This window comes from Mustela lutreola, chromosome 10 (assembly GCF_030435805.1).
Source record: "Mustela lutreola isolate mMusLut2 chromosome 10, mMusLut2.pri, whole genome shotgun sequence".
NCBI lineage: Eukaryota > Metazoa > Chordata > Mammalia > Carnivora > Mustelidae > Mustela > Mustela lutreola.
This window is the reverse complement of record NC_081299.1, coordinates 70,868,561-70,940,332: the sequence shown is the minus strand read 5'-3', so window position 1 is coordinate 70,940,332 and position 71,772 is coordinate 70,868,561. Positions and strand designations below refer to the sequence as shown.

General features: G+C 41.1%; 2 protein-coding genes across 5 annotated transcripts; one reads left to right on the top strand and one right to left on the bottom strand.

Annotated features, from left to right (window-relative positions):
* Positions 1 to 21,391: 21,391 nt before the first annotated feature.
* DNASE2B (deoxyribonuclease 2 beta) lies at positions 21,392 to 35,882 on the bottom strand. Of its 4 annotated transcripts, XM_059137122.1 has the most exons (6): positions 35,538 to 35,875; positions 32,304 to 32,481; positions 28,924 to 29,005; positions 26,882 to 27,043; positions 25,330 to 25,527; positions 21,392 to 22,377 (listed from the first exon to the last, which is right to left on the bottom strand). In XM_059137122.1, the coding sequence occupies exons 1-6, from the start codon at positions 35,648 to 35,650 to the stop codon at positions 22,028 to 22,030; spliced, it is 1,083 nt and encodes a 360-aa protein (XP_058993105.1). In that variant the 5' UTR covers positions 35,651 to 35,875; the 3' UTR covers positions 21,392 to 22,027. The 4 variants fall into 4 exon arrangements, with proteins under 4 accessions (XP_058993105.1, XP_058993107.1, XP_058993109.1 ...); XM_059137124.1 differs by lacking the exon at positions 25,330 to 25,527 and having other exon boundaries at positions 35,538 to 35,882; XM_059137126.1 differs by lacking the exons at positions 32,304 to 32,481; positions 35,538 to 35,875 and having other exon boundaries at positions 26,871 to 27,043; positions 28,924 to 29,291.
* A 492-nt stretch (positions 35,883 to 36,374) lies between these two features.
* Positions 36,375 to 66,801, top strand: LOC131810186 (uricase). The gene is made up of 8 exons (XM_059137824.1): positions 36,375 to 36,485; positions 45,779 to 45,997; positions 48,702 to 48,818; positions 48,917 to 48,995; positions 59,047 to 59,233; positions 60,718 to 60,841; positions 63,018 to 63,101; positions 65,127 to 66,801. Exons 1-8 carry the CDS (start codon positions 36,456 to 36,458, stop codon positions 65,199 to 65,201), a joined length of 915 nt encoding a protein of 304 aa, XP_058993807.1. The 5' UTR covers positions 36,375 to 36,455; the 3' UTR covers positions 65,202 to 66,801.
* The last annotated feature ends 4,971 nt before the right edge of the window (positions 66,802 to 71,772 follow it).

Here is a 71,772-nt window from a genome sequence, read left to right as displayed (position 1 = left end):
CAGCTAACACCAACATGAGAATGCTCAAGGATTCACCTCCTGCCCCCTAGAAAACTTCATTAAGTTTTGGTGGTCTCAGGTAAGGAAAGCATTTAACGATCCCATGGCATATTACCCATAAGAACTTTTCACTATTGGGCCACCTGGGTGGCTCCATCAGTTAAGCATCTGCCTTCGGCTCAGGTCATGATCCCAGGCTCCTGGGATCGAGTACCGCGTGAGCCTCCCTCATAGGGCTCCCTGCTCATTGGGAGACTGCTACTTCCTCTCCCACTCCCCCTGCTTGTGATCAATCTCTCGCTCTCTCTGTGTCAAATAAATAAAATCTTTAAAAAAGTATTTTTCATTATTTGTTTATTCAACACCTATTTATTCAACACCTATTAAGGGCAAACGGCTGTTGAGAAAATACAGATATTCAAGAATCAAAAAAAATATATAGCCTAATAAATGTGTGAGTTATCTTCAAGCTATCCTTTTCTACTAATAATAGCTTTACCTCTGTCCTGAGGCCTTATTATTCACAAGCTGAAAATGAATCCTGGTCACATAAAATATTACAAAGATAGAATGTTCCCTTCTCTGTCTTGACCGTCGATTTGAGAATCATGGTCTTCTCCCTTCCTCAGGCTTAGAATAGACAAGGATCAAATAATGCTCCTTTTCCTTCCCCTTCCCATCCATGACCAAAGTTCTCGAACATTTATCTCATCTTATCTAATCGGAGTTGCTGATTTCCTCTGATTAGCCAAGCCTGTTTGTTTGACAAAACCTAGTATTCAAAGCGTTGAGGAATTTTTGTCAATTCTAGGAGGGATTAGCACCTGTGTCCCTTTAATTATGTTTCCTTGGATACCAGAAAAAAATTCAAGCTTTTTGCCTAAACTCTGTTTAGGGCCAGTCTTACCTAAAGCAAGGAATTTTCCCAGGTGCTCATAGCCTTGTTTAAGGTCCTTATCCTCTGCAGACTCTCTGAGCCCCTGTGATGTCCCTAGGCAGCTATGTTCTCCCTCAGGATCACTTGAGAGGTCCCCTTCCTCCTAGAGCAATCAAAACCTCTCCCAGCTGCCGTTCCTCTTTCAATCCTCCATCTAGAATCTTACAGGAGAGATTTTTGAACAAACCAACCCTTGTGGATCTCCTTAAACCACAGCAAAATCTCAATATTCCACTTTGGGGGATGGCTACTCTATAGATTTATAATCATAGCGTATTTTTTAAAACTAGAAGGAACCTTACAGCTTTTCTATTTTTGTTTGCTTTTTTTAATTAGCATGATCTTTGCTTAAAAGAAACCTTATTTAGAAATCTAGCATATGAAACAAGTAAAAGTAGAGCTGTGCTAGACAGAAGGGCAATGGGTCCCCAGCCTCCTCCAACTTCTCCTTCTCACCCTCCTGTACACCCCCAGAGCCGCCGAGAGACACCACACAAACACTCTCCCACAAACACCTCTGAAGACGGCCTGATTTGCTATACGTGACTTGTCCAAGAGCTTTATTTTGTACTTCTTCCTGCCTTTGGAGGTCTGATCTGTGTCCTGATGAAATTGAGGCTGTTGCTTACCTGCCCCCACCTTACCTGAAGGGCAAGACACCAGTCCCCTGACAGCCAGAGGTTTGACAACCCTTCACCAGAGTGTCATGAGGGTAGGTTTGACGGATAAGGGTCCTTGAAACTATTCCAAGAGCCTGTACTCAAGTGCTAAGTTTTCTCTCATTACAACATTGCACTCTTAAAAATATTTAGCAAAAAATAGAAACTTGTGAAAATGTCCTCCTTTCCAGTGACTTTAGTGGGGAAGCACTTTCCTGTGAGTTTACAAAGACACAAAACCTTTCTCATTCTCACTTCAGTTTAGACCAGCAAAATCCCGCTGCATTTCCTTTCGTATTAATTACCTCTGTCCTCAGAGGAATCTGAGCTCATTTTCATCACTTTAATGGAAGTGGAGGGAGGATTGGCACGAAGCTACAGCGGTGATCGTGTTTGGAGACGTCTGTGTTAGAGAAGAACAAATTGTTTTATTTACATGGCCCACATGACAATTTAGGACATAGAAGATAATCAGGAAAGCTTGATGTTGGCAACTTCATTTAGTTTAGGTTCTGATTTTTTTTTCAAGGTTTTTATTTATTATTTCACAGAGACAGCGAGAGAGGGAACATAAGCAGGGGGAGTGGGAGAGGGAGAAACAGGCTCCCCACCATCAGGGAGACCGATGTGGGGCTCGATCCCAGGACCCCGGAATCATGACCTGAGCTAAAGGCAGGCGCTCAATGACTGAGCCACCCAGGCGCCCCTAGGTTCTGATTTTAAAATAAAACCCAATGTTTAATGGTGAGGGAAGAGGAAGGGAGCAACGAAGGTTTCTTTTTTTTTCCTTGCTGGTAATTTCCTTGCTGTCCTGTTAGACCACACCTTTCTGGGGAGGCTGCGGGGCAGAGAGAAACACATGAGCTTTCAAGTCCTTTATTCATTGCTTTTTTGGTCATTAATACATGTCCACTCTTCCTGCCTTTTCTCCTTCTTTTCTTAACAACACGTGTTGATGCTCATTTCCTTCAGTTTATATTTGCAGTCTCACTGTCTGTCCCTTCAGTACTGCGCAGGGAGTCTTTTAGACATCTTTACTAGAAGATTTAGCAGGTTTTATTTTCCCTTTTCTCTTAAAGCAACTGTTCTAGCAGTAAAAACCTTTACCTGTCTCCTTAAACCCTCATCTCAATGTGGTCCTCCAGAAATCACCACGCCGGACCACCATTCACAAGTCATCTACACATCCTCTCCTGCTGTCCCAGAAATAGATATGTTCTACTCTGTTAAGACTCAGCCTGTGGGACACCAGGGCGGCGTAGTTGGTTAAGTGTCTGCCTTCGGCTCAGGTCATGATCCCAGGATCTTGGGATCGAGTCCTGCTTCAGGTTCCTTGCTCAGGGAGGAGTCTGCTTCTCCCTCTGCCTCTCCCCCTGCTTGTGCTCTCTCTCTGACAAACCAATAAATATAATCTTAAAAAAAAAAAATAAAAGAAGACTCAGCCTGTGCTCTTGATCTTTTCCCTTCCCAACTTCTCTTGAATCTGTCTGAACCACTCGTTCTTCTGTATTTCCCTCTTCCCCAGCTCTTCCTCATTTTCCTCCAAATGTATTCAAGTCAGCTGGTCTTAGGGAAGTTTCTCCTGCCCCACTCTCTTCTGTGGGAACCACCCTTTCTCTCTTCTGCTTCCCTATCAACTACTCATTGGGGGTCACCAGGGATCTGCTAAATAACAAAGCCAGTGGTTTCTTTATGTTCTTAGACTTGGTGGTTTCCCTTTGGCTTTGGACACTGTTAACTTCTCCCTTGACATTTTCCGCTCCTTTTGGTCAATCTGATAATAATTTCTCTTAGTTTTCCCCCCAAAACTTTACGGATTCTGTCTCAGTTTCCACTAATGCTTCTCCTTCTGCCCATTCTCTAACAATTGGTGATGTTCCCCAAGTTTCCATGCTCAGCCCTGTTATTTTCATTCTCTATATTTTCTCTTTGGATGACCTCACCCACATCCATGACTTCCGACAGATAGGCTGATGATTTTTAAGTCTATAACTTCATTCCCAGTTCCTCTCTGGACGATTCCCCCACTGGTCATAGCTGACTGGATAGGCCGCTGGTCTTTCAAATTCAACAGGGTGTACCCTCCTCTCCATAATCTGCCCACCCTATCCCTGACACTTTTCAGCTTCAATGTCAGAGCTTTCAACAATTTCCATGGTGAAAGAATCTAAAGCTTTGTGGATTTCACTTTCTTTCTCCCTCTCCTCTATTACAAGTAACTAGTGACAAGCAAAATCACTAGTTAATATCATAAGCAATTTCTTGTCTTGGGCCTTTTCAGTAATTCAGATGGCCCCCAAACTGCTTAAATTATCAAGGTGAGAAAAGTATTACTTCCCAGGCGCTCTATTACTACCCTGAATTAAAGAGATAAAACAAAGAAATAGCCCCAAGCAGAGAGAAATCTGACACCTGGTCAGAATTTGCCTTTCTTTTCCTCAGATATAGTAGGAAAGAAACTATCCCGTGTTGTTCCAGCAAGTTTGTAATATTCTTGAAATAACAATTTTGCAGATAAATTCCTAAGCTATTTACTAAAGATGTCTACTTGCCTTTGTTTTGTTCTGCTTTTGTGGTTTTGTTTTAAACTGAGAACACCACCACAAAAACAAAACAAAACAAAAAACAAAACCCCCCAAAACAACCTGGCTTCTTGGCCAGCAGGGGGGGCACTACTACTTTGCTCTGGGAAGATTTTCACTAAGGCAACAACTATCTTTAATATAGACCACATCCTAGCAACAAGGAGAGAAAAAAAAAAAAAACAACAATGATACGATCAATACATTTGCTCCCTCGTGGTTGCAATTGTTAAAAATAGTTTTTTTTTTTTTTTCGCCTTTGTAATTCAATAGTGTTTGCTTAAGGAAAAGTCATCTGCTGTCTTTTCATTCTCTCTGTCTTGCCTTTTGGTCTCATTCCAGTTAGAGAGAGAGAGGGGTTTGTTTAATCCAGGAGCCAGGGTTTAAAATGGGTCACGGAGGCTAGTAGCACAGCACCTGGTCAGTATTTAGGCAGTGTCTCTGTGACACAGAAACAAAGACACTGATTTGCTCATTTTATTTAAACTGGTCAATGCAGTGAAAGAAATCTGTCAAACCAGGTTTCTATTTAAAACGACCTTTTGTTTGAGTGAATTGATTCAAGGAGATGGCAGTGAGGACATGGTGTCCTTCTCACACTCGGCTGGAGGGAAGCCTATCAAGCCAGTGCGGCAGAACCATGAGGAGGAAGAGTCAGGAGACCAAGCTCTCATCTGGATTCTGCACGTGACCACGGAGAAAATAGTTCACCTACCTCTCTGTACCGTGATTTCTGCTTTTAATAACATCACACACTTTTGTGATGAGGGAATGTTATAAAAGATTTGAAAACACCTCGAAAGATCAGGACATAGCTATATAATAATTGACATAGAAGATCTAGTTTGACACGTCTGTGTGTATATAGGCTTAAATGCATATATATATATAGTACCTGTGTACTCCCTGTGTGTGTAAGTACATATGCATATATGTACCCACGTGTGTGTATGTATAGCTAAATAGATCTCATTATATCTCTGTGAGATATACATAAAATCTGTATCTATCTCTTTATACATAGGCAATCTATACACAGAGGAGGTAAACAGGTAAGGACAATTCTTTCTGAAAGTATTATGCTCTTTATAATAATTATTCCACCCACCCACTGAGAATAATAATAGCTTACAGGAAGAAATAATAAAGAATGCAGGATTCTTGATAATCAGTTACTTCTTAAAATTCTTATCTGGTGAGGAAAAGTTTGTATCTCCTATTTCCCATGTACATTTTATAAGGAAAGAATTAGAGATGATGCTTTTAACTAAAGCTTATAATATATGCCCATTCTTATCTAATAATATACCTGATTAAACACATTGCCAGTTCGCTTTTTCCTTCATCTTATTTGTACCCTGAATAGAAGCATGGCATCAAAATTTTTTGTAAGCATTTTGAGAGAACTAGATGACAAAAATACACATGATGCCGAATAAGGAGAAATCTAGTTAATTATGATAAAAAGTTTGCATTTTACTCACTTAGCTTCAAAAATGGCTGGGTTTATTTCAGTAGTAAATTTTTCTCTTTTTCCAAATGATAACAAATAATTTAACGTATGACATTAAGACTGTTTTTTAAAAGATTTTATTTTTATTTATTTGACAGAGAGAGAGGTCACAAGTAGTCAGAGAAGCAGGCAGAGAGAGAGGAAGGGAAGCAGGCTCCCCACTGAGCAGAAAGCCGATGCAGGGCTTGATCCCAGGACCCTGAGATCATGACCTGAGCCGAAGGCAGAGGCTTTAACCCACTGAGCAACCCAGATGCCCCAAGACTATTATTTTTCTAAGTACTGAATTTTAAAGAAACAAATGGGATAGCTTTTACTTTTTTTTTAAATTTATTTTTATTTATTTTCAGCATAACAGTATTCATTATTTTTGCACCACACCCAGTGCTCCATGCAATCCGTGCCCTCTATAATACCCACCACCTGGTACCCGACCTCCCAACCCCCGCCCCTTCAAAACCCTCAGATTGTTTTTCAGAGTCTATAGTCTCTCATGGTTCACCTCCCCTTCCAATTTCCCCCAACTCCCTTCTCCTCTCTAAATCCCCATGTCCCCATGTCCTCCATGCTACTTGTTATGCTCCACAAATAAGTGAAACTATATGATAATTGACTCTCTCTGTTTGACTTATTTCACTCAGCATAATCTCTTCCAGTCCCGTCCATGTTGCTACAAAAGTTGGGTATTCGTCCTTTCTGATGGAGGCATAATACTCCATAGTGTATACGGACCACATCTTCCTTATCCATTCATTCGTTGAAGGGCATCTTGGTTCTTTCCACAGTTTGGCGACAGTGGCCATTGCTGCTATAAACATTGGGGTACAGATGGCCCTTCTTTTCACTACATCTGTATCTTCGGGGTAATTGTATTCTGTGATGGAAAACTATATTGGTAAAAATGAAAACTATCATAATGATGTACTATATGAGTACATCACAAAATGCAATTTTATCTCTTTGATCTATGGCTGGTTAACTCAGAGGTTAACCTAGCCTGTGAGGTTTAGGTTTACTTCAACTACTGTGGCCACAGACCCATCTCTAGGACTAAGTATTCATTCATCTTACCAATTATTATCACTGTCAGATCTGAGACCAATGAAATGTCATCTGAAGAGGCAAAACCATCTGCATCAGTAAAAGGAAATCAACTCCCGTTCCTTACACTACCTCTAAGTGTTTTCAGTATCATCTTGGGACTGCTCATTCATAATTATATTTTTTATTTATGTAGTAGTTAGGAAATATGGTAAGTTGAAGAATTTTAGGTATGTAGTTGAACCCTGTAGGAAACCAGATATCATAGCAAACAGAAAGCTGAAGTGCAGTGAAAAATACCCAGGGAGGAGAACTCAATATTCAGTTCCGTTTTTGAATCCAATTCTTTCCATTTATCACCTTTCAGTACTTAGACATGTCACTTAACATTTTCCAGCCTCTATTTCTTTATGGAACTGGGGAGAGAAGTACCTATCTCACAGTTTATTATAGGGATTAAATAAGATAATATATGTAGACTACTTAGCATAGGGCCTGGCCCAAAGTAGTACTCAGTAGCTATCAGCTACCTTTATCCTTGTTGTCATTATTATGAATCCTACTGAAGAGGTGTTGTAAGAATTAAATGAATATGGGATATGGAATAAAATATATATGGAATATATTTTGTATAGCATTAAACATTACATTAAGGGAAGATACTACTATCTTACTGGGAGGAAGTGATGTTAAGAAAAGTTAAATGATTTCTTTTTTCATTAATTTAAAATTTTCTTTGGCACGTTATTGTGTGTTATGCACAAAATATTGAGATAGGCATTAAAAAGTCTTACATGGGAATTTATCTTCAGGGTCAGATGTAGTAGACCACGGCCCACCAACACTCCCCCTTGTACAATAATTAGGTTAACTTGTTAAAATTACAAAAATTATACTGTAAAGGCATCAGGTTGCTATGGAATCACTGAAGATTATATACACTAAAATTCCAGAGAGAGTAAGAATCATTTCTGTAGTGAGATGACACCACCTGATATTTTTTTCCAGAGGGCATTTGCTGTGTAGCGTGTTGGGTGAGGGGCCTGCTTACGCAGAGAACCTCTGCAGGGGCAAAGAAAAACCAGTCAGGTTTTTAACAGCTATAAAAGGATGATGTGACAAATAGGGATATGTGACAAATAAGAAGAAGGAGACTCAAATGCATGACTGATTTCCCCCCTAACATATTTGCTGAATTTCGGTACTACACGGGAGGCTACAGATCTAGGATGAAATTCTAAAAGGCAGACTTCGCTCACAGTGCTTAGGAAATAAAGACCCTCTGGAGAAAACCTTGCTTCAAAATGCTTCTCATCTCTCCTTAAGACATTTGCCAGATATTGAAGTTGTGACAGGTAGGTGGGCTGAAGAGTGGACTGGAATTTCTGAAGGGCAGGGCTGGACCTCCTGCAATCTGTCAGGGCCAAGAAGCTGAAGACCCTTAGGCTCAGAAATTCAAGCCCAAGAGAGCCAGGCCCTAGGAACAAGGGGCAGGTCAGAGGTAGAGCAAGTCTCAGGTAAATTGCAGTTCAGGCCCAGCACACCCCAGTTTCTCATGTAATGGAAGGAACCAAGCCCTTACTCTCTCTAACAAAGAAAAAGGGGGAGACTTCCCTGGTAGAGGGTAACATTCAGACTCCCTGTGATATTTTTATGTCTAATGTTTGGCATATGATATAGAATTAATAGACATATGATGAGCCAATGAAACATGGCTAATGACCAAAGATCAAGGCAGATAATAGAATTAGGCCCACTGATGATCTGAATGTTAAAAGAACAGTAAAATAACTCAGAGCACAAAGTGGAAGACAACGAAGGAACCAACCATTCCAGTATAGAATAATAAATTACTTATGATTGGGCTATGATTTGTGAGGGAGTGTCCTCATTCAAGAGAAATTGTCCTGTTTCTCTCTCATCCTTATGGAAGGTCTTGGTAAGAGTAGGAGAATTGTCTTTGGCTTACACAACAGAACCAGGACCTCATGTCCTGGACAGTGAGTGAGAATAAATCCAGATTACCAAATGCAAAATTCCAAAGAGAAGCCAAGCACGACAACACAGAAGTTCAGGAATCAAGACCTGAGGTGTGAAGATGAGGACTGAGGCCCTATCCCAACCCAATGTGTAAGTAAAAGAGCACACAAGAGGCAGACTGGAGGGGATAGATAGGAGAGCTATTGAGGAAGCAGAATCAAGAGGAAGTGATGATTATTTGGGTCAATGGAGGAAGGAAGCGGAAAAATCTATGATGTCTCCTAAGCTGGGCGACTGGATGAGTGGTTCCCAATCAGGAAAAAATGGAGGAGGAGCAGGTCTGATGAGCAGAAGGGACATTTTAAATGCCATTCCAATAGAGATATTTATTGCACTATTTTACACACGCAGATGCATGTAAACACACACATATGTGAGAACTTTGTCAAAGACATAGATGTAGGTGTCATCAAAGCAATAGTGGATAGGACTGCCCAGGGAGAATGTTTCAAGTGAAAAGAGATCCAGAGATAGGACCCTGAGCAATATGGACATTGAGGGGAAAAGGAAACTTGAAAGGAGACCCTGGCTGGACAGAGGTAGGAAGAAAATAAAGCAGAGCCATATCACGGGGACTTGGAGGAAAGCATGACTTAAGAAGGGGGCACAGCGAAATGTACAAATGAAAAGACATATAAGATAAGATTAAAAATTTATTTTAATTTAATTTAATTTTATTTATATGAGACCGATTGAAAGAGAGAGAAAGAGAAAAAGCACAAACGGGGAGGAGGGTCAGAGGGAGAGGAAGAACCAGACTCCTCACTAAGCAGGGAGCCCGATGCAGGACTCGTTCCCATCCTGATCACGACCTCCGCTGAAGGCAGATGCTTAACCGACTGAGCCAGCCACGTGCCCCAAGATTAAAACTCTAAATAGAGAGCACTGGATATTAGCAAGAGAAGATTCCTTGGGCAAGTGGCCATGAGATTTAGACCATTTTAAAAAGTTGATTATGAAAGAAAGGAAAGGCATGGGTCAATTCTGGGAGGGGGTGGGGTGCTGTAGGCAGGTTCTTTTGTTTGTTTTGTTTTCAAGGCAGGAGAGACTTGAACATGCTTGTATGCTAAAGAGAAAGATGGAGTAGAGAGCATGTGGCTGGAAACGTGGGGGTAGGTAAGTAATGGCATCAGGTCCTAGAAAAGGAAGGAATATATAGAATTTGATTTAAAAATAGGTATATAGGTGTACATATATTTATATATCAGTAAGACCATGTAAGAGAAAAATCAGTTCTCTCTGGATGGGATTTATTTAATATCATAACACAGAATATACCTAATATTTTAAGTGGAGATACTATTAATAGTCACATAGTGTAACACAGACCTAAATGGTGACTTTAACATTTTATTTTGAAAAGTGATTTTTCCAAAATGCTTTACTTCGCTTTCTTAAAAGCAAATGTTCTGAACATAATTTGGCCTTTGCTTGATGACTCACTTTGAAATCAGTCATTGTCCAATGCTATAATACTGCCATGCCCTCAGGAACGTTTGAGGTCCTCAGGGCTATTAACCCAATAATAAATGGCTCCAGAAAGCTGTGAGTTTAGAGTGGTTCTGTCTTCCCACCCTGTCATTTGTCACTCCTCTGCTGTTGTCAGTGTGCCCTAACTCCCCACTTTTCATGTGTTGCCTTCGCTTTGTACCACGTGCTGGGTGGGGGCCCGAGAGCAGCTCTGGCCAGCCCCAAAGTGCAGACATAGACCCGGGACAACTTGTCCAGCCTCTCAGGTGCCTTTACACAGAGCCCTGGCCTGAAGGAGCTGGGCTTCCTGCCTTGGGGTCCCTGCCCGTTCTTCAGGTGGGAGCTGAGGAAGCTGCCAGTCTGACTTAGAGAGACACAACGGGCAAGCACTACAGCTTGGTTGAGCCTCCCCTTAGTCTTCAGACACTCTTTTTTCTCCTGGAGATGTATAGACTTGAGTCATTAGAAGGCTCTCATTAAATCCTCATCTGCATATGGTCCTGAGCTACTGGGTACTGCTGTACAGGAGTCGTGAAACTTGACTAGTGTCTTATTTCTGTTTTTGTTTTCCTGTCAATAAGGCCAAATTATTTTGTCCCTGGTAAAAGTGGTTAGAGTTTTACAGCTTCCTTTTCCACTCCCTAGGAACTGGTTAATCCCAGATAGATTACCCCACAGGTAGAAGCTTTGTCTAACACCCCCCGTGGGAGGTATACCTCTTTGGCGTTCCTGCCCACACGTGCACACAGAGGCAGCGGCAGGGGAAAACTGGGTCTGTACGCTGACTTCCATATTAACTGTGGTTAATGGTTTCACTCTACTTTCTCTGGTTCTTTCCTCGTTCCCGAGGTCTCCCATGGACAAGAAGGACCCGGCACTGAGGGGCTGGTTCAGAATTATGAAGGAAACCACAATGTCACTCCAAAATATGCCATTTTGGTGAGAGAATTATTTCGAGCTAAGGGCACGTGGAAAACAGCCACCTCACGAAGGGGGCTCCGATCTTCCCTATTCTACCTAAGGGCAGGAGATGAAACTCCCCTGTGAAAGATGTCTTCTCTGTACGCAGGAAAGGAACATTCTTGTCACCAGAATCGGGTAATTGCAGCTGAGAGAATTCTGTACAAACAGACCTTGTTAAAATGGCTCTTGTCTTCCTTTAGCTTCCCCATATTTTTAGTACCTTTTCCACAGTTGTCTCTAATGACCAAACTAGTATAAAAGCATTTAGGCTTTGCCACTTTTTTGGGTCTTCATTTCCTTACAAAGGTCTCTATGTTGCATAAAACTTATGTTCAATAACATTTTTATGATTTTCTCCTGTTTATTAGTTTTATGTCAGTTTCAGTCTTGGGCCCGGCTGGAGACTTGAGGAGGGAATAGGCAGAGTTTTCCCTGTCTTCAAATTACCTCGAGAAAATGATAGCTTTGCCTCTAGAGGAAGGGGCCAGATTTTTCTTATTGTCCTCTCCTTTAAAAAGTCTAGGAGAATTCTAGATGCAGAGGCTTGTATAGTTGCCCATCAGGCACACACAAACAGGTAGGATCACATTTTCGGAGGCCCATGTGATATAGTCAAGGCCATTGGCTTCAGCCGCTAGCAGGCTTCTCAGCGGTTGGTTGCCATTAAATTATCAATGGTGAATGTCGCTATCCAACATTTATATGGTGAGACCGTGCCTATTACGTGTGCAATGATTGCTGAGTCTCCAGTAAGAATATCCTAGGGGCTGAACAGGTGAAAATAGTTTTCTGTTTCTCTCTCACCAAAGCAATTTTTTCCCTTGGGTGTTATGTAATAAGCTCTGTGGGAGCGGTTGGTTATGATGGTAAAACTTACTTCCAAGTAGGAGGGTAAAAAATTAAAATCAGTAAGAACCTGTTAGACTTGATAAAAAAAAAAAAGAGAGATACCATTTTTTTGTGTAAACAAAAATATATGGGTATACATAGATACATAGCAAATCATTTGAAAAAAAATGTACTTGAGAGTATTAGTAGTAGTTTTGTGTGGATGATGGCAGAAGTACTTTGAAAAGTATTCACTGGCTCTATAAGGTATAATTTAAATATATGCATATATGATACATTCAAAATACACTTATTTTAAGCATACAGCTTGAATTTTGACAATGTATACACATTTGTAATCAACATCACAATCAAGACAAACATGTGCATCTCCCTCTGGAAGATTTTTCATGCCCTTTCTAATCAATTCCACCTCCCCCAACCTCCAGACCCAGGGAATCTCTGATCTGCTCTTTTGCAGATCTTTCTTCCTTTTATTTATCTGTGTATTGTAATATTCTTCAATGAACATGTATCTTTTTTTAACAAGAAAAAATTATTTAAAAACTAAAACAAACGAGGGACACCTGGGTGGCTCAGTTGGTTAAGCTGCTGCCTTTGGCTCAGGTCATGATCCCAGGGTCCTGGGATTGAGTCCCACATTGGGCTCCTTGCTCAGCAGGGATCCTGCTTCTCTCTCTGCCTCTGCCTGCTTGTGCTCTCTCTCTCTCTGACAAATACATACATAAATAAAATCTTTTAAAAAAAACTAAAACAATTGAAAACTACGAGAAAAAATAGAAAAGCAATGCAAAAATAGATCTATAAGGTGGAATCATTTCAAAATTAATTGATGTATTTCTCCCTGAGTGAATTTCCATTTCCTCCATTGCTCCCTGACTCTAAGGGACCTCCCCCATCCACCCACCTATCAACACTAACCCAAATCAGCAGCTCACCACCCCCTCATGAATCCATATCCTCTAGGGGTTATAACAATCTTCTCACTCAAAATGGAAAACAATGAGACAGCCCCCCCTTTTTTTTTTCAGAAAGTTTTTACCTATGTGACATTCAGAGCAATTTATTGTTTATCCATCATTTAAATTACTCCTTTCCCTTCAATTCTGTTTAAATACCTCCCAGTCATAGAATGATAATTAAACATAGTGGAAGCTTCACACAGCCCAAACATCCAAAAAAAGATTGCCTTCCTTGGATGTTTCTCCTGCCAAACAATAGAAAACATTCTGAGGCTACTGGAAATGAAGAAAAACAGTGGTGAATGAACTAGACAGGATCTTGGGATTAGGTGAGTTTGGGTACTGACCGAGGAAGTCGGTGGCTTCCCTGCCTACAAATGTGATGAAGGAGATCCAAGACTAGTTATCAGGTACACAGAGTGATTCCATGGAAGCCAAAACAAATGATCAAATATTGAATGAACACCTGCTTCCCAAATATCCAGATACAAAGTTTTCCTTTGTACCAAAGTACCATGTAACCTTCAGATGATGTAGCCTAGAAACCCTGATGAGAACACACAGTTTTATTTAGCTAACATGGCCCTAAGGGAGTAGGGATGCAATGCACATTGCCTGCTTCCTTTGCCTAAGAATGTCACATAGTTTACTTTTCTAATTTCCTCCAGCTCACAGATGAGGGAAATGGAGGCTTGGACGGTTTAAGTAAATCACCTGAGGCTGCATGGAAAGTGGCAGAACTGGAATTTAAATCTCCGAAGCCCTCTCTCCTGAAGGGCCTCCTACCTGTTTGCTCTGCAAATAATGGCCACAGAACCCTGTAGTCATCCTGTTAATATTGCACTAAAAACATTTGCAAAGAATTTTCCTGGATGTTGGGAAGGTTGATGGCTGTACTTCCTCTTCTCTGAGAGCATTTCTTTCTTCCATTCATTTCCTCCCCATTCCTCAAGTGTGAGATAAAGTAAAAAAAAAAAAAAAAAGACTGATTTTTATTTGTTTGTCTGTTTATTATTGAGAAAACACTATCACCGTGGAAAAAGGGAACAATTCAAATAAAGGGCATTCTGTGATCCTTTATTCTATTTATGCTAACCAGTGAGACTGATTTCCTCATGGAATCGAGTAGTTGGTAGAATGCACTACAGATGGAGGCTTTGCTTTTCCCTCAACCTCTCAATTAATACGATTGATTAATATAGTTAGTATTTGTTGTTCTGACAGTTTAAAATGGAAAACAGGGAAATTCTGTATGTGCTGGGTACTAAGTGTTTTACATAGATTTTCTTATTCCTCTTCTTAATGTTCTTGTTCTTCAGTTTAGAAAGTCGCTTGGAGAGGTTAAATAATTTGTTCAAGGTCATACTGCTGGTAATTGCTCAAGATCGGCCCAGCCAGGTTTCAAACCCAGGCTGTGTGATTCCAGAGCTGTTACACTGTGCTTTCAGAAGGTTTTTACACTTTTGTAAAAAGAAGTGTCACAAGGGGTGGGAAGAATGATACTAAGGGATGGGCTTTTAAAGTGATTAATTGGAAAGAAATACATTCGTTTGAATGTCTAAGTGCTGGCAAGATAGAGAAGAAATCATTTTAATCCCTTTGTGATTAGGTCTGGTCACGTAAGGTTATAGCTGGTCTGGAAGGAGTATCATTCTAATAAGGTCATAGCCATATAGTCATAGAGGCTGCCTGTTTGTGATAGAGGACATCTTTTCTACTTGGCCGTAATCAGCCAGCCACCTGCAGGATACTGGTGACAAAAGAATTGAGCGAAAGAGTGTGTGCAAATCCATGACCATCCTTACACAAAGGTTTGTATTTATCTTGCCAGTGTTCAAAGATGGGATCTTTTATGGTATGTAAGCAAATATTTATTGAGTACCTAGTATATGTTGGGTTCCCATTAAGGAAATAACTATAGTTATTATTAATTTAGAAGTGAAATTCTGGCAGCCTTTTTTTTTTTTTCTTTTTGAAATGCCCCTCACATTAATCTTTTCCTGGTTTTATTTGTTACTGTGTTAGGTCAGGACCTCTTATCTCCCATCAGCATTATTGTCAGAGCCCCCTAAAATGGAATAGAATAGAAAAAAATTATTTTAGGATGGAAGGGACATCATTTAGTCTGAATCAGTTTCAAGGATCAGACCTTACCAGAAACTAACTCCCCTTAAATCATTGCCTTTATCATGATGTTTATCCATCTTCTCAAAAATTCCCAGGTTTTGTCCCTCGAGTTCAACTCATAACTTGGCCTTAAGGTCCCAGCTTGCATTGTGGTCCTACTGTACGTGTCCAGTCTCATTTTTTCTCAAGTTCCTAAAGTACATCCTCTCCTTTAGGTAAGCCGAACTCCTTGTGGTTCTCTCCTCAGGTCTGTCTCTGAGACTTTGCTCATGCTATTCCTTTCTCCTAGAATATCTTTCTTTCCATTCCAACTATCTAAATTTCACCTGTCCTTGAAGAGCCCTTGATGTCTACTTCTTCAATGAAATCTTTTTGACTGATTTTCATTAGTTACCCCTCTCTGAACCAATAGTGAAATTTTCATGCATCCCAACAATTTAGTGCTTAATTATAGAATTTTAGGATTGAAGAGGACTTTAAGATCATCCAGTTCTACCTCCCAATCTATGTGTGACTCCCCTCTACCACAGCCTTCCCAACAAGCTTTTGCCCTTCACTCAAACACATATCTAGCAGATCTTGCCATCTATACATTCATTCATTCAACTCATAGTTCCTGAACACCCAGTTTTCCAGGCAGGGCACAAGGTACTGGAAATCTGACGGTGAACAGGATGCAAAAATCTACTTTCTATCATGAAGATAATGTCCTACAGTGAGAAATACTAAAATAAAATAAATCAAAGTGTATGGCATTAGAGAGTGCCTGAAGATGCTAACTTAGGGTGACCAGAAGAAACCTTTTAGAAGAAATTACTTTAATGCCAATGGTCTTACTGATGAGAAGAGACTAGCCATGTATACAACTGTAAGAAAAGGTTTTTAGAGAGCGGGAACACCAAGTGCATGCCTTGGGAAGTGGGGGTGTGTTTGGAGAGTTTGAGGAGGAGAAAGAATGGCAGTCGGTGAAGTGTAGTGAGTGGGTGGGAGGAAGGTTGGAGAGTGGCTAGAGAGTGAGCCCGGGTTATAGCCTGTAGAGCTCATAGGTGATAGCAAGAGGTTTGGACAACACAGCTTGTATTTAAATTGAGCTGAATGTGGCTCACTTTATTCTATTCCTTTATTCTGGCTTTGCCTCTAGATGTAATGTAGAACAAATGTAGAGCAATCTCCACAGAATAGTCTTTTACATATTTGAAAATATCTGTCCTGTCCTCAGTGAGCCCTTTTAGGAATAGACATTTCCATTTCTTTCCAATGTTCTCACCATTGTCTCAGGAGCCATACTATTCTGGCCAATTTCTTTTACTCGTCCTCCAATTTGTATTCCTCATAACAGTGATGATCTAGGTCACCAATACAGGATAGAGTGTGTCTATTTCCTTAGTCTTTCTAATACGTATTCCTCATACATCTCAAGATTGTATTCGCTTTTTCTTTTTCTTTTTTCAGCCATTTGCACTGTCCAGTCATGTTGACTTTTTGCCTAAACTGCTGGATAATTTTCTGTAGCATTTGCTGCTAAACTGTACTTCTCCTCATCCTACACTTCTGTAATGGCCATTGTGCAGGTTTTTTTTTTTTTTTTTAATTCAAGGGCAAAGTCTTACCTTTATAATTAATATATTTAGCATCACTTGATTTAATCCATTACACCAGCTTTCCAAGTTCCGTTGCGGTGCAATTTCACTGTCTGCTGGATCTGCTCTTCTCTTACCTGCTTGTCATATACCAATTTGATAAAGTTGTTTTCTGCATATTCACTGAAATCATCTAACATGTTTATGGAACAGGGCTAAGGCCAGACTTAAGTATAAGATTTATAAGGACAGAGACTGCCTGTTTTGTTCCTTGTTGTTCCTTTTGCTCATTATAGAGTCCAGTACAGAGTATGTTTGATGGATTAAATTGGAAAGAGTGCTTAGGTGTGGCCCCAAGAGCCTCCTTTCAAACTGACACAAATCCACTCTTTGACTAATGCATAAGTTCACTGGACTGTACTCACATCTCCCAGTGTTACTGTCTTGGCCATAAAGATATCAAGAGCAACATTTGTTTGTTGCTGCCCAAGGATACCATAACCTCTTACAACCTCATGATCCACTGGTCGTATAATTCTTGTCAAAAAGGGAAATGAGGTAGTCAGAGATGCCTGACTTGCAGAGAACCTAGCTCATGCTCAGATCTGCAGATTGTCTCATTGATTGCCTGGTTAAGTGCTTAAAAATCTGGCCCTTTTAAGATCCAGGCAGAATCGCCCTGGGGATTACATTTAAGAACACACCTACCACTCGATTTTGTAAATGAAAGTGACATTTGCCTGTCTTCTGTGTTTACTTAGTGATCTCTGGTCTTTCAGTAGTTTTCACTGTCATTTATTGAGCCTGGAAACATGAATTCACTGTGGGGAGCAGTGTGTTCTTTGAAGATTGCTTTAGGAGGACTTGATTTAGTTCTCTTTGACCAATTTTATTCCTACCTTTTTACTCTAAATAACATCTTTACTGAAAAGATGGAAGTAAAAGAAACAAAAGTTGCTTTGTTTTTCGTATTTTTTTGACACACACCAACTCTTATTAATTCCAATGTAATCTTGACTGCATGTAAGTATAACATATTTTTTATATTTTATATTTTTATTTTATTTTATTTATTTTTTATATTTTTATATTTATATTATATTTTAGCATTTTTAGAAGATTTTATTTATTTATTTGACAGAGAGATCACAAGTAGGCAGAAAGGCAGGCAGAGAGAGGGGGAAGCAGACTTCCCGCCGAGCAGAGAGCCGGATACGGGGCTCAATCCCAGAACCCTGAGACCATGACCTGAGCCTAAGGCAGAGGCTTAACCCACTGAGCCACCCAGGTGCCCCAACCTTAGCATTTTTTGCAACAAGTTTCATATTATAGTTTCACATAATTCTGTACACAGGTTGGTGCCATTCTTCTGTTCTTCTTTGTTCAATGGGCTTTTACTCCCATGCTTTGCATGTACTGAAGTTATAGAAGAGTCTGTGAGAAAGCAGGCTGTGTATTTATATTGCTTTCTCCATTTCTTCCTCATGGAGAAATCACAGAGTCAGAATTTCTTTTTGGTCTTAAACTCCTGAGCTACATTCCCTTTAAGAATTTTCTGCCATGGAATCATATTTTTCCTGCACCTCAATCTCAGACTTTCTAAACTTGAACTACATTCAACTTTTCTTTTTCTGATGACCATCCAGGAACAGCTTTCTCCTGGGGTACCATGTCCTTGCTTGCAAGCCTCAGGTTCAGAGTTGAAATATCTCTGGTCATTTCAACTCTTTGGAAAATGAAATAATGTATTTAGCCACAAATTAATTAAAATTTTTTTTTAGCTAAATGAGACACTTAGGAAATGTCCAAATATTTGAAACTATCTCATTACTTTTTCTTATTCTTTCCCACCAAATCCTTCCTATTTATTCCCTTAGGAATACATTAACCATGCTGTGCTGCAATCTCTAGCATACTTCCTTTATAACCCATATTCCGTGTTAGTACGTAAAACATCTGAGATTGTGGGACTGTGAGAATTGTGCATGACCCATCTCTCAGTTATTATTTTAAAATTTTATTTATTTATTTTAAGATTTCATTTATTTATTTGACAGACAGAGATCACAAGTAGGCAGAGAGGCAGGCGGAGAGAGAGAGGGCGACACAGGCTCCCTGCCGAGCAGAGAGCCCGATTCGGGGCTTGATCCCAGAACCCTGGGATCACAACCTGAGCTGAAGGCAGAGGCTTTAAACCATTGAACCACCCAGGTGCCCCTTATTTATTTTTTCAAAGTTTTTTTTGTAAGTGATTTCTACACCCCATGTAGGGCTCAAACTTACAACTCTGAGATCAAGACTTGCATGTTGACCTATTGAGGCAACCAGGCTCCCCCTCAGTTATTACTTTAATTGAAATGATTTGGCACTGCCCTTGCACTGTCATTCTCATTTCTACATGACTTAAGTGAGAATTGTTTGCCTGTAAGAAATAGGTAACTACCCAAACCAACTGAAACCAAAACTGGGATACTTAAGGAAAGATATAGTGGTAGGTCAAAAGGCATGTGACTAGGGAGAACGGCTGGGCTCCACAGAGAACTCATCTGACAACTGGACATTTGGAATTGATATTACTCTGTGCTCTTTTGAACTCGGGGTGCATTTGCACCATCCTCTAGCTTTTGCAGCCCACTGTTCTCTACGTCAGCAAGCATAAGGCAGTCTATGGTGATCTTATCTCCAGGGGACATAACCCTCCAGATCAAGTGCTCAAGCACCAAGACTCCGTTGTAATACCCCTACCTCATACTCTTTTCTGAATTGTATTGCCTTCAATGCCATATGGCTTATTTTCTTTTGTGTCGCAAGCATTTGGAGCTGGCGAGGAAGAGGTCACATGATATAGACTGGGAAAAATAGCTTTCTAAGACGCTCACATCTAGGAAGGGTGTGAGGGCAGAGTAGAAATGATTTGTAACTGCCACGTTAGAATTGCCATCTCCAACCCTGATTATTGCCATAGGTTTATTTCTGTCTTTAATTTCCTCTGCAGTTACATTAAGTACTTTACAGCTAAATACAATCTTAATACTTCTTTCCAAAGTACACTTCCATGTTAGACTTGAGTCTTTAATTCCAGTATTTCAAACCATGGTTTAGAACTTAAATTTTGTTCATTGATATCTCCCATATCCTTCTCTTCCTCCCAAAGGGCATCAATGAAAACATCCCTATAATCTCAAAAGTTTCAGTTTCCTTCCAGTGATGTTATTATCTTAAAGATACTCCCCAGTGTCCCTACAGGAATCACCATGCTTGGGTAATGAGCTTGGGCATATGCTTGAGGAAGATAGCAATACTAGTTTCTTTGTTCTGCTGTGGCTACTCCTAACTAAGCTCCATCCCAGGGAACTACAACACCAAGGTATATTCCTTCCTCCCAAGGTCAGTATTTGATATCCTTGAACTACTGGGGTTGTTCAATTCCTTTTCAGCATTTTTTCCTTCCTCGAGGAGGGTCTAGGCACTGCTCTTCCTCCCTTCACTGGGAAGCACATCCTTAATGTGCATTGCCAGTAGGCCAGCATCGTCTTTTTCTTCTCTCTGTCACATTCTTATCCTCTTTATTCTGTGGATTCTGATTTTGATTCTACTCTCTTTCAGATTCTTTTGTGGTGCTTGAGATAAAACCATTTTTCTAGAATGTCTTCATTTACCTTTGGGGAAGCTCATACCTATTGTATGTATTTTTTTAGTCCAATAAATTTCTTCTTCAATTGACCTTTGTTTTCTCTTTTTCCTTTTCATTTATTCCTATCTGTGTTATTGGATCAAGTTCTGACCCGCTTCACCTTTAAAGTCAAGATCTTGTGCTTTTTGGTTTTTCTGTTAATCCTACTTTATTGGAATTATTTATAGTCAGATGCTTTCTGTGAGGATAAAACACATTTTTCAAGCCTCTTCATACATTCAAACATATAAGCTAGCTAGCTAATATTCAACATCCCCTTAGCTTATCTTTGCTTCTGACAGTAAGATAAACTCAATTTTTTCTCTGCTTTTCATTGGACAGGTGTCATTATGTTCCATGAGTTTTGGTTGGTGTTAAGACATCATATATTGGGGCACCTGCATGGCTCAGTAGATTAAACCTCCTCCTTAGGCTCAGGTCATGATCCTAGGGTCCTGGTATCAAGCCCCGCATGGGGCTCTCTGCTCAGAAGGAGGCCTGCTTCTACCTGCTCTCTGCCTACTTGTGATCTCTTTGTCTCTCTGTCAAATAAATAAAATCTTAAAAAAAAAAAGACATCATATATATTATCCTATTTTGCATCATTTTATTTTATTGTGTCTTGGAATAGGAGTAAAGAGCATAGCCTTAGAGAGCAGATAGACCTCTATGATATTGGGCAATTTACTGAAGCTTTGTAGGCTTCAGTTTCCTTGTCAGTAAAATGGGGATATAATAATTTCTATCGCATAGTATCATGATGAAGATCAAGTAAGAAAATATGGGTTGACTGTTCACTACATGGTAAATGCTCAATAAATGCTGGCCTTAGTTACTGTTATGATTACTTTTGTTAGATTATAATTTTCTTGAAATTGGAAACTGTATTTCAAGTTCTATTAAGCAAGTAGTTCTTAATGCAAATTTATTACTGTTTATTCATAGCACAGTTGTATTTAGTGACCAGAACTCCCAAAATGAAGCACACTGGAATGAAGATTGTTAGGTTTGATTAGGATTTATTTATGTTACTCTTCTTTATTTACTCCCAAGTTGGTAGGTTGTTTCACTTTTTCCTCCTAATCTGACTTTAAAACATTTTTTTTTGAAAATGATTATTATTTGCATGTCTCAGATGAGAAAAGCAAAGCTCTGAGAGTTCAAGTAACTGGCCTCAGATCATAAGATGAGTAAGGAGCAGCAGCGAGAATAACAAATAAAACTCAACCATAAACCAGCGAAAAGAACTTTAAGAAGAATGTGACTAAATAGTATGACATACACAGAGAAATTTTTTTCCTTCAACAAAGAATGAGAAGAGTCAGGAAATCTTTGTGAAGGAGGTGCAATTAATCTGAGAGATAGCCTGTCGATCTATGAACACAGAGAATATTTTTTCTTCCACTCCATCCATTCTCACTTTAGTAATGTATAATCATTTATGTTTATGACATATAAATACAAAGTAGATAAATTGCCACTAAGTGGAAGATAAAATGGTAAACATGGTAGAAAAGCATTTTATTTGATGATATGTGGAGTACAGCTACATTCACAGGCTTTTGATATATAATGGATCTTATGGGAGAAGACTCATTGTCAGCAGTGAAAATGATAGTACTTATGTCCTTTCACCAAGTTGAGTTACAGGGCTCATAATACAAAACCAGTCCTTGAAATGCATGGTAAATAAGCTGATTCTGGGTACAAATGAACCCTCCACTTCTGAAGGCTTGGTATGGGCTCCGATTTAGGTCTCCAATACAGGTCCAGCGATTTTTGGTCCTCTTTTGGGAAACACACCACTTGGCATGATCCTGGTAAGAACTGAAATAAGACTGTCCAGATATCTTAATTGCTTTGACATTGTAGACATGGTAAGGAAGGGAGCAATTTGAAGGAAGCTCTTGTCTCTTTCGCTGCCAGGTTTCTGTTAGCAAGTGTGTCTTCAAATGTTGAGCCATCCAGGCTGCAAAGATGTCTAGAGTTTATAGGGAAAAAGATAGCAAGGCTAGTATTTGTACTTAGATAAGTCCCTGAAAATATCCTCAGCAATGGAACTCATCATTCACCCCTGATATGTGAATGTCATAAGCACAATAATAACAACATAATTGAGATAGTGGATGGGAGAACATTTTGTAAGTGCTAAAGGGACATGTAAATAAAAGTTATTATCCTTATTACTAAGATGACATTGGTGTTTAAAATGTCCTCTGTTCAACACAAATAAGAGAGTCATATATGTTTTGTTCTGAAAAGATCTTCAGAAAGAATAAAGCTAGAAAAGTAACCTGGGGCCAGCTTCAAGGGATCTTTGCAAATCATGCCAAAATGTTTGGGTTTTCCTGAAATCACTGGGGCTATTTATTTATTTAGAGTGAGTAGAGGGTAGGGGATGGGGGGAGAGAGAGAATCTTAAGCAGACTCTATTCTGAGGCCAGTGCAGGGCTCAATCCCATGACCCTGAGATCATGACCTGAGCTGAAATCAAGAGTCAGACACTTAACCAACTGAGCCACCCAGGCACCCCTCAATGGGGGAGTTTTTAAAGAAGTGTTAATGGAGAATTAACAGAAACTGGTTTATGATCATAAATATCAATCAAGAGGCAATGCAGAGGATGAACTGTGGAAGGTGCATTAGATTGGAGATAGGGAAAACATCAGGTTGTCACAATAACTGTGACAATAAACACAGGTGGGACTGTAGCAGTGGCCGAAAGTTTGGAGAAGAAAAGATAAATGTGAGTGTTACTAAGGACCTGGAGCTGATTGAATTTGATGACTTGATACAGGGGTGAGGAAAAAGGAGGGATCTAGAGTCCCCAGTTGACCATGCAGAATACAAGAAAAAGAGTGGATTTGTGGGGGATAATGATGAGTTTGGCATGTTGAATTTGATGTGGCTGTGCCACCTCCAAGTAGAAATGTCCCACCCACTTTTGAATACATCTGTCAGTCCAGAGATCTGGGGTGCAGATCTAGTCTTGGGAATCACCTGAAGGCTTGCTGGAAATCACCTAGAGTGAGTAAGTAGAATGAGATAAGGATGAGTAGAGAACCATGTGGCAACTCAGCCACCTAAGTAGTAGGCAGGAGGAGGACCTGGCAGAAGAGACTTAGGAGAAGTGGGAAGAAGACCAAGAGACTAGATACTCCCAAAAATCAGGGAGGGGGAGTGTTTCAGGAAGGAAAGGGTTTTCACAGTACCAGATTCTGCAGAGATTATTTCTGTCCTGTTAATTTTTGGATCTCTATCTGGTGCCTAACACAGAGCTTGGCAAGTGGCAGGCATTCAGTGAATTTTATCTAATATAAAAGGAAGGAAGGAAGCAAGCAAAAAGGGAAGACAATGAGGTCAACTAAGAGAGTCATTGGTGACTGCGGAGAGACTGGTGTCTACAGACAGAGGCTCAAGGCTGCAGTGAAGGAGCATTGATCAAGTGAAGGCTCTGAAGAGCCCTTTAAAAAGAAATCTGGAAGAAAAGAAGAAACAGATATAGGGATCTAGAACTGAGGGAAGGTTTTGGGGGATGTTTGTGGGCCAAGGGGACAGAGCTTATAGAGTGGGCCTGTTGAAGTAGAAGAGGGAGAACAGATCAAGTGGATGAATCAAGGTATTCTGAGGCTGGGAAGGGTTCCAAGGCACAAGGGATGCACTTCTTCTGTTGGGGTAGAAGAAAACTCGTGAAAAGGGACGGAAACAGATAAGATTATTGAGAGTAGGTGTGTTCTTTTTGTTGTTGTTGTTATTAGCTGTTTTTAAAAACGGAAGTATAGCTGACACAAAGTGTTACATTAGTTTCAGGTATAAGACACAGTGATCTGACAACTCTGTTCTTCATTTTATGTGGACCACAGTGGAGCTACCATCTGTTATTGTACTATGCTATTGTACCATGGACTACATTCCCCAGGAAGGTAGTGACTTATTCATTCATCCCTGTGACTTATTATTCCATACCTGGAAGCCTGTCCCTCCCACTCACTCACACCCATTTGCCCATCCTTCCACCCACTCCCCTCTGGGAGTCATCAGTTTGTCCTATGTATTTATGGGCCCATTTCTGCTTTTATTCAGGAGGGGAGGGGTTTGTTCCTTTGTTTTGTTTTTAAATTCCACATATAAGTGAAATCATATGCTTTTAAAATTCCACATATAAGCGAAATCATTATGTCCCTCTGTCTGACTTATTTCACTTAGCATAATACCCTCTAGGTCCATCCATTTCGTCACAGATGGTAAGATCTCATTCCTTTTAATGCCTGAGTAATATTCCATTGTATATCTATACCACATCTTCTTTATTCATTCATCTGTTGATGAACACTTGGGTTTCTTCTATATCTTAGCTACTGTAAATAATGCTGCAATAAACAAAGGGCTGCATATATCTTTCTGAATTAGTGTTTTTGTTTTCTTTGAGTAAATAGTAGTGGAATTATAGAATCACGTGATATTTCTGTTTTTAATTTTTTGAGGAACCTCCATACTGTTTTTTGGTGGGGTTTGTCCTTGAAAGGGTTTCTCCTTGGTGATCTCTGTTCTCTCTATGAAGGAGAAATCAAGGCCAGAAAGGAGACGGCAGAGTCATGTAAAGGACTTGAGGGTGAAGAAGGTTTTAAATAGCTGCTTAGAGAATAGAAAAAGAAGGAGACAGCTGTGTCTTGTGCCCAACAGAGGCTGCAGACTGTGAGTTTTCCCTGGCCCCTGGTTGGATGGTTGTGAGATAGTGTGAGTTATTTTGGTGGTTGGATCAGGAATTTTGCTATTCAAGCAGAGTAGGCAAATGTTTGAACTGATCCAATCTCCCTTTTCCCTCCCTTCTCTTCTACTTCCCTACCTCTGCATAATCAGAGTATTTCCTCTATCTAATCCAGAGTGAGTCCAACAGCAAAGTTACGTATGATTGGATCATGACCTTTCATACCATCAAGGAAAGAATCCGACTTTGCAAAATGGAGGAATTTTTGGCCCCGGGCTGACTGAAGTGCGGTGAGGTGCTTGCCGGGGATCTCTGACGAGCTAGAACCGGAGCACAGCTGGGGCATGTGAACGAGCTCCTGGTGAAAGATGGCGGGGATGGAACAGCTATAAATGTTTGGGTTATAGATCAAGAGCTGAGAATCTGAATCAAGAAACAGAAAGAAAAGTTGAGAATTAGGACACAGATGGAAATGCTTGTTGATATTATAGATCTTGCTTTGAGTTAAAAGAACAAAGCAGAACAAAAAACAAAAACAAGAGTATTCCCTTCTTGAAACCAATAGCTTTCAAGTTACTCTCGGTTAAAGTAGTTGACACCTATTGAGTATTTACTTCCTACTTTCCAGGCATTGTCCTATGGGCTTTACATGTTTTTAATTCAATCCTAACAACAACCATATTATTAATTAAGTTCTTTTATCATTATATTCATTTTATAGATGAATTAATGGAGAATTTATGTTGCATGTACAGGTTCATAAAGCTCGTAACTGATGGAGTTGATATTCAAATCCAGGCAGTCTGACATTGGAGGCCATATGGTTCTTTCTCATATATGTACATATGCAAAAGTAGAGAACTCCCGTGAACTGATCATCCAACTTAAAGAATGGTTAGCTCATCAGCATGTACACCTCATCTCTGTGCTATTCTTCTCTCTAATCATTACTGGAACTCAAGTAGTTAAACTAGGGCTTTGAGTGAGAGCCTCAGTAATCCTTGCCATAAGGTGGAAATTTGATGAAAAACATGTTCTAAACCTCCTATACGTAGAGGTAAATCACTCATTACTACAATTTAGCAGCCTCCTCAGTAAAAAAGAGATTGATAAAACAGCGTTCCTCCTCTTCCTCCTCCCTCAGCTTAGTTTTCCAAATCCACATCCATAGTTTTCACTTCCAAATCCAAGTATTTTTGGCACTTGAGCTTGGGATCTCAAAGGAAGATTCCATGGCTTGGAGCTGTCAGGTTGGTGGCCTGCAGGTAACATGTAATCTGCACAATTTTTTAAAAAAATAAGATTGAGACCATGCTGTCTTTCCAACTGTCTCACATCCTCCCATCCCTAGATTTCGAGTTCCTCTTGAAAAATATGGAGCTCTGGTATCATTAGGTCTGCTTTCCTGCAGAGTCACATGGCAGAGATGAGGCTTTGGAGTGGAGACTCAACACTCCAGTTTATCACTGATCCCACTGCCCATGAAGTGTTGCTTGTCTGTTTCACCCATTTTTGTTACCAGCCTGGCCACTGCAGATATTTGAAAATACTACCCCGATCAATTTCAAGGACATCACTGGCAGATCAGAAAACAAAGGTCTAGTAAGTGAAACAGCTCATGGTCTCACCGTGGCAATGTCAATATTAGAATCTAGTAGAATCCAGGTGTCAGAATGTTAATGAATAGAGAAATAGATGAAGTAATACATTTATTAATACATTTCCAAATCCTTTCTTTAACATTACTATCTCTTTTTTAAACATACTCTAGTGTTACCTATTGCTTCATACTGGTTGTACTTAAAAGTTACGCAGATGCCAGTTTGCCCGTGTCTTCTTCCTGTGGGTGGATAATCATAGCCTTCTTCAGGAGTTGGAGGAAACCGGGGAATAGAATGAATCAGCCAGATTCCCTGGACTCTGTTCCACAGCAGTAAGCCTACCAAAAATACAGTTAATACAGATACATTAGAAAAACAAAATCTCCATTGAACAATAGGGTTCAAAGCTGCAACATTTAAGCCCATTTATATTTCAGGCCAGTGTTTGATTCCATTAATGACCCCAAAGATTTCTGCTTGTTTTTCAAAGATTCCAAAACCAATTCAGGCACACATCACCTAGCCGCATTACTGATAAGAAGCCACCAAAGAGGCAGCCAGGGCAGCCACCCTATGAAGAACTAAGAGGAATTTCATGTTGTAACCATAAGGAGAATTTGTTTTGGCAGAATGCAAATGTACTTAATTGGAATTTGACCTTGTTAAACCATATAGTCACCTGGCAAGCTTCAGATAATGAGTCTCTGTACTGCTAAGCAGCTAAGCTATTTTCAAAAGCTGGCTAAAGAGGAGGAGAAAAATATCAAACAGAGAAATGTACCTGTAGTAATTTGTTGTAAGAAACCAATGCACCTTTAACTGTAGAAGACTAGTCAATTCCACAAATCCAGAAACAAGAGGCAAAGAGAATTAAAAGAGAAGCCATGCCAAAATGTCCCAGGTAATTGTGTTTAGTGAAGATTTGTGGAGCAAAATAACGTGAAAACCAGAAAGGAAGGAAACAGAAAGATTTTCATCATCTTGTGACATGGCAAAATGAATCCTATCCAACAGGCATCTGTGACGATTTCTGTGTTTATAAATAAACTGGGATAGTTTTGGTATGCTGACTAGACTTTCCAGTTTGCATATGACCATGCAAATACAAAGCTATTCATGTTTGTCTTATTGTTAGAATGGAAATCAAGTGCCTGTCTGTTATTTCTTTTGCAAAGAACACACTTTAAGAAAGAACACTATTGGTCTCTCAGTGGATATGGAATCATTCCCTGTGTCCAGGTGGAAAATGTATGTCCAAAGTCCTTTTGCCTAACAGACCTGGATGACCTTCAGAAGTTTCCTTCTGCCCAGATGAGTGAGCTGTTTGCCTGAAATCCTCAGCCCCCGGTACCCATGCCACAGGATGTCAGGCATGTGTTGGCAAAGAGAACACCCCCTCTGGACATGGGGTCCCTTTCCTTTTCCAGTCTTTCTCCCAAATCCTTTTAGCAACTAACAGGGTGAAGTGAGAATGGTGGTTGAGGGTTGTTGGAGGAGAGGTTGGAGAATGTGGTGTATTATAAAAATTGCTGCATTCCATGCTAATAGGACCATCAGGAGGGCATCTTGGCTAAATCAAAAGCTTTCAATACTCATGACATTTGACAGCCATTACAAATTATATTCTTAATCAGAGGTTGCAAAGTAGCAGCCCAGTGGCCAAATCTAGCCTGCAGATACATATTATTATGCTCACAGAGTATTTTCAAGACTTCGAGCACATTGCCAACATTTAAACACTGGGGGAAATTTCCACAAATACTAATTTTCAACATCTCCCGAAAAATTGCATCCCCTAAAGGCAAGCTATCTGCCCTTTTGACAAAGTATGCACCTTCCAGTTCTTCAGGGACCTGCTAGTTCAGCCCACCTGGCTTGCTGACATCCATTTGCCTGCCCCTGAAGGGAAGTCTGCTTCCCTTCCTCTCTCTCTCTGCCTGCCTCTCTGTCTACTTGTGATCTCTGTCTGTCAAATAAATAAATAAAATCTTAAAAAAAAAGAAAGAAAAAGAAATAAAATGGAATTTGTGAAAAGGAGATTTCCAAGTCATATGATATGATTATAACCTGTGATATAGAAATCATGCATTTTGATAACTCAAAATAAACCATTAAGAAGAAAAGCTATCTTTTTGGTGTGCAACATAAGAATATTCAAGAGAGAATGTTGAAGAGAATGTTGATTGCCAATAGGAAAGAGAAACAGCTTTTGTCATACCTTTAGTGTGTCCATACTTTCGGCTGTAATTCACAGAGGTAGGGACCCCATCATTGTAGAGTAGATAGGCTGTGTTGTTATTCTGCAGAAACACACTAGGGTTATAACGGTGTCATTCTTACGCTTGTAAATGCTCACAACATTTCTACCAGCCACCCAGACTGCGATACAGAGCTTTCATTAATACACATGAAAAGTCATCCATTCTCCTAATAGGCAGCTTCCCTATCAATATGAATTTTGTGCCACGAAAGACAGGGGAACAGGAAGCCCATTCTCAACCACGCGTGGCTTTGTCTTATGTTCCAGGAACCCTACGCTTCCTGCTGTGTATGTGAGGGCAGTATTCCTATTTCTCTTGGTTGTTTTGGACACGCATTTCTCATTTGGCAACCGGTTTATAATAAAGAAGTACTTAAATATTTGTTCAGGAAATGAAGTAGGAACAACCAGCCAAGATTTACACCTGGGTTTTTTTCCACTGATATTAGAGACACAATGCGGAACTGGCTGTCAGGGTCTGGGTTCCTCTGCCTGCATTGTACTTCACCTCTTGGTCAGAGTTTTGTGTTAAATCAGGATTCCTCATTCTCTGCTCCCACTCCTTCCCTGGAGGGGAGGATCTTCCTGCAATCTATTTCTCAGTGTCACTTCACCTTCTCGCCTGATATTTTCCTGCTTAGAAAAAGTGGTGAAATTGAATGTGTGGGGATATTGGATTTCCTCTGGTAAGGCAAAATAAGAGAAAATTTTCTAAACAGTGGGCCAAATCTCTGAGTAAAAATGAAGCTATTACTTTGGTGGTGTTTTTTATGTCATGTTTTGGAAATGTGCTTATATTAGTTCTGTGTGGTTCCATTTCATTGGTGTCATGACATAGTGATTCTTACTGAAGCCAATAATGTTGATATTTTAAAAAATCTTGAAGACATAATTAAAAGCAATAAAGGACAACCCAGTTCCTCAGTTTAAAAAGAAAAGCCTCCTCCTTTTCTCTCAGAAAATAAGTCAATAACTGAGTTGCTTACAATTGCTTCATGATTTGATGTAACTTAAAACCTTTTTTTAAATGCACCCCATAGCCTGTGAAGCATTCCTGGCTATTATATTTAGGAATATCCAGGAAAAGAAGTTGTCTTTTTACACTCATTTTCCACAACTGACCTACTGAGCTACGGTTGGCCTTCATATCCTCAGCCGGAGGACTCTGACAGTGATTCAATGAGCTGGTGTTGAATGTGGTCATGAGGCCATTGTGTACCTTTGGCGTACAATGTGAAGGGGCTCTGGGAAGATTCTGTGAGGAACTTTATCCTTACAATTGATGAAATGTGTTATTCTAACAAGGAGTGTAACGGCTAGCTAAGGTTAAACGGTTTATAGCCCTAGTGAAGAGAGGCTCTCTGACAAAGGGGAAGACTATGGACCGGAGAGTAGGTAGGCCTACGCATGTGTCTCTGGACAGCTTTATATAACCATAGGCTGGGTATTATTTTGACTACCGAATGTTGGACAAGACCAATACAATCTCTGCCCCTAGTTAGCAGGGACTATAGACAGGCAAGTACAAGCAACTCCAGTACAATTTGATAAATGTTATTATAAAGGTGAATGGAAGTTTCTTATTGACAAAGGCAAGAGAAGGGCAACAATGCCCAGTGCAACCAAGATATTGGCCCAGGTCATCTTGGCAATTGAGATTAAAAACCAGTCGGTCTGATCTCAAATTCTGCTTTCTGTTAGAACTCCAGGTTGGCAGGTGGGGGAGTTCTGTCTCACCATCACGTTTGGCACAGAATTCCAGCTTCCAAAGAACACCCCATCTCCCTTGAATGTCACCCACTATTGTTGCTCTATGCCAATCAGACATGGAAATCAGCCCTTTTACTGTCATTTTCTTTCCAGAATCCATCACTTGAGGCCTGCGTGTGAGCAGGTTTTACTGAGGGTACAAAACATGGAATGGTTTTACATCACTGCAAGGACTTGCTCCTGGTCTCCCTCTGTGTTTCTTACACTTTCTAATTCCTAGCTCTCCTCTACTCTATTTTATTTGGCAGAGCAGTTTAGCTCTTTTGCCCTCCTGGCTCTGAGGCTAGTGTTGGGCCTCCAAAGCTCATTATTATACTCAGCCAAAGTAAGAACCATCTGTCCCAACTAAGGTGAATGACAGAGGCTCCACCATGTTGCTGTTTCATTTCTCTTCCAGTGGGGAAGGAAATAGGGAAAGCGCTGATTTCCTCACTGATGGGTTATGGTCCCAGCCTCCATCCCCAACCTTGGAAAGCAGAAGAAGCTGCAGGCAGTTTTGACTTTACATAACAACCTATAATTTAAAACAGGGTTGCTGCTGGGATTAAATACTTTTAAAAAGCACCCAGAACAGTGCTTGGTGCACCTTATAAATAAATAAATTCTTATCTTGTAACTTGGCTCTGAAGGCTGATCTTAATGGCAGGTGAATAAAGTGACTATCAGTACACGTAGGGAAGGCTCTCTGCACGTTTTGAGTAAATACTCACATATATATGTATCGTAGTGCTAGGGTCTAACATAGTATTATGGGGATTAAATTTATTGACCTATGCAAAGGCCCAGCACGCTGTAAGTGCTGAGTCATTTTACACATTGACCTCTCTATAAGTGAGTGTTGGGGATGCATACATGCGTGCAACCAAATATTATTGTTTGGTTTTACTTGTCACCCCTGGTTGGAATGCAGTGTCTTGTCACCGAATAGCAGACGGTGCCTGGAACATTGGGAGACTGCCCACAGTGAGCCAGCAGTCTGCTTACCTCTGTCTCTGGCTGGTTAGCTCATTGCCTGATCAAGTCCAGATAGCAGGTTTAATCTGCATTGGGGCAAGTTAGTTCTGGGCCTTGCGCTAGAACCCTAGCTCTCAACCTACTATTTGGAAAATGATAAATTAAAAGGAAGACCAACTGGAAACCGTCATGAGGGCCACCGCCACTCATCCCCACCATAGCATAAGCAATCCATTCCTCAAGGCGTATTGACTGCGGGTCTATGTTGCATTATAACAGGAGGGGGCTCCTTTCTATTTCTGTCAGAGGGATAAGCTAGCAAGTCCCGAATGAATTGGCAGGGTTTGGCAGCCAGAAGGCTTCCATATGTAATCAGTTCACACCTTACCCAGTGATACTACTGGATATAGTGCTGAATGTGCCAATAATTTGGCATCGCCATAGAGTCTGACGATATAATCCTTAAGGTCTTAGATTGATTCAGATTCTGTGCCGGCTGACTGCAAGTTGCTAAGACTGGGGGTTTGGTGGGTTAGCATTAAAACCTTTGGAAGCTTTAGATTCTATGTTACACATTTTTGTATGAATCAGATGAACGATTAACAGCAGCTCACCTTGGAGGCATAGGCTTCGTATAGCTGTTGTAACGTCCTTCCCAACACACTCTTGGTGGTATTCATGAGCTGCTTACTCCTCTTCCAGCTTCTGGTGGTGGAGTCTAGGTATAGGTACTCTAACCCAGTCTGTCTGCTTTCCTTGTCTTGCCTTTTAGGTAACTTATAAAAGGTAAACCTAACAAAGGAAATAATCACAAATTACTAACATCTGTTGACTGCTCCCTTGGTGTGAAGCACCGAAACATACCATTTTATTTGTGTTTCCTAAGTCCGAGGAAAAGGATTTGCTCCAGCTTTCCACCTCTATTTTCACCCTTGGCTTTGGTCCTTCCCAGAGAAGGAATGAGAATCTCACTGGACATGTCCCGAGACAGTAGCCGGCCTGGCAGGAAGGGTCCCTGTAGGCGAAGCCCATGTATGCATTGTACACGTTGACTGTGGCTGTCTTCTGTTTCCACAGTCCATATGGCTGCCCTGGGGAGAGGTCAAAGCCCAGGGCTAGACAGCAAAGGCCTTGGATGTGTTTTTCTCTTCTGTCCCAAGTGCTTGACATGCTCATGTCTTTGTAGCTGGCTGGCTGGGTCTGAGATTTGGGTCTGGCCTGCAGAGTAGATGGCATCTCCCTTGACCCTCTGGCTTCAGCCACATTCTTCAGCTGTTTATCAGACTGCTGCATTGAGGGTTTGGGGCCAAGACCAGCCAATCAAGTAAGCATTTTGCCTTCTTTACTATTATCTCCTGTTTGTATATCTTCTTCAGGTATCTCACTGGGAGGGGAGGTGGCTGGGTCATGGAGCCCAGGGCTTCTCCATGGGCCTGTGCTCACATTTCAGGCCAGATCATCCTTTGTTGTGGGGGGGGGATGTCCTGGGCATTGCAGCCTCCCTGGCCTCTACCTACTAGATGACATAGTACTCCGCAGCTGTGCCAATCAAAAATGTTTGCAATGTTGAAAGTCCCCTGAGGGCAAAGCCGCCAGGTCTAGCCAAATACTCTCTAATGCAAAAATCCCACAATGCACTGTCAAATACTCACAAGAAAGCAAACATCCTAACGCATTCACTATTGCCACAAGCCAGTACCTCACGCTGCACATAAAAGCTTCACATTCTACACTTGCTTCTATTCATATGTGCATTTTCCCGCCCCGTACATGCCTTCTTACTCTCAGGGCTGGGTCCTCACATGTGACCAGGAACATAAGATCGTTCTTTGGTACTGGCCTGATGTTGTTCTGCCCATTGACTCTCACCGTGAGTTGTAACAGCTCGAGGCTGCCTCCCTGTTTGCTCAGGCTCAGAATTCCCTCTGACGGGTATTGCTAAGTAACATGTCCATTCAGCGGTGGCAAAAATATATTTTATGTGTCACTCATGCTGTAGTGGCCCGCCATTGAAGAGCTGGAGATCTGTGTCACGACACACAGGAGGAGAACTCGTGCATTTAAACATTTTTCTTGGGTAACCATTTCCAGTTATATTCTGAAGACTCCTGGATCTCTTTGTAGCCCAGACCTCTATGCTGAGGTCCAGAGAAACCTAAATGCATACATGTTCCAGAGACCTCCAGCTCCATAGTTTTGAAGCCAAGTTTATAATATTTTGTCCAACTCTGCTCTTCTCCGCAGCTGGGGAACACATCTGTATGGTCAGAGACACCAACAGTCTGAAAGTCTTTCCTAACTTGGTGCTCTCTCCTACGACCCTCAACCCATTTGTGAATAAGTTTTCTCAGAATGTACCTTCCTCTCTAATTTGACTGCCATTTCTCTAACGTGCGTTGGCATATCATCTCACCCATAATGTGTGAGTCCTATAGTTCTCCATGACTCTAGACTGGTCTCCATGAAGCTGGTCTTCCCAGTATTGCCAGTGGACTTTCTCAAATATGAACCTGACCACTTCACATCCCTGTTTGAAGGTCTTTAGTAGCTCCCTTGGAGGGTCAAGGGCAGACTCTGCAGCCCAGCACATGAAGCCCTTCTTGAACTGGCCGTTGCCTCTTGCTGAACTTCCCTCCTGCCATCTCTCCATGTTCTGAAGGACCAGCAACACGGAACTGCTTCCACACTCTCTCCATGGCTTTCTACATTTTTGCCCCTATACCTCCTTACCACTCCCTCATGGGCCTGAGATGCCCTTGCATCTCCCTGGTTTTTCTGACCAGCTCATCATTGTTCTTAAAACTTAGCTCAAAACAGGGAAGCCTGGGTGGCTCAGTCAGTTAAGTGTCTGCCTTCTGCTCAGGTCATGATCCCAGGGTCCTGGGATTGATTCCCATGTGGGCTCCTTGCTCCATGGGGAGCCTGCCTTCCTCTCTCTCCCTCATGAATAAATAAAGTCTTAAACAACAACAACAACTTAGCTCAAAACTACTTCCTCAGAGAAGATTTTTGGGCTGTCTGCTCCCCAGTGGCCCCATTTATGCCCTCACCGCAAAACTGAGCTTCTGGAGGGCAAGAACCATGTTTCATTCATACCTGTGTTTTCAATGGTCAGCACAAGGGCTGGCATAAGCTCAGTAACTGCTTGCTGAGAGACTGAATGAATGTATCTGTGGTCTTTAGCCTGAAGTTTACACAAAGCTTGACGCCAACCACAACGTCCAAACCAAAGACCTTAATGAAAGAGTGAAAAGGTGATCTAAGCTTTAGAAGAATCCATGGCTATAATGTGGTGCTGTGCTTAGTCTCTCTGACACCATGAAGGATGCCAGCGATCCAGCACCCATTCCAACAACTGCCGTGTGCTGCCTAATCAACACCGTCAACCCAGCCATGCTGCGCTCCATCAAGCCCTCTTTCTCCTTCTCAGAAGGACAAGAGCAAGTTCTCAGACAAAAAGTAATCTGCCTTCTTGCTTTTCTCCCTCTCTAAAAGGATGTTGGAAAGTTCCGTTAGGAAAGGCACAATGCCATGAGAGGAAATTGCCAAAGGAGAGAGGTTGTCAGCTCTCTCCCACCTCTGTGGCCCCCAGCCTTGTCTCACTGGGGCCAGCGAATCAGGCTCACGAGGGGCTGCTGAGCTCTTCCTCAGGGGGCAGCCCCCCCTCCCCCCCACTCAGGAGCCTGTTCCTATTTGGATATGTGAGTCATTTATACACTTTAATTTCCTCTTTTTAAAAGGGAGAGGCAGGGTGGAAGATTCCTTTAGGAATTTACAGTGAGCGGCTTTGCCTCAGACCCTCTGGCTTTCTACCTGCATGCCCGAATCCTCCCGTTTCATTTACCTACCAATCCACAGCTTCGCCTTCCTCATTCCTGCATGATATTGTTGTTGCTTCCAGAACCCCAAACAGGCCAAAGAAGAGTAAAGCAAGGGCTGTTCTCAGAAGTCTTGCTGTCATTTTTTTTTTTTTTTTTTTTTAATCTGCCACCTTTACCCTCTGCCACCGTGGGAAACTTGCCACTGAGACTGAGGGCTCCGAGTCTCAGGTCTGTCCCAGGCTGTGCGGGTGCTGATGTTGGATTGCATTTACCTCTGCCGTTAGCTGTTTGGGCATTTCCAGAACGGAGCGAACCTCACGTCATTGTGTGGTTCAGTCACAACGTGCCAGCGTGACTCCGGAGGCTTTTGTGCTCAATTGTTGCCGGGTTTGCAAAGTCATCAGAAGTTCTGGAGAGAACAAAGGGATAGATAGTTAACTCTTTGGAGTGAACACCATGTGGTAGGAAGTTCAGTAGGCAGGGAAACTCCATCTTGATCAGTAGATGTGGAATTAAATATATGTCATGTTTTTCTTTCCCTCATGATGCTCTAGAAGTGAAAACAAATGCTTGTCATTCACACATTAAGCAGAAATGATTAAACCTTCCATCTTAGTCATAATTGGGATCTATCACTTCTAACACTCTCGGTCTTAAAGAAACATTTCCTAAAGTCTACTTCAAAGGGTTGCCTCAAAGTCAGAGCAAATTTAATTGTATTTTACCACAGATGTTTACATATTGTCTCCACCTCTGGTTTTAGCCAATCAATGCGGTGCTTTCATTTCAAGAGGTCTTGGTGTCCCATTGGTTTTAACGCAATCAGGTAAATATATTGACCGCTCGCCCTTCAGGTCAAATACAAAATATTAGAAAACATCTGTTTTGCCCAAACTATTCTTTTTTACTCTTGAAACTGAATTTGAAGTTGAAGGCCAAGAGAAAATGGCTCATTACGATCATGACTATAAAAAGGTGAGATCATTCTCTTTGTGGAGGAGGGAAGGTATTAGATAGGAATAGGAAAAGAATTTCTTTAATCGACTCAATGATTAAAGATGCTGTCATAAAAAGTAGCAATTTACCCTATGCCTGGAAGTCATTATGGCTCTGGTCTCTCCCTCTGGTTATGGGTCCAGATAGTCACTTAGAGACCCAGACCAAACTGGAATCTTGCAAATATTCTATGTTTGAGTTGGAGTTTTTCAGGACTCAGGGTTCATGGGAAAGTGAGGGGTTGAGGCTCTATAACTCTAAAGACAGAGTTTTGTGAGGGATGGCTGGACCACCTGCCCACATTTTCCTGTGCTTGCAGAAGGGGCAGAATTTCGGGCCTCACTGCAGATCTGCTAACTCAGAATTCTTCGGCTTGGGTGTAGGAATCTGCATTTTTTTTTTTTTTTTTACAAGGTTTGAGGAGATGCTAGTACGCCTTAAACTTTGAGGTTTGCTACCCTGAGCCAGGGCTATGCTGTATCTGACAGATTTGCAATCTATCAAATCGGTACATAAAAAAAATTTTTCTCTGAATCATTTCTCCGTGGGTATCATTTTGTTCTATCTATGTTTTTGTTGCATTCAGAAAAACAACCTCAAACTTCTGATCAATTTTTAAAAATGTTCATAGCATGAAGCTTATTTTTCTAAGTCAAAATGAAATAAAATTAATTTTATCTTGTGATAGCTCTTGGTGATATAATGGTCATAGCTGAGTACCCCAGGCTTAAGCTTCATCGATGCATTCAGGGAGTGTCAACGACTTGTTTTCAGTCATGTAGGTCGATGAACATCCGTTGAACAGTAGATAAGACGATCCCTATTCTATCCTCATCCCATGCTCAGCATGGGTCCCGGCCAAAGGAGACGATCCACAAGTGTTAGCTAAGATCATGCTTATTCCAACCTGAGCCCTTCCTGTGTTTGGGCTGGGGCACATCTGTATTAGGATGCTATTTGCTCAACCCGTTTTTGTTTCAAGCTCTGGAAAAACGCTACTAGGCCACTTTCTTTCAGAGACAACTTTCAGTTAAGCTTTCTTATCTCCAGTCGTTGCTGACCGGAGCATGCTGATGGTGGAGTCGGTGACCCTTCTTACGCGAGAAGTTGTTATCAAACCCTACACTGGACATTGAGGGGCTTCAGGGATTTCAACACTATCCTGAAGACTAGATTCTAGTGAGTCCTGGATTTTGCTAAAAACAGCAAATTAATGTGAAAAGAAACTGAATTTGGCAGATGGAGAAAATGCAAACTGGATAGAATGGTTTTCACATTACCCACTTTTGAAGACCAAGTAGTAGAAGATGACAAAAATACCACAGATCCTTCACTGTACAATTACTTCTCAAAACAGTAGAAAATCCCTTCTTTTTAACTGCGAACGAGGTAGATTTCTTCACTTGGTCATGGGCTTCATAGTTCATAGTTGAAAGTTTGCATTCATTCATCCAGTAATTCTGGAAAATCTCAGTCCTGCCTGATCTCCTTGAAATTGTGCCTTTTCCACATCCTCTCTGTCATATCATCCTAGTGCGTTTTATGTCTCTTGCATGTACTCTGTCTCCTATGTGTCTGTATTAATCCTAATTCTTTATTTGGATCTATCTTCCAGTTCTCAAATTCAAACTAGGCAATATTATGCTGTGACTTAATTGATCTCTTCCAAATAACTAATTTTATTTCTTCTGTGTTTAATCTGTTTCTTAATGCATTTAGTATTGCATTTCTAGAAGTTCAATATTTTTTTCCCCTTCAGATTTGCTTGGTCTTTTTTATGGTCTCTTGTTTTTTGCTCAAGAGAAGAGACACTATATCAAGAAGGAGATATATTCAGTTCTTTTATTTCTGTAAAACTATTAAACATGTTACTTTATATTTTATGTTTGATAATTCCAATATCCAATGTCTCTTTAGGTCATAGTTTGCTGTATATTGTTTATGCAATTCTCTCTCATGATACCTCACTACCCTGTCTGCTTCTTTATTTTTGGCTGTGAGTCCATATTCTTTGAATTCTTATCTGCGAAAATTTCTTGAGGTTGAGATAAAGTTGGGTTTCTTCAAACCCCGGTCTATAGGGCCTTCACTGAAATTTGGTCATCCTTTGAGGATTTCTGGAAGTCAGACTGCTGGCTTTACTTTTTCATTTTCAATAGCTTTTTGAGGTGATTTACATGTTAGAAAATTTATCTGTTTAAGTTTAATGTTCAAACTTTTATAGGACTGTTGATGTGCTGAGTAAAATCTAAAATATGACAGAGTGAAGGAAAAAGTTGATATCCTTATTGTGGGAGGAAGGGGGAGGGACTGGAATTATTTTGATGAAAACTGATGAGAAAAGCAACATGATATAAGTACTCGTAAAACAAAGAATTGTTCATGAAAAATGTTAAAGGAAAACCTAAATAGAATTAATGGAAGAAGACTGGACAGTTTTATTTTGTTAATTACTATCTATCATTCATAGCTTTGTGGATGCCAATCTCTTCTGGAAGCTATCCTTGATCTCCCTCAATCTGGTTTAGGTATCCCAGAGTTCACTGTATTTTTTTCAACGCGAGTCATTATCACAATGTGTTCTAATTACTTGGTTATGTTTCTGAGTCTTTCTCTCAAGAGCAGGGATCAGCAAACTGTTGTTGACCAAATATGACCCACTGCCTGTTTGTGCAAATCAAGTTTTATTGGAACACAACAACATCCATTCATTTATGCATTATGTATAACTATTTATGCTGTAATGACAGAGTTGAGTAGTTGCAACAGAGACTAGATGGTCTGCAAAGCCTAAAATACGAACTTCTTGATTTTTTACTGAAAGGGCTTGTTCTAGTGTAGAGGGTATAAACTTCTGGTATAAAATCTATCAGGGCAGAACAATGTTTCCTGGTTTGTTATTGTATTTCTTGTACTTACCATGGTGTTTATTTTCTAGAAGGAACTAAATAAATACAGACGAAGGCATGGATTGAATGAAAACAGTTTCAGATGTTTCTATTCTGAGGTTATGTGGAATTTATAATGAATTCAATCTAGACAGATAAATAAAAAGGAGTATGCAGGCAAAATCCAATTTTAAAGAACTTGTAATGTTATCTCAAAAAGGCAAATGGGTATAGTGAAAACAATCAGGCAGATCTGGGTTCCCTGCCTGACCCTGCCTCTCCAAAGTCTTCTGGTTTAGGTCCCCCCACACGAAGATTTAATTTGTAAGTGATCACCATACCCAACGTGGGGCTCGAACTCACAAACCCTAGATCAAGAGTCACATATTCCACTGACTGAGCCAGCCAGGTGCCCCTGCAACAGCCATGTGGTTTTGACCAAACCATTTAACCTCAACACTGCCAGCTTCCTTTTCTCAAGGTGAGGCTCATGATCTGTGCTTTCACAGAGTGCTCTCAGGGTTCAGGGAGAGGCTGGGTACGTAGCCTCTGGCACATGACTAATGCTTATTAGGTGCTGGTTCCTACCCACCTTGTTTCCTGTTTCTTCTGTGCCACAGTTATGCCTTCGTCTTTGCTGATGGGCTAAAAACAGTCCTTTGATGATATAGGTTTAATGACCACAAATAAACCAACATCACTCCTGTTTGCGGTCGCCCTTGCCCAGATGAAAGTCAGTCTTTGACTCCTATGTAATACCTGTTACTGAAGACACGAAGCTTAATTTTCATCCTGTCTCCAAGGGCCATCAGCTTTTCATTGTTCCCTTACTTCACAACTTAAACATCCTAACCATACACACAGAATCAATCAGAGTGAAGAATTCCCCTGCAATTTAAAACCATGACTTAAGTTCTAGAGAAAGCGATGGGCTGGACCAGGGTATTTCTCGGCATCAGTGAGTTCCGTCTGGTGCAGTGTAAGCAGAATAAAGCTCTTCAGTCTCAGCAGGGCTCTTTCCACAGTCCCCGTCTACCTGGTAGCCCCGGGACTTTGGACAGCTCACTTACATGCCATTTCTTTTAAAACAGGGATTCTTCGTCTTAAATGGCAGGGTGTTTGGGAGGAATAGATAAGATAATGTAGAGTCCAATGAATGGAATTTTAAAAATGGCATAGCAACTTAAGTTTCTGCAGTAGCATGGACTTTTCCCTCCCTCTGTAACCTTTCTCTCCCTAAAGAATGGGTTGGCCATCCAGAGTCTCATCCCTAAAGACTCTGCCTGTAGTGGGAAAGAGCATGTCATTGGGGGGCGGGGGCGCTCCCCTGCCTTCTGTCACCTAATAATTGTGTGACCTTGGCAGGATACCTAACCCTGCATCGCCCTTGGTCAAATGTGGATTAAAAATATCAACATCGCAGGGTCCTCATAAAGGATCGGAGGGAATAATACATGCTGAGTTCCTGACCCAGATGAAACCCTCGCTAAGTGGTTGCTACTATTATTTTTATTCTCAAGACTTACACATTTGGAAAGAGGTATCTTTCAGTGTATGTGTTTCAGTAAAATTTTCTCCCCACCGTGTTCCTGGAGGTCTCCATCAATTCTTTGTGGAGGCGGTTCCTGCCCCCAATCTAGAAGCTCCCGAGGGCCTTCTTCCAGTTCCCACCCTTAAGGCTACTGGCGCCGTGGAGAGGCTGGCAAGAACATTAGCATTTCCCCTGACATTTAGTGACTGAGTTTTCTCTTCCTTTGTAATAGGCAGAAGTATGAAAATCACTGGGCACCTGTACATAGAGTCTTCATTAGCTAACAGGTCACCTTCCTTCTACCGTGATTATGCATATGACTTGTTAGACTGTTTCTGAAGCATCTGCCTGACAAATCCCTTTAGAGTCACGCTTTGAACATAACTCAGGGCATATCCCTCCTTAAGAGCAAAAATAATCCACTCTACAGCCTAGAGCAACATGACATTTTCTACTAGATATCAATATTTTCCCATCTGACATTTAGTAGATCCTAGGCAGCCAAAAAAATACCAGCTGCTTCTAAGGTTATGATTCACCATTATTGTTCTTATCCTTATGTATTGTTAAGATCTGCCAAAGTGATATTAAGATTGTTCAGATGAGTACTCCTTTTTCTCATATTAGTTCAGCATCTTTTTCTGAAAACTTTTTGTTCATGAATACCCAAGGAAATAGTCAGGCAAAGGAAAAACCTGGGCACAGAACTGGAAGAACTTTTCCAGAACATTCCAAACGCAGAAAGAGAGGCCTGTCTCCAAGTACAGTTCTTCCATCATGGCAAACTGCATCTGAGTTGATTTTTATACCTGCGTTCAGTTCTAAATAGCTAAATAAACAGTGTTTCTCTCTGTCATGGAGGGAAGAGATGAGGCCTGCAGAAGCTCTTCTAAGACTTAAGAGAAAATGTGAGTCATCTTTAAATTTACAAAAGTTTTTTTTTTAATCTTTCTTAATATTTTCCACCTCAAATCTATCTTCTGGGCCTTCCAGGGGTTAACAACAGACTCCAGGTTAGAAACCGCTAGACAGCCTACATCATTTTCAGTGTGACCTGCAAATAAGACAATGCTTACTACTCCATTACAGAAGTGAAAAATAAGACTAATTTACAATCTCAGAAAGTTCTCTCCAATATTACTTGCATGTAAGTCATGATTTCTATCCCCTTATCTTTCAAGACATGTCTAAGAAAAGGGGATTGTCTTGTGTAGAGCCAGGTAAAAATTTATTCGGTCTGATGTTTCATCCAGAGTATCTCTCTAGGAAATTGAGTTACCTCTTGTAACTTTGTTTCCCAAGGGCACACAAGCTTGAGGACAGACATCCAAAGTATGAAGGCAGAAGTAGGCTTTGTCATAGGAGCAGTCTTTCTGGATTGGTGTGCAATCTGGGTATTTATCTCTAACAGTAATTGGAACCCTTTGACATTAAACTTGACATGTAGTTATTATTTATCAGTGATAATTATGACTAACATTTATTGAACACTTACTATTTGCCAGGCCCTTTTCTGAGTGCCTTGTGTTTTTTCCCACATACTCCTCACAGCAATCCTGGGAGGTGCTACTACTATTATTCCATTTTATAGATGGAGAAATTCGCCTCCACCTGCAGAGATAATAGGTGGAAAAACAAAGGTACACCCCTGCACTGCCTGATTCCAGAGCACAGAGCCCATCCTCTCAGCCACCTGCCCACTCTCCACACGAGAGCAACCTTCATATCTTACTGTACAGTTATCTTGGACAGGGATCTCTGCACCATACTGTGTTTTCTACATGGTAGGGTTCTGGCATCTACTTCTGATTTCTCTGACTATAGACTGGTGTAAGTCTTACTGAGAAGAACAGCCTCATTTCTGGTCTGGACCCATTATTTGTTCTGTCAGGTCCTGCTGAGAGACTCTGAGGCATCCCACACTGCTGTTGTTCATTCTGCACCATCCTCAGACGGTTATGTTCTTTTTCTTCTGACTTATTACCCAATCATGTGATTACTCAAGCTTTGCTCTGGTGCCAAGCCCTGGTCGGGAGCTCGCTGAGGAAGGCTGACCTCTCCAGCCCGCACCATGTGGGAGCTCCATGATGGCCGCGCTGTGTGGAGTGCTCGGTCTTGTCAGCAATGTGAGCTCTCGGTGCTGCGTCCAAGACTCTCTCTACACCCAGTTCTGCCCTTCCCCGGCCTTTGTTCTCCAGTCAGCTGTGCCTGTAATCTCCACGTTGTGGTGATCCGAGAGCAGATGGCACCTTCCCCACTTTCCCAGGAAGAGGAACTTCCTGCCCCAGGTTTGGGCTGAGGAGGCAATTCTGTATTGAAATCTGTGGGGTATCATCATTAACTATTCCATGTCACCACACAAATAGTGGAGGTGACGGTGCACAATTCATTCAGTCATGCCGCATTTGTTAAGCACCTATTTATGTTCTAGGCACTGTGCTGAGCACTGGAGTTGCCATGACAACTGAGAAAGACTGGCTCCTACTTTCATAGTTTCCCATTTTTTAACAAACCAGACACATGATGAGGCAATTGCCATATAATTTGATAAAGACTGTGATAAGGCAGTAACTCTTTCCAGAGCATATAGAAGAGACACCTACTCCAGACCTGAAGGACTGGGCAGATAACTGGGGGACGTGGCTTCTGAGACCTGACGGGTGACTAGAAGACGTTCGTCAGGTGAAGGGGTTGGTAGTTGGATGGAAGGAAGGGAAATGTATCTAAGGAAGAAGGCATAGCAAATTCAAAGGCCTGCAAGCAGGGCGACTGTGCAGAGGCTGGGCAAGCACAATGAGCTCAGGAAAGCTGAAGCAGAGTTTGAAATAGGCTGTGACAAGACATGAAGTTGGAGAGGTGAGCAGGGTAGGGAACCCGAAGGGTGGCTATCATTGACTCTGTGTATCATGTAGGAACCACTTGCTTTTCGCAGACTGAGCTACTGCAGCTTGGGTATCGAGTGGCAGGGCGTAGGACTGAGGGGTCACATTTGTTGAGTCCTGCTGTGTCCTAGGGCTGATGGACAATCTTTGAGACCTTTGGTTCTGACCCCTCGTCCTTGCCATCCAGGACCCCTGATCCAGCCAACTGCCTCCCTGCCCAGGTGGAATCTCTTTGTGGCTCAAAAGACACGTCAGAGTCTTCCTCCAACTGCTACCAGCAGTGCTCTCTACTCTAAAACCTAGTGCCTTTACTCAAAATCCCTCCTGCCATCTCCACCGCTGCTGTGCCCACAGCCAGGCCCGATGTGGCCGCTGTTGTTGGGGGTGGACCCCACGGCTCCCCAGGCACTAGGAACTGAGCTGGGACTTTCACACTCCCTAGCAACTTCTACCAGTAGGGGAGTTATCTCCGTTTGTGCGGCAGGGGAAACTGAGGGCTCAGGGCCAACAAATTATTTGTTGCAAGCCACAAAGCTATAAATAGCAAGACATAATTGGAGGTGGTCTGACTCCAAAGTCCTTGCAGCCACAAGCTGTGACTCCTTCCCTTTCCCTATTATCATTCTTCTTCAGATCCTTTAAGTCTGCTCTTTGAGTTGTCTTATTGATCCTGTTCTTGAAGATGAGTCCCTTGAAAATTGGGTCAGAGGCTTCTGAGGGACCTCTCCAAGAGTCGCCCCTTCAATCAGCAGCATGTCCTAACAGGCTCCATCCCCAAGATTCAGGACCGCCTCTCATCCCTCTCACTTTGATTAAGAACTTAACAATCATTTCTGATGCCGGTTAGTACTTTACAATTCCTCCCAGGGGATCTGGTGATGCTTTAAGTAAACAGAATCTGGGGCAGCCCTCAGCATATTGCCTATGTGCCATTAGCCGGTGAGGCTCCTTCTTTCTGACACCCCCACCCAGTGCATGTTGTTTCTGATTTACTTTTATTTTTGTCACTTTCTTTCACTACCATTTTAATGTTTGATTTTGACACTAAATAAAATAGGTTTTTCTGCCCCTGTGCTCCCTCCTGCCTCTTCTCTCAAACACCAGTAAAGTCCAGCGACAAATCTTCTGAATCCTAGCTGTGGAGACGGATGTATTTGCTAGTGAGAGCTCCGGCTCCAGATAAGGCTACTAATGAATCAATCACCGGGCTTTTATTAAGTGTCTCTTCGCTAAAAGCATAGCTGTTCCCGCAGCCAGATGGCCCTGGCTCTGCCCTCCTGGAGGTAATCTGGACCCTGTCACTAATTACTCTTCTTCCCGGCAGCAAGTAGAAGAAGCAATTTTCAAATTGTTTTTATTGATCACAGGGCATTTTCTCCAGAATATGACTCAGTATAAAAAAGAGGATATAATTATCTTCAGTTAATGTAGTCAAAAAATTTTTATGAAAGAATGGCAGTCTACATAGTGGTTTGGAGGACAAAGTCTGGAGTCAACGGATCTGGGCAGGAATCCTTGGCTCTATCCTTCATTAGCTATGTGGAGTAGAGCAAGTCCCTTAAACTCATTGGACCTCAGTTTCTCCATCTGTAACATGGGAATAATATGAGTTTATAGAGCTGTTACAAGGATTAAGTTAGCAGGAATTTATTTAAATGTTTATTTAAACAAAGTAAAGATTTCAGTCCAGGAGATAATGCTATTGTTATCACTAGCTATTATTATCAAGAAAGCCATCCACCTGTCTGTCTTCAGGCTAGCCGGATATATTTTCATCTGTTTCTCTCAATTCTCTTTCCCCCGTTAAATTTCCCATTTTTCTTCAAAGGTCGGGTGTAGTCTTACTTTCATGAATACTCTTAACTCTCACCTTTTGTAATTATGTGATTAAATCCAGGCTCGAAGAGCTCAGAGATGACTTTTTGCTTTCATTCAGGTTTCTTCAATAAGAGGACTGTGTTTTTGTTGCAGAATGACGAGGTGGAGTTTGTCCGAACTGGCTATGGGAAGGATATGGTAAGAGTTCTCCATATTCAGCGGGATGGAAAATACCACAGCATCAAAGAAGTGGCAACTTCAGTGCAACTTACTCTGAGCTCCAAAAAGGATTACGTGCATGGAGATAATTCAGACATCATCCCCACAGACACTATCAAGAACACAGTTCATGTTTTGGCAAAGTTTAAAGGGGTAGGTGTCATTCTTCGTAGACGCTGCCTATCTTGATGTGGAATTCACCGTACTATAATTTGAGGGTATCGCTTGCCTAACTGCAGTTTCCCCTTATTTTTAACCCTATTTTTACATTTAAGCCACTAATTTTTTTCTTTCTTTTTTTTTTTTAAGATTATATTTATTTATTAGACACACAGAGAGAGATCACAAGTAGGCAGAGAGGCAGGCAGAGAGAGAGAGGGGGAAGCAGACCCCTGCTGATGCAGGGCTCGATCCCAGGACCCTGAGATCATGACCTGAGCCGAAGGCAGATGCTTAACCCACTGAGCCACCCAGGCACCCCTCTTTTTTTTTTTTTTTTTAATTTCTATTCTAAAATTCTCAGCCTTACAGAAAACCTTTTCCCGCCCCACCCCTCTTAATCTCACGTCTTCTCTTTTTTGGTTCTCAACTTACTACATCTTTTAGGAAAAGAATCTTATCTGACAAATTTACATGTTCTCTCTTAATTAGGATCATTGGCAAATCAAGGCCCAGGGAGGATTTCGGAACAGAATTTTACACATTTTTGTCATACTTTTCTTTGAATCCTCTTGCTTATTTATTTTTTTTTCTTTTAGAATGGTATACATTTATAGCAGAAAGTACCATTTATCTTTCTGGTGTTACTATAGGAGAAAACCTTGAGTATACGATGTATTTTGCCCAACTTTTAATGCCTTCCTCATTTTTTCAACTCCATGACCACTTGGTATCTGTATATCACGGTAAGCGTACTCTTCAAAAGGGTCTTGGAGCAGGTGGAATCTGCCATTTTGGCACTTCACCTTCCACTTTCTTTAAGTGTGAGTGAAGCTGTGTTGGACTACCAGCAGATTTCTGGGGAACTCAAGATAATTTTTCTATTTGCTAAGCAGTCTAAAAGACAAGAAATGTAGACTGGAAAGCTTCTTTTTCTCATACTTTCACATGAAATCCACACTCAGCATGCATGAAATGATTTAATTGAAATATGATTTCCGCAAGGCCTTCCTCCTTGCTGAATCTTTCTCTTGCTACTCAAAGTGGCCCAGCAAGCGTAAACATGGCAATGGACAAAGGCATTGCTCTTCTGAAAAAATAAATTGAAAATAGGCTTTCATCCTGGGCTATAGAGGAGGGTCAGGTAACACAGATTCTTGTATTTCCTGTACTGGGTAAGAGATGCAGAAAAGTGAAGGAATGGACCTGGATATTAAAAACAATTAGAATGTATTCATTATAGGTAGAATGACCATATAATTTCTTATCCAAACCAAGACACTTTTTTCTTTTGATTTTTTTTCAATTGAGGTATAATTGGCATACTTTTTATTAGTTTCAAGTGTACCACATAATCATTTGATATTTGTATAGATGATGAAATAAATGTTTATTTTTTGAGATGAAAACTTTTAAGATTTATTCTCTTAGCTACTTTCAACCAGGCAATACAGTATTATTACCTGTATTTGCTGTGTGATACATCACATCCCCGTGACTTATTTATAACTGGAAGACTGTACCTTTTGACTTTCTTTGCCCATTTTGCTCTTCCCCACTCCCCTGGCAAATATGAATCTGTTATCTATATCTATGAGCTTGATTTGTTTCTGTTTGCTTTTGTTTTGTTTTGTTAAGATTTCACATATAAATGAGAACATATGGTATTTGCTTGTTTCCTGACTTATTTCACTTAGCATAATGCCTTCAGTTTTATCTATGATCTATGTTATCACAAATGTAAAGATTTCATTCTTTAATAGCTGAATAATATTCCATTATATATATATAAAATATATATACACCATATATAAATAGATACCATATAATTATGGTATAGATAATAAATATAAATAAATATATATGTGTGTGTGTGTATATATACACACACACATTTACATATACCACATTTTTTTATCCATTTATCCATTGATGGCTGTGTAAATTGTTTCTATATTTTGGCTATTGTAAATAATGCTGCAATGAACATATATCTTTTTGAGTTAGTATTTTTGTTTTCTAAACTAGGACACTTCTGAGAGTGAAATAAGATGTTAAATAATTATTCTGGGACAAGAGGCATAAAACAGAACTATCCTGGGGAAACCTATACAAATAGTCCACCTTAGGCACAGCCATAAATCATCTGTACACTGTGCTAAGACCATAATACATTGTCTAGAGACTATCCTGAAGAATTTGTGTGAAAATAGGCTTCTGCTTTATAGGGCAGAGAGCTAGGAATGGTCCATAGGAGCCTTGTTTGCAAAGCAAGGAAGCAGAAGTGGCCCTACATTAATGTTTTTCCTTGGGAAACTTGGAAGCCCATTGGCCAATGTCATAGAGACACAAGAGTGTTTTGGAGTATACTGTGGTACTGTAGTTGGCGTGAGTGATGACTGAACTCACTCTAAGGAGAATCTAAATATTAAGTTTCATTTTGCTCATCCATTAATTGACACATTTCTTTCTGCAAAGCATGTTTCTTTTAAAAACAGGATAGTCTCACCAGCTAATGGTGATCTATTAAATACACTTAGGAGACTTTGTGAAAGGTCTCTCTCCAGATTCTTTCAAAATCTCTATTCCTCTGATTCTAAAAAACATTTGAACAGGAAAGAGAACTCCATGGGTATTTAAAAATTATTCTTAAATGGGGCGGTGTTTCTGATCACTAGCATTTTGTTTCCTTTTACAGATCAAAAGCATAGAAACTTTTGCAATGAACATCTGTGAGCATTTCCTTTCTTCTTTTAACCATGTCATCCGAGCTCAAGTCTATGTGGAAGAGGTCCCTTGGAAGCGTTTTGAAAAGGTTACCTCAGTTGTTTGTGCTCTCAGCTTAATTAAAGAAATTGGCTTTATGATATATGCTGAAATTTTACCAGAAACATTTTTTTTTCTAATTTTCAGAATGGAGTTAAGCATGTCCATGCATTTATTCACACTCCCACTGGAACGCACTTCTGTGAGATTGAACAGATGAGGGGTGGTGAGAAAATATTTTTGATGTTTTGATTCTGCAGTAACAATTTCAGTATTTTTTTCTTCTAAACAATTCTGTTTATTAGCATTGAGGAAAACTGTAGAGAATTTTGAAGGCATTTAAATCTGAGATGGGAATGAGCATTGTGACTCTGGAGTACATTGAAAAACTATCTACTTTTTATCTTAATATAAAAATGAAATAATACATTTTGCAACAAACCTAGGAATTGAATAAGGTAGATCATTTTTATCATCTGATTCTGAGATGAAGGGGGGAAAAAGGTCCTGACTGACAAAACCCCAAATCTATGAATTTTCTGACTAGTAGTTTTTGTACCATATCATGCTATAATTATAATAACCTTAATAGGAAATAACTAGTAGATTATAATTGAGTTTCCCTGATATTTTATTTTCATACTAATAAAACCACTGATGTTATTATAACTACTATTAGAATGAAAATCATTTAAATAGGAATGATAATTATATAATTCTTTCTATTTACTAAGAAATTTAAAACTTAACTGTAGAACGTAATTACAGTAAGGACTTTATTGGTACTGATGATTGAACTTAGCAAATATCAAAATTCCCAAATCTTGTCTTCTTGGTTGAGATAGAGTAGAGTTCAATAATTGGTTATGAGTTAGATTAGAGGACCTCTAAGAACCATGGAGCCAGACGTGGTAGATAGGTCTCTACCCCAATAAAAAATGAATTTTCATGATCATCATAAATTGACAGTGTGGACTCTGAACTTCTTCCCTTTCTTCTCTCCTTTTCCTCTTTTCTCCTTTCCTTCTCTTCCTTCCCTTTTCTGTACCTCCTTCTCTTTTTCCTCTAACTCTCTTCAGTAAGAATTGGAGGTAGTACTCATAAATGTCAGAAATATTATAAAGTTAATAAAATATAAATCCCTTCTGAATTTTTTTTTAAAGATTTTATTTATTTATTTGTTAGAGAGAGAGAGAGAGTGAGAGAACACAAGCAGGCAGAGAGGCAGGCAGAGGCAGAGAGAGAAGCAGGCTCCCCACTGAGCAAGGAGCCCAATGTGGGACTCGATCCCAGGACCCTGGGATCATGACCTGAGCCAAAGGCAGTGGCTTAACCAACTGAGCCACCCAGGCGTCCCAAAATCCCTTCTGAATTCTATTGGATAATGCCTTCCCTTAGAAAGTTCTAGTGTATTATCTGTTGTTTTATAATTTCCGCTATCTGTATTAAACTCCAGGCACAGCCAGGGCCTTCTTGGTGTTTAGTTAACAATTATGTAATTATTGTCCTATAAAGGAGACTGTATAACTAGTTGTTAAATTAAGTTGAAATGATAATGATTTTTTAATACCCCAGATGCATAGCCATGTGATATACTGACTTGCTGATTGAGTTATTAGTTGAAATGTAACCTACCTTCCTTCTTCCTTCCTTCTTTCCTTTCATATGTGACTTTGGGAGAGAAAGAGAAAGAAATGTTTCCTGGTTCTCCAAGCCAGTGTTTTCCTACCTAAACCACATTGACTAGCCTCATAAAATTATAAACTCTAAACTGGCATTGTCCAACAGAAATATGATGCAAGCCACACATGTAATTTTAAAATTTTCTAGTATTCACATTAGGAAAGCAAAAAGAAATTAATTTCAATAATACATTTTATTTAATCCAGTATATGCACAATGTCCCTTAAGTACGTAAAAATATCAACTACTAACGAATTATTTCACATTCTTTTTAAAAAGTTAAGTCTTTGAAATCCTGTGTGTATTTTTATATTTACAGGACATCTCAGTTCACACTTCCCATACTCCAAATGTTTAAGAGCCACATGTGGCTAGGAGCTACCATATTGATTAGCACAACTCTCCACCAAATCATGAGATTTTGCAATATTTAGTATATTCCTCTTTTGACATTCAAGCATGTAAAATAATAGTAGGAGCTAGAATTAGATTTGGGGAGAGCTAATTAAAAAATGAGAATATGAATGAAATATGCTTATGTCATTCATTGAAATACTATTAATTCAACATTTGGATTTTGAGGACTTTTTATGTATACCAAGGCTGTAAATTCAGAGGTGAATAAGACATTCCTTGGCCCCGGTGAGTCTGCAGTAGATGAATAGTAGGAGATAGACTTGTAAAAAGATTTATTGCATTATTAGGGGTTGAAAACCACAATGAAGGAATCAAAGTTATGCAAGGGAGGCAAAGAGGTGCAAAAACCTGACTCTTCCCAGGGTAGTCTGGAAAGCTTGACAGGATAGGAGGAAATAATCCAATTGACTTTTGAAAAAGGATTCAGGACATGACGGGCATAGAAGGGGAAAGAAATGTGGAAGAAACAGAATGTACATGGGCAGGACCTACGGAAGAGTGGAGGAGGGAAACTAAAATATTTTGGACGTCGGCCTTATGCTGAGCACCATCCTGGACAAGTGAATTTAGTTTTAGTTTTAAAGGGCAAAGCATTTGAGGAATAGTAGGAAGTTTAAAGGGCCTAGTTCTTAGAATGTAAGGAGCTGAGATGAAAATGAAGAGATTGGTTTGGGTTGGATTCGGAAGCCCCTCATGTACCAAGTTAGAAAGATTGGTCTAACTTGGAGTTAGTTTTGCCTGGTGATAGAACCATATATGTTAGCCCCAGACTACAATATATTTGAAATCGAGGTCCACTGCTTAATAGCTTTGTGACTCTGAGAAAGTTACTTATACCACCTCAGTGGTTTTCATTTGTGAGATGATGATAACAGTGTTCACCTCAATGGCCCAGGGAATTAAAGGAGATACATATTAATAAAGCATTTTAGCACAGTACCTGGCACATAGGAAGCACTCTTTAAATGGAAGCTACTATTATTATTATTTAGGATGGCAATAGATACACAAGAAATGTTAGTGTGTGTGTGTGTGTGTGTGTGTGTGTGTGTGTGTGTGTGTGTGTCCTATTCAGTAATTCTGACCAAGGTTACTGTGCATTGGCTGGAGAAACAGGCCGTAGTGAGAAATTTGGGACCTTGCTGCAGAGATGGAGAAATGATGGACTCGGATGGCGCGCAGTAGGAAGTAGAGATGGAGAGGGCATTATGTGAGGCATTTCTGAAGAGTGCCGAATGGGTGTGAGGGGTTGGGTGGGGGTGGAAGGTATTGAGGAGGAGGAGTTAAAGTTGCCCTAAAGTCGGGGGCTTAGGGGAACTGACTGAGGAGAACACATATGATTAAGACGTGTTCAGGGGGAAGCTTGTGATTTGGGGAACAAGGGATGGAGATAGATTTGGAGACCATCAACAGACTGATGGTGGGTGAAGCTGTGGGCAAGAAGGAGCCATTTCAGGAAAACACGTGAAATGAGAGGAGGAAAGTGAGAGGACGAGGGGAAATTCCCCAGTTTATGGGATGGGCAGTCTGAAAAGTCAGACAGCAGGAAGGTCAGAGAGAGAGAGAAGGAAGATTGGAGAGAGTGGTGTCATGGAAGCAGAAGAAAAATACATTTCAAGAAATCAGAGACTGTATTAGGATTACAGGAACAGAACACACATGTTCACATATAGTAGCTCCATACAAGAAGCTTGCTGCTTTCTGTAAAAGTCCTGTTCAGTGCACGTGTGTGTGTGTGTGTGTGTGTGCGTGTGGGGGGGTGATGCTCTGCTCCGGGAAGTTATTCAGGAACCCAGGTTGATGCAACCTTACTTTTTCTATCCTTACTTTTTGGGGTCACGTTGAGAGTAGATCCCCTTATCAGACAACCAGGTGAAGAAAAGAGCTTGGAGGAGCAAAAAGAGGCAAAACCCCTCAAGCATAACACCGTGCCTGAGACTAGCACAGGGCACTTCTGCTGGAGAGAACCCAATCACACAGCCACACCCACCTGCACTGGTGGCTGGGAAATGTGGTCTCGCCAGGTACCCAGGAGGAAGAGGAAATGGATTTAGGAAACAGCAAGCAATGGTTGCCATGAGAAAGTTCAGACGTTTGGATTGAAAGAAGTCTGAAGGATAATTGTGCAGTTTCACAAATGGGTCACTGGTAACTTCCACAAGAATGTTTTAGCAGGGCCTGGAGGTGTTAGTGGAATGGCCAAGGATAGGGCTCTGCTGATCATAAGAAAAAAAAAAAAAAAAAAGCTGTTCTTCGCACCCTTGTTCTTTCCAGGAATTACCAGGAGCTATCATCAGCCTGAATTCTAGTTACCTGGTTGCTGCAGAATCGAAAAACTAGTCACCATAATAAGGCCAAAGCTTTTTTTTTCTGCGGAAAGCCACAAAGCTTCACGGTACCGCAGTCACGGTGGTGTTCCCAGAAACCACAGCTTGACTCATATAGAGTGCAGCGTCCCTCTGAATATCATGCAGGGCTGGCAGGGAGCAGGGTAGGGGGAGAGGGATCTGTTGCCTCAAGTGCATGTAGTATGTGTGTGGACATGTATTACGAGCATGGGTATTTTCCAGTGTTGTGTACCTAAAAATGACATTTGTACTCTGTCCCTCTTTGGAGAGTAAGGATCTATGACTTTGGGTAGCAAAGTTTAATTCTTAATTTGCTTGTGATCCAAGAGCTAAAACTGCACATATCATGAGGTAAGTCAATGAACAAAAATTGTCATAAGAAATGCCCTTGATTAGGCCTAACTGAAGAAAATAATCAGTATGTACCCCACCCTGCTCAATGCAATTCACATGCCAAACATGTAAGGAAGACTTTTGGTGAGGGGTTAGCTAGTTGGTGAGAACTGTGCCCCCTCAAACACATGCACTCCATCACATATCCAGCCATGCAACTCCCCACGGGGACTCCTCCTGGCAGGATATGTAACTAATGGACTGTATTCTTTCTTGCCAATTGAACACACATTTATAGAAAGCCTACTGAATCTCGAGCACCATTTTAGGCCCTCAGAATTGCTGTAAAACTCCCATTACACTCTTTTCCTTTCGGATCCTTGAAAGCTACATCGCTAAGTGTACTTTTACCTGTCACAGAGTCTGTTAGTTCCAAGAGTGAGTCTGGAAGAGAGAGGGAAATTTGTTCACCCAAAGGGATGACCACTGTTATGTTTGTGACTTGCCGAACTCTGAAAGAAGAGCTAGGCTTTGCACGTGGGATGCAAGTTGTTGGTTTAGGCATTCTAAGGAACCCGGATCTTCCGAATTCTTCCTCTCATGTGTTTCCCTAAACGACAAGCATAGCCTAGTCTTGAAGTCGCTGAAATGGTTGAGTCACTAATTTGGACTAAATTGGCCCCCAGACCTCTCCAGTATTTGAATTATAACTCACAATTCTTAAAAAGTCAAATTCCTCCCAATCTGACACTAAGTTAAAAATTCAGCTAAATCATAGCTAAGTAGAGGAATGGTAGATGGAGAAGACATGTCCACTAAGAGATATTGTCTTCTGGTAGTTAAAAAAAAAAATCTATTGCCATGAAGACCAGTGGGGCCTTGGAGGTGGTCTTAAGGGAGGAGGGTGATAAAATTGAAGTCCTGGAGGGAAGTTATTTCAGAGGCTGGGCAGGCAGAAGAAGTGAGAGGGAGGAAGTGGGAGACCCAGGATGGAGACAGCCCATTGCCAAAAGAGCTATGTATGTCTTTTTTGATGTTAAGACAGAAACACTCTTCAGTTTCTCCAAAAGAGCTTTTGGTACACACAAGTCTTTTAAAATCATCTTGATTACAGCCTCCTCGTACACAAGCCCTGTTAACTTCCTTCCACCTAACTGGTACCATCTTTCCCCATACAGAGTTGCACAGAGGTACCTTGCATTTTCCCTGCATGAGTGAAATGGACTCTCAAAGACAAATGATATTTAATCTTCACTTTTTCTAGCACTTTACAAGTTTGAGGTTTTTCTACTAGAATGATTTAATATAGTTTTAAAATATCCTCCTTTTAGCTATTTGTGTCCTTTTGGGAGGTGTTAAACATGGAAGCAATTATCCTCTTCATGGCAGGATTTTTTTTCTTGGCTCAATAAAGCTTTGTGCTTTTGACACCTGATGCGTAGGTAAGGAATTGGGCTTATTTTCTATTAATTTGCAGTGAGTTTCTTTCCCTTAGAGAGCTAAAGGGTAGGATGTATGCTTCTCTGAGAGATAAACCACAATCTGTTACGTGTGTAGGAGGACACTAAAAGCTAGCAAAGATTATGTTCTAGCAAAGGAAAATGTGAAAAATCTTTTGCATTACTCTATAACCATGGCAAATAAAAAGAAAAAGGAAAAAAAAAAGCTGATTAAGTGGTTTCATGACAAGTAACCTAGAAAAGGACAGTCCTTTTGGTTGAATTAATTCTGTTAATCTAAATTGGAATTGTTTTTAGCTTGTGTGAGGCACCATATTTTTAGTTGATGGGTCCATGAATTTGAAAGGCTCAGGTTCGTACCAGTGTTCAGAAAGCTGGGACACTGCCAACAGAGAAGATAAAATAAGCTCTTTCATGTCATCCAGAGTGTCTAATATGTGGCAAGGAAGAAAAAATTTTCACATTAAAAGAGAATAGGGGTTTTATTTTGTTGTTGTTGTTCTTCTTCTTCATAGAATGATGAGCACACCAGAGTAGATGGCTCGTGTTCTGCCAAAACTGTGGCAATGGTTAATTGTCTTTGGGAACATAAAACATTTTATTCTATGTGAAACTGAGGCCAGAGCACATTAGAAAACTCAACTTCTTTCTTCATTTTTAGATTCTAGCAAGAAAACAGATCATTTAAAAATTGCCTAGTAGAGCTGATACTCCCCTGAGATCAATAAATCTCATTCTAGGGCTGGAGGTGGTAGAGATGGCATGTCAGAAGTAGTTTTCAGAACCCAATGAGCCTTTGTGAAACATGGGAAACATTCACAGGTAGTTAAAGTTGATAAGAAAAAGTCAATTATCGCAACATCATAATAACTTTTAGAAAGCGTTTTCTATGGGGCAGCTATTCTACTAAGTCCTTTGCAGATACTATCTGAGATATCTATCAATTACAGGAAATAGGTATGATGATCATCTCTATTTCAAGATGAGAAACTCAAGGTAGAGAGAGATTAAATAATTTTATGAGGGGAATAGTGCTTATAAATAGGGAAGGAGAGGCACAGAGAGCACTTAGATTTGAATTCAGGAAATCCTGAGTCCCAAGGCTGTGGCCTCAACCACTATGCAACACTGCATTTGGGAATCCTTTTAGGATTAAGCCCATTGGAGGAGCCAAAGTGCCACCCATTCAGGAGGTTGTCTGGTTTCAGTGCGCTCATGACCACAAGAGAACTGAGGGTCTTATTGGCTTATGTTGGTGATAAAGACCATCTGTATAGGAAGAGATGAAATAGGTAAAATTTGCCTTTGGTTCTCATTAACTTTCTCTTTATCCTTCCTCAAGAATTCCCACTGCTGTTCTAATCTCATTCCTTATTGCAAACCTACATTTCATTTCTGTAGGATTTTTTTTTTCCCCAGAAGGGAAAACTGTTGGAAGTAGGTTATATTAGTTTATAAAGGCTTAAGAATTCACTCCTTTATGGGGTCTTTATATTTCAATAGGAAGTTTTTAAGGAATAAAAAGTTTTCCAGACACATAGGGGCCATTTCTAAAGGTGATGTTTCAGTTTCTGATTCAGATAAATGGTGATGGTATCTTTCAGGTTGGGGACTTTGAGGCTCTCAAAGAACACTGTGCAAGGGAAGGTGACAGCTTTTTTGTCTCCCAGAAAAGTCTCTTATTGTAAAGAAATGAGAAGAGAGAAACTCGACGTCGTGGGGATGGGGAAGGATCCAAAAAGGAGGAAATCATGAAGTGTTGAGTTCAAATTCCATCCCTGGCCGTTTCTAGCCATGTGACTAAGGGTAAATGACTGAAAGTTTCCTGTATAAAAGTGTTTAATAGAATTGTTAGGATTAAGTAAGAAAGACTGACAAAGGCAGCAACTAACCTTATGCCGATAGTTCAGATGTTCTCAGCTATTGGTGATGTCCTCCCTGTCCCCTGCCATGCTGTCTCTTATAGTTGGGTGGTGTGACCAGAAAGGGAAATGGTTAAGATTGATGGAGGAGAACCGTCTAGAAAAAAAGAGCCCAAGCTGTGAAATACTTATTCTTTGATGTGCATCAATCTTGTTGTATGCATTCACTCATTCATTCAATAGATACTTACTGCGTCTGCAATCCTCTTGGATTTTAAACTTAGACGCACTTGGATTAGCTCTACGCAGCATTTAGAAATACGAATTTTGCAGAACCATGTCTTCATACATCTAACATCTGTTACATCAGCCAACGTAGGGCATGGAGACATTGCTAGTGCCTTTCTCGTGATCCTTCTTCAGATGTAGTTTCCAAAGGGAACTTCAGAATGTTAAACAAAGATCATTTCAGTTTTGCCTCATTATCCTGAAACACTCCAACCAGAATGCCTTATTTAATCAACTGATCTACCACTAGCCACTAGCCACTGTTATCTTTGGTAGATGTACACATGTGGCTGGAAAATATAAAAATATAGTCATTATTCACCACTTCTAAACTCTGCAGCTCCTGAGCTGACCACAGCAACTTAAACCATATAGAAGATATAAACTATTGGGTTATTAGGAGCTGTCCTATATTTTAATTGAGGACCAAATTATATTCTTGTCCTTCAACTTAAACCATGTACAATACAGTGATGCCTGATGCCTGTGGCCCATGAGTTATACACTAAACAAGACAAGAAAGATATTAATCAGGTCTAACTTCATGACTGAAAGTAGATGACCTTAGTCATCCTGTCATAGCACAGTGTTACTTGGGGTTTGTACCCAAGTGTGCCCTGAAAGTCCAGCCTCTCCAGCCTGCACAAATAAGTCTATTTTTATATGTCTATTTTTATATAAGTGATGTTAATTCCTGAATTTTCCTGCCTTTGTAGTTCTCTCATTACAAAACTGTTGAATCTCTCCAGTCAAACTCTCCTATCTCCTGACAGTCTGAAGGTCTGCCTCACATGTGTTTAGGGAGAAGTTTGCACCCATTGGGAACCACTATTGCTTCACAGGACCTGCTCAGCATTGGTTGTGCTTGTTTGGGAAGCATCATTCTTTGGGAAGAATGATGCAGAACACTGTATTCTGGCATTTCGAACTGTGTCTTCCAGTGCCGTGTTCTGTTCAAGCTTCACCAAACTGCAGAGCTACAGTGTGTTCCATATAGAAAAAGAGAGAATCTTCCCTTCACTTACTCTGCTCTCCACCTGTCCCCGGTCCTGAGCTAGAGCGACCTGGTACACAAGTAATATCTTCTTCAGATTATAGCTATCACTCCTTCACCTTCCCCCTTCGTCTCCTGTTCTCAGGAACTGCAGGAGAGCTATATCATCCCCTCCATTTTTGCCAACTCTGCCCTCTTTCCCCCAGGCCCCCATGAACCAACTTTGTCCCTTCTCCTTCAGCCCAAACCAAAAGTTATGGGTATTTTCTTAGGCAGTTCTGTGCCCTGTGGGTCCTGCCTCATCATCCCAGTTTCTATTTAGGTCGAGCCAGGTCCACAGTGCCACCCATTCAGGAAGTTGTCTGGTTTCAGTGCGCTCATGACCACAAGAGAACTGAGGGTCTGATGATAATTGGATCCATGAGCCAGTGTAGATGATCAACATGAGGACTAACTCTCCCCCATCCCATAAAGGCAGTCAAACAGCAGAACTGCTTTGGAGGAGCTTACGAATCAGCATGATTATCTGTTGAGTAAAGGAGAGCTCCAAAAAATGCAAAGTATTTGGCCTAGAAGTCACCTCTACATGGAGCTGAGAAGAAGGTATTCATTTCTGTGGGTTTCAACCCAACAAGGTTTAGTCTCTCACCTTCCGTTCTCCTCAGGCTGGAGAAAGGCAGGGAGTCATGGAATCCAGACAGAGAGAAAGGCACACCATCCTCATCCCTGGGACTTCAGAGGAGACAGAGAGACAGAAAACATGAGCAGTGAGGCAGTTCTTTGTTCAAACTGTTCACCATGTTTTAATGACCAGGATGCTTAGAGCTAGGTATCAGTAAGAAGACACTATTTTGTTTATGGCCTCATCCCCTTATATTTTTACTTAAAACAGGACCTCCAGTCATTCATTCTGGAATCAAAGACCTCAAGGTCTTGAAAACAACCCAGTCTGGATTTGAAGGATTCATCAAGGACCAGTTCACCACCCTCCCTGAGGTGAAGGACCGATTTTTCGCCACCCAAGTGTACTGTAAATGGCGCTATCACCAATATAGAGACATGGATTTTGATGCTACCTGGTATGAGCATATGCTAGGGTCTGGTGCTGGCTCTTCCCTCTTCCCAGGGGCCCCAAGGTCATAGACTCTTCATCTGAAAGGGAAACTTAGAGGTCATCCAATTCAACCTTCCCACTGTTTAGGGTCCCTTCTGTTGGATAGCTGAAAGACCATGCTCTTTTCCTGTTTTCAATTGATTACATCAGTAGTTCTCAAACATTACTGTGTATCAGAATCACCTGAAGGGCTGGTTAGAATGCAGATTACTGGACCCACCTCCAGAGGTTCTGATTCTGTAGGTCTGGGGTGGGGCCTGTGACCTTGCATTTCCAGTAAGCTCCCAGCTGATGCTGATGTTGCTGACCCAGGAACCACACTTCAAGACTCACTGTATCGAGCTAGGATAATGATATTTGGTTTTACTAACTCATAGTAGATGCAGAGAGGGCTACATGAGGATGACAAACTCACCCCAGTTTGCCAAGGACTTTTCTGATTTTGATACTGAAAAGTCCCATGTCCCAGGAAACCCCTTGGTCACAGGCAAACTGGGACAGTTGGTCATTGTAGGCTAACTCAAAATGAGATGATAGTCACAGAAGCAATTTATAAATGATAAATGCCTTAACAATGTAAAGGTGTGGTTATTATTATAATATCCCTGATAAGCAGTAATTAGGCTTCTGGACTCTGAATTCGCTTTTTGACCAGGCATTCCTCCACTGAATTTCTAATTGCTAGAAATGTTACTTTCTAATAGGCTGGAATCTGCCCCCTGGTAACTTCCTCCCACTGGCATAGTTTTGCTCTACTCCTTTTATTATGTGATGGGTTTGAAAAGACTTACAGAGAACCTCACCTCAATCTTCTTTTTCCTTTTTTATTTTAAGTGTTCTCCACTGACAGCAGGATGATGTATTTATGTTGGAAAGAGCACAAAATTGAACATGGCAGAATCAGGGTCTTAGTTGGGTCTCCCACTAAGGAAAGAGACTTAGTGTGGATCATTTAATTTTAAGACTACTCATGTCTAAATTGGGAATAATAATAATACCTGTCTCAGGTATATTGAGAGCATTCAGTGAATTAATTAGGTAAAATCCTTAACACCAAGCCTGGCACAGAATAAAACCCCGAAAAAACAATAATGCAAAGAACTGGCCAAGCTAAGCAGTAAGAGTGTAGCATACTTGTAAGTCCTATTCATGGGTTCTTCAAATGGAAGGAAGATTTACTCTGTAATGTCCAGTTCCTAGTTCCAGATGATGAGGATTGCCTAGTGACAATACCTTTGTTGAATGGGGTGTGTGTGTATGCGTGTGTGTGTGTGTAAGGAAATTGGAAGTGAGGTGTTTTTGGAAGTAAGGCATTCCAGGATATTAATCTCTTCTAAAATCAGCAATAAAATTGTTTTCTGGGGGAACAGAAGGTCACCACTTCCAACTTTATAGTGCATTCCTAAAAAACCACCTTATGAGTCCTCAGGTCTCTCTTCTGTGTTTTAGGGATACTGTTCGGGACATTGTCCTGGAGAAATTTGCTGGACCCTATGACAAAGGCGAATACTCCCCCTCTGTCCAGAAGACCCTCTATGACATCCAGGTGCACTCTTTGAGCCGGGTTCCTGAGGTATGTTTTGTCACTTGCCATCTTGAAGACTAAGAGAACGTGTTGTGTCTCCTGTCAGCTCTGACAGAGAGTTGAGAGTTAAAATAAGACAGTGGAAGACACATGAAAAATGACATCTGTTGTTGTTCAAAAGCTTGTTATAGCAAGTGAGAAGAGAGCAAAAAATGGAAAAATCTGTCCAACCTGAAAACATGGGCCACTGTTATAGTTCTTTAGGTTTGTTGAAAATTCTGTGGGTCTTTCCAACCTGCCACAACTTAAGCTTCATATCAGGACACTCAATGCCCTGAAGGAGGAATAATTAGGCCAAGGGTCTGTGTTTCAGGGTAGACAGGGAATGAAGGATAGATGCAGACAGATTCCATCCATCCATCTGATGTTATTAGATGGTTATTATATCTCTGTCAACACATGAAGAATACAAAGATAAATTAGACAGGGTGCCTACCCTCAAAGAGGTCATCACTGAGTAAAAGAAAAAAAAATAAGTAAACTAATGATGCAATAGAGGATAGAGCATAATGAAAATACAGGGAAAGGCATCTAACTCATGTATGGGACATAGGGCAAGCCAGGCTTTCTGAACGTGAGGGGCTTGGGTTTAGTCTTAAAGGACAAATAGGAATTTTTTTTTTTAATTTATTTTTTATTTATTTTCAGCATAACAGTATTCATTACTTTTGCACCACACCCATTGCTCCATGCAATCCATGCCCTCTATAATACCTACCACCTGGTACCCCGACCTCCCACCCCCCGCCCCTTCAAAACCCTCAGATTGTACAAATAAGGATTATCTGGGTTCACACTCAAGGGTGAGGGAGCATGGTAGGTATAGAGACCAGGTGGCATCATAGAACCATCATTTACTATAGAGGATCTGCTATATGTGAAGCTCCATGTGTGCAAGTCTTTCCATGTGCCTAGGGGTGAGGCAGGAACCAGATCAGGAGGATCTCTGTGGGCTTGTTCATAGTCTGCACTTTAACTTTAAAGCTCTTAGCAGCCACGGAGGGGCTTAAGCAAGGTGTGGCACTACTGGATTTGCCCTCTAGTAAGATTGCTCTTAAAAAAAGGGTGACAAATTAAAAGGATAATGGATTACAGACAAGGAGACCTGTTGGAGGCTGTTGGGAAGCAGAAATCTGGCAAGAAGGGCCTGAATTTAGTTCCATGATGGGATGGAGAGGACGAGTACCATCCTTCAACTTGGGCAAGAGGGATGCCTGCATGGTCCAGCACTTTCCAGGCCTTTCTCTGGTTATGCCTCTTTCCACTGGAAGAAGAGTCAGTGGGACCAAGGCAGCAAACTCTTCAGGGATCCACACATCCCTTTCTAGATCATTCTCTGGATACTTGCACCCCAGAATTAACTCCCAAATAACCTGAGACTACTTTTAGCAACTGGTTGAACCTCCTTCTCAGACCCATCCTCTGGAGGCTGATTATGCCATCAGTGCATACACCATTAGGCCTGAGAGTAGGTGAAGGGGCAGATATTTGCAGGAGGTATGAATGACACTTAACATGTAAGCAAGGGTGTCCACCCATGTGAGTCCAAGAAAGAAGGTGCGATGGGCCTGGGGTCTGGCTCTGCGCACACTACCACATCCTGGGATGGCACTGCAAGCAGTCAGAGATTTCTAAATTACATCCTAGCCTTCCAGGCTGTTATGAAGGTATATTTGTCAAGTTGTCACTTTAAAGTTTCCTGACTGATTCATAATTTTATTTATTTATTTATTTATTTATTTATTTATTTATTTTAAACATCTGGTATGTGGGTCTCCAATTGTATTCTGACCCCAGGGCCTGAAAATGTTTGGGACAGGCCTTGAGAGGAGGAAATGGACTGAGGAAGGGTTTAAGAAGTTGATTGGCCAGCACCAGGAGGCCAGTTGGATACTGTAGCTCACACAGGTTTCTGACCCAAGGACCTCTTACTTTTCTGAGAACAGATTTTGTACTTGGAGGGGAAAAGAGGGGGTCCACCATCTAATAGTAGGACTCTCAGGAGACAGCTGTGTCGAGCAGTGGAGGACCACCAGAGGATGTCTCAGGGACAGAGGTGGAACTTGAGTAATGGGGCGCAGGGCAGGTGGGTTGCAGGGGAGAAGTGATAGAGGGAGAGAGCTTTACTGTTGCCCAATGTGATCCATATTACTTCGGTTTCCAGATAGAAGACATGGAAATTAGCCTTCCCAACATGCACTACTTTAACATAGACATGTCCAAAATGGGACTGATCAACAAGGAAGAGGTAAGAGAATTTTAAAAATATTTAAAGTACATCCACCCTCCTGCCCCCACACCCTTACTTGTCTTTATAAATTTGGGATGATAACATCACCAAGCAAAACTCTTCACAGCTGTTGCTTCTGGAGTATTTATAGTTGCCACTGATTAAAGTCCTCTCGGACTCCAGGCCTTTCCGTACCTGAGGCTGGAGTACCCTAGAAGTGGATGAGTGATTGTGGAGGAGGGCTGGAGGCTGCGGGGAGTCAAAGAAAAGGAAAGCACAGAGTGTGCCCGAGGAGACAGCTCTGAGATCTGCTTCATTAGGTCACGGCTTCATTATTCTTCCATGATGAGGCGACAAGGAGGAGAAGAAAAAGATTCTATTTTCATTTTCCTTCAACGTCTTTAACTTTGGATTCAGTTGTCAACTTAAGTAGCATATAAACAGAAAATGTCCACAGAAAAATGAAAGAGTGTTTGTGTTTCCAGTGGCAATTCTAGAAAGCGAGATGAGGAAGTGCACTTTTTGAAAGGAAACTTGTTTTGCGAAAAACACTTACGTGGAGTTGTTGGAAGCCATGACAGAAGGTTAAACCAAGTGGGAGTGTCTGACTCGACAGCCTGAAGTGGTGGGGCCCTGGAAATTAGAACTGTCCTTCCCCTCTCGAACCACTTGCAGAATGGTAGGATCTCTCTGTTTGATCCATCCTCTCATGGACTTCTAGAATTTGAAAAACATCATCTTGATGGCTTCTTTTAGTGTGTAGGTGAGGAGGGAGGGGCCATCTATCAACGTGGCTCCGCGGCCATAGAATTCTGGGCCTGCTGACCTAGGAGCCTTCTTCTTAGCTACAGTCCTCTGACCAGTCACCTTGTGTCTGTTCTGCAGATGATATTACTGGGCTTCGTGGGGGCTCTGCACCACCACATCTCTAGGTGGGGTTTGGGGAGCAGCACTGGGAAGAGAAGTCATGCTTAGATGCCTGGCATAGCTGCTCAAGAACTCTGTGTGGCAGAGGAGAGCAACTTTGACCCCCAGGTACAGTTCACTCAGCTGAGGAGGGAGACAGCATTGTTGACTGCGATGGAAAGAAAGCATGGTGATTACCAGAACCCCACTAATTAGAGTAGAAAGCCTTTTAAAACAAATTACCTTCTAAAAAGCACAAGAGGGACCCGGAAGTAATCCTGGCCATGTCCACCAAAGCTAAAACAAAGGACCCCAAACAGAAAAGGGTCAAGTGTCGTGAATGGGATAGTGCTCAGCCAAGGAAACTAGAAGAGAAAGGAGGTCTCCTCAGGGCCCCCAGACACCTCCAGCCTGCACCGATCCCAGCTCAAAGACTTGTTGCCGGCTTGCCGGTTGTGTCTCTCTATCCAAGAAGTCAGACTGGCAGCTTCCTTAGCTCCCACCTGAGGAATAGGCAGAAAGCCCAGCTCCTTCAGGCCAGGGCTCTGCGTGAATACACCTGAGAGGCTGGACAAGTTGTCCTGGGTCCATGTCTGCACTTTGGGGCTGGCCAGAGCTGCTCTCGGGCCCCCACCCAGCACGTGGCTACAAAGCGAAGGCAACACACGAAAAGCAGGGAGTTAGGACACACTGACAACGGCAGAGGAGTGACAAATGACAGGGTGGGAAGACAGAACCACTCTAAACTCACAGCTTTCTGGAGCCATTTAGTATTGGGCTAACATCCCCGAGGATCTCAAATGTTCCTGAGGGCATGACAGTATTTTAGCATTGGACAATGACTGATGTTCAAAGTGAGTCATCAAGCAATGGCCAAATTATGTTCAGAACATTCTATTGAAAAGACAGGGATATATAATGCATTTGAGAAACATTCATAGCCCAATGATTAAAATTTTTCAAAAATTTTTCTAGAAAAGTTTTCTACAAAATTTTCTAGAAAATAAGGCATTGCTGTATGACTGTAGGGCATATACATTTTCCTGTTTATCGAGTTGTGGTTTTTATTGTTGATTCACCGGAAAAAGGAGAGGTCTATTGTAATGCCTCTGAAGTTGCCATGTGGTTTTTCTACAGGTCTTGCTACCCTTAGACAATCCATATGGCAGAATTACTGGGACGGTCAAGAGGAAGCTGGCTTCGAAGCTGTGATGTTGTAGGCTCCTCTCAACTGAGGAATTCCTTCAGCCTCTTGTGATGCTGGAAATCATAGCATGTAGCCATGCCAATTTTCAAACTGGAGTGTTGATTTATAGTGTTAATTTTCCTCCTGTAGGAAAGAATTCTTCTACAACTAGCTCAGCAAGGTGTTTTGTGATTAATAATTACAACACACTTGGTGGATACAGTTTACTTCACAAATGTTAAGCCGTATGAGAATAGTCATAAATCAATATTTCCTTTTGGTTTTCTTGTGCCTTCTTATCTTAGAGAAGTTTTAGAATCAGTATACTAAGAAAACAATAATGAATTAATGTATGTGTCTTATCAATTAATCTGTGCACAAATTTAAGAGTAAGTGCTGTTTTCAACCTACTGATGCTAACACTTTGCTCTGGGCAATGCAGAAAATGTAATGATGAAATCATATTTGGAAACTATCACCATCATGGCTTCAGTGAGATTGAAGTATTTGAATTTCTAAGAATGTTCCAGTGTATACATCACTGGGAGTTTATTTCTACTCTTAAAGTACTTTTGTAATCCTAATGTATTGGTTTTAGGACTTCTACAACTCTTTGAGAATATTTAGTAGACACTGAAAAAAGAGTACAACTTGTTTTTCTTTGAATAATGTATCACTTTGGGAAAAAGAGAATTTAATAAATGCTAAGTCACTATACCAAACAATGAATATCCACAGAGAAAGAAGACGAGAGACTCTCTATAAAAATATCAGTGATGGTGTTGCCTGGGTGGCTCAGCTGGTTGAGTGGCCAACTCTTGGTTTTAGCTCCGGTCATGGTCTCAGGGTCTTAGATTGAGTCCTGCATCAGGTTCCGTGCTCTCTCTCCCTCTGCCCCTCCCCCCTGTTTGCTTGCTCTCTCTCTTACTTTCTCTCACTGTCAAATAAATAAATACATCTTGAAAAAAATATCAGTGATGATGATTTCTAGATGGTGGGATTAGGAGTGATTTTTTTTTTTTTTTTTTTACTATGTGCTTTTCTGGATCTCCCAAATATAATAATCAGAGAAATAAATGTAATTAATGATTTAAAAGTGTATACAGATTTGACTGGTGATTGCGTCAGTTGACTAATACTTCTATTATATATAGATATGTACCATAAAGCTTCATAAACTGTGATTTTAGAAGCCCCTCATGAAAACCTGTCCACATGAACATTCTAGATAACCTTCCTCCATTTAAAAAAACTCCATTTATCAAGTTTTTAAAATCTCCATTTTTTATAATGGTTACATGTGAGTACTTAGCATTGTTTGAGAACTCTGCTTCAGTCCCCCGTTTCTAGTACTGTAACTTAAGCTAGCACGGCTTAGTGTTTCATTTAAAAAAAACACATCAGGGCACCTGGGTGGCTCAGCTGGTTAAGCAACCGCCTTTAGCTCAGGTCATGGTCCCGGAGTCCCGGGATCAAGTCCCTCATCAGGCTCCCAGCTCCATGGGGCGTCTGCTTCTCCCTCTGACTTTCTCGCCTCTCATGTTCTCTCTCACTGTCTCTCAAATAAATAAATAAAAATCTTTAAAAAAAAAAAAAACTCACTTCAGTCCTGGATCCACCTCTTACTAGTTCTCCGATGAACATCCTCTTCTGTAAATTAGAGGTGAGAATTTAATCTCAGAGGTTTCTTTTTGAGGATAAAACGGGATAATGTCTGTAAAGTGCTGTGATTCGTATTTATGCCCAACACACAGAAATTTCTATACGTGTTTATTAAATGATGTTAATGTTAAATATTTGCCTTCTTTTCATGTGGTGTTAGATCCAAGTAGGAATGGTGTTTGGACTTTGTGAGGGAGATGAGAGATGGGAAGTCTGAGAGCAGCGAGCCCTAGAAGACGCTGGAGGCCATGCACAGGCTCCTGCCTGCTGGAAAAGAACAAGAGATAAGAAGGAAGAAATAATTTGATAAGGAAAGTTTCGTGCCACATTGAATACTCATGTTACAAAATGTGCTTACAGCCTGTCACTTACATGGCCAAAGAGCTGGTACATTTCATTCCTGTGCTGATTTGATGATCCAGTTCAAAGAGCAATTTAGAGTTTAACATGATTTTTTTCTAAAAACAAACAGCAAACAAAAAACGCAATCAGGCCGTTCTTACTAGATATTATATTGGTCATATAAGTTTTAGAAACACTGTAGTTGCTTCAGAGAAGAAATCCATATTAGAGCAGAATCCTTAGAAACTGGGGTCCATTGTGTACTCACATGCATTTTGTTTCTCCTGAGCTCTTAAAACATTTATTGTAATGGACCGCACATGAACTATTGGACATTATGTCCCAGGTGCGGGGCTGGAAAGCCTGTCTTCTGTGAAATTTTCAAGGACCAGATTTCTATTTTGGGAAGAATGTTTTCTTGTGGTTAAAATTGTAAACTATGTGCTGAAAACCAGGCTGGGGGTTTCACCTGGTTTTATAAGTGCCGTGAACTGTAAACACCTGTGAGTTCATTTGTATCAAAACACTTGGTAATTTCTTTATAGAGGGCTACGGGGACTTTGCTCCAATTTTTTCTGGAAAGCAGACTTGCTGCATAGCGCGCTCCCTGCCTTTTCCCCATCCCTCCCCCAACCCTGTGTCAAGTACTGTCTGGGCTTAAGGCAGGTGACCCCAGCCCATTTTCTGCCTGGGAAGCAGTTTGCAAGGCCCTCAAGGGAGCAGCTGTCATTCACGGGCTTGTGGTTTTGGAAGCAAAATTCTAAGACCTGGCTGAAATCCTCTAAATTTTATCTCCTAGCTTTTCACAGAAACAGGCTCAGAAAATGTGTTCCATTCTCTCTCCTTTTTAGAGTCAGACTTAAGTTCATACCATTCTTCACCTTTCAGTAACCTGCTTTTTCTCCTTTTGTTCTCAGTATAATAGAAACCACTCTTTGGAAATAATGTTTTTCTTGTTTGTTATTGCAACAGACTTTACCTTTTTCAACCACATGCGAGATTTAACTACAGAAATCAGAACTTCTCTCTATCTCCCAGCTCTCTTGTCCAGAAAGAACGTTTTTTTTTTTTTCCTCTCTCTCTTCAGACTTGGGACGGACTGGGCTTTGCCTTTTGTAGTCTCCTTTGCAAAACCTTTTAACTTAGGCTTCCTCGCCTGCATTTCAAGAGGAAACCAAGGTTTCTTTCTAAAGACATGGATTTCAAGCCTTCTGACTCACTGGGTTCTTCCTGCTTCCAAATATTAGAAACTGATTCTCTTTGTATTTTCTATAGTCTTTGTTCTCATTTCTCTCAGAGCTCAGCTGCTTTTTATTCTTCCATTGGCCCGGAATCTCTCAGGAATTCTGTAAGTTTTTGGATTCTGTGGCTATCCTAGTGAGAAAGAATGTCTAAGGACCTTCCTCCCAGCAAAAATGCTCATTCCCGCCTCTACAGGTTTACAACATCCATCATGGAAGTAGTTTACTCTCAATCCTTAAAGTGTGAAGAATTCCATTGGAAATCTGTCACATAAGGAACATGTTCAACCAAACTTGGAAGAAAGGCATGCTGATTTCTTTATATAAGCAAGGGAAGCAAGTGTTTTCAAATACTAATGATGTACTATACCTTGGCTAACTAATTTAAATTAAAAAATAATTTTAAAAAACAACTTCAATTGGTTTTGTGGGTATACCTTGGAGAAACGGCAGGTTCAGTTCTGTACCACTGTAATAAAGCAAATTTTGCCAAATAAGTAAGTAAGTAAATAAATAAATACAAGTGAAGGACCCCAGGTATATTTGCTTCTTGAGGCTGCTCTAAAAAAGTAACACAAGTTTGGGGGTAGATAACAACGGAAATGTATTCCTTCATTGTTCTGGAGGCCAGAGGTCCAAAGTCATGGTATTGGTAGGATTTTGCCCGCTTTAAAGGTATAGAGGGGATTCTGCCCTTGGTCTTACAGCTTCTGGTACTTTCTTCGGTTTCTTGGCTTGTGGCTGTACTACTCCAGTCTCCCATGGTCACATTGCCTCTTCTGTCATCTCCTCTTCAATTTAGGGCCCACCCAAATAACCCAAGGTGGTTTCTTTATCTCAAGATCCTTAACAGTATCTACAAAGACCTTTTTCCCACACAAGGTCACAATTACAGGTTCCAAAATATAAGGCGGGAACATGGGATTTGGCAGGGAGGGGTACAACTCAACCCAGAACAGTGAGTCAGAGGCCAGTGAGCTTCTTGAGAGCAGCTCTTCTAGTGCCTATTGGATCTTCAGCTGCACATAGGTTACTGTTTCCTTCATGTCTGGGGGACAGTCACATCCCCCTTCCAGCCTGATCAGTTGTCACATGGATGTCTGTAAAAGGGCGAAGATCATGGACTTTGGATCTAGATTATGCAAAGTTTCAGATTGGGCTTCTCCAGTTTCTAGCTGTGTGACCTTGGGCAAGTAACCCTAAACTTTAGTTCTATAAACTTTAGTTTGAAATGAGTATAATAATAATAACTACCTTACAGAGTAACTGAGGATTAGCTGAGATAATGCATGCAGGGGTTAAAATATTTTTGGTTGTGAGTGTCTTTAACTGGAAGGACATCTTGTTTACTTAAACCGTTCAGAGATAGGTTGTCTTGGGATTGATCTGGCCACTCAGGGATAGCTTCATGGTCTCCGGCTCATTCATCCTCTGCTCTGCTATCCTCATAGTGTGTTAATGTTTCCCCTGGGCTCACAAAATGGCTAGTAAAGCTGCTGTGACAGATGGTGTGCATCCCCCAAATCTCCCTTGGGACCAAAGTACTCAGATGTCAGAAGTGTTGGTCTCTGCAGGTTTATCACTGGGTCTCTGCAGGAATTGCCCTTGGCTAAAAGAAGCTGCCTCACCCCAACTTATACCCAGCCCCTGGGAGCAGCTCACATCCACTGCTGGTCAGTGTAAGAGATGCAAAGTCTCAACCTTCCTACCTCAGTTGGGACAACTCTGCAGGGACACTCCAGTCCCAGAGCTCCTAACTGCCTGAGGTCGTTGTTGAAACTGTGTCATAATCCAACTTCTCCCTCTGCCTAGTCCTGCTTCCTTCGCTGCTCACAGCCATTGTTCCAGAGAATGATCCTTAATAAACCTGCATGAAAATCTCGGGGTCTCACTGTACCTCCCTTAGGGAAGGCAACTTGTGGATCTAGGAGTGTGTCTAGAAAGGAGGCTCTAAAATGGGGTTGTGGGAGCTGAACCGCCCACTGTCCAGCTGGCGATGAGCTCCTGGAATGTTGTAACTCTGTGATTGTTAAAACTATCACCTGAGGTGAATTGGGATGGGATACTGGAGGGAGGAATGGAGCACTCTGGCAGTGGCAATATCTTGGATGCTTGAAGGATTGGGGGTAATAATTATTGTAAGGATGATGGAATTTGTTTAGGTATTGCTAGGATTAATACATTAAGAAAGACAGTGGGGGTGCCTGGGTGGCTCAGCGGGTTAAAGTCTCTGCCTTCAGCTCTGGTCATGATCCCAGGGTCCTGGGATGGAGCCCTACATGGGGATCTCTGCTCAGCAGGGAGCCTGCTTCCTCCCCTCTCTGCCTGCCTGCCTCTCTGCCTACTTGTGATCTATGTCTGTCACATAAATAAATAAAATCTTGAAAAAAAAAAAAGAAAAAGACAATGAAAAGATGAGGATGATTAACCAATATAATGCAAAGCATGAAAGCAAGAGGACCTCCTTGGTAACATATAAAGAAAACCTACAGCCAGAAAATAGAAAAAAAAAATTAGTATCAGGCCTAGGACTTAATTATAAGAAGAACAGAGGTCCAAGGAAGATTGATTTTTCAGTTCTGAGAGGTGAACACACCAAGGTCAGGCCCTGATTGATGCACCTGAAACCCTGAATTCCCAGATTTCCCTGAATTCTCTGGTCCTGCAGAAGTAGATTACTCTTTCCTGTTAAAATCTAACACTGCCACTCTTGCTTGAAGGCAGTGCAAAGCCTTCTGCATGTCTCCTTGGAGTCTTTTTTTACCTTCCTTCAGGCTACCAGACCTATAAATAGGGTCAAGTTATATCATATCCAGCCAGAGACATGCCTTCGACTGCTAAGGGAGGAAGGCACCTATAGACCCTAAGAGTGGCAAAGATTCACACAATATGTACGAGAGTGGAAGGGTTATACATGGGACTGGATCCTGAGGGTTTTGGACAAAACCTATTATATTTTTATTTATTTTTTAAAGATTTTATTTATTTGAGAGAGGAAGAACCCTCGTTGGGGGAGAGGAAGAGGGAGCGGGAGAAGCAGACTCCCCGCTGAGTGGGGACCCTGATGTGGGGCTTGATTCCAGGACCCGGGAATCATGACCTGAGCCAAAGACAGATGTTTAACTGACTAAGCCACCCAGGTGCCCCCCTCTTATTAGATTTTTAAATCAAGAAGGAATAATAGAAGCACTTTCCATTCACATATGGCCCACTGTATACATTTATGGTCCTGCTCTAGGACTACATTTATCTCCTACATTTTGTATCTGGGACCTAGACCATCTGGACTCTCCACAGAACATCACATTTGTTCATTGTACCCATGATATCACGTTAATGGAACTGGAAAAGC

Coding starts and splice junctions, on each gene's coding strand:
- DNASE2B (XM_059137122.1), bottom strand. CDS start 35,650: ATGACAGCAAGACTTCTGAGAACAGCCCTTGCTTTACTCTTCTTTGGC. Junction 27,044..28,923: donor AAAGTATGGACACACTAAAG/GTATGACAAAAG, acceptor TATTTTTGGTAG/GCTTACTGCTGTGGAACAGA. Junction 25,528..26,881: donor CAACCAGTATGAAGCAATAG/GTAACACTAGAG, acceptor TTCTTGATTCAG/ATTCTCAGCTCTTGATCTAT.
- LOC131810186 (XM_059137824.1), top strand. CDS start 36,456: ATGGCTCATTACGATCATGACTATAAAAAG. Junction 59,234..60,717: donor ATGGATTTTGATGCTACCTG/GTATGAGCATAT, acceptor TCTGTGTTTTAG/GGATACTGTTCGGGACATTG. Junction 60,842..63,017: donor CTTTGAGCCGGGTTCCTGAG/GTATGTTTTGTC, acceptor TTCGGTTTCCAG/ATAGAAGACATGGAAATTAG.